The sequence below is a fragment of the Episyrphus balteatus genome, chromosome 2, assembly GCF_945859705.1.
Source record: "Episyrphus balteatus chromosome 2, idEpiBalt1.1, whole genome shotgun sequence".
In the NCBI taxonomy this organism is placed as follows: Eukaryota; Metazoa; Arthropoda; class Insecta; order Diptera; family Syrphidae; genus Episyrphus; species Episyrphus balteatus.
The window spans coordinates 55,350,391-55,415,372 of record NC_079135.1 but is presented as its reverse complement, the minus strand read 5'-3'; the positions used below and the strand labels follow the sequence as shown (position 1 = coordinate 55,415,372).

General features: G+C 31.6%; 2 protein-coding genes and 1 long non-coding RNA gene across 3 annotated transcripts; 1 reads left to right on the top strand and 2 right to left on the bottom strand.

The window, feature by feature from the left end:
• Positions 1-19,343: 19,343 nt before the first annotated feature.
• LOC129910485 (protein maelstrom) lies at positions 19,344-26,260 on the top strand. Its single transcript, XM_055987887.1, has 6 exons — positions 19,344-19,670; positions 19,732-19,933; positions 23,342-23,491; positions 23,557-23,951; positions 25,285-25,846; positions 25,907-26,260. Exons 1-6 carry the CDS (start codon positions 19,554-19,556, stop codon positions 25,924-25,926), a joined length of 1,446 nt encoding a protein of 481 aa, XP_055843862.1. The 5' UTR covers positions 19,344-19,553; the 3' UTR covers positions 25,927-26,260.
• A 3,389-nt stretch (positions 26,261-29,649) lies between these two features.
• Positions 29,650-30,051, bottom strand: LOC129908926 (uncharacterized). The gene is made up of 2 exons (XR_008771374.1): positions 29,858-30,051; positions 29,650-29,792 (listed from the first exon to the last, which is right to left on the bottom strand). It is a non-coding gene; the product is annotated as an uncharacterized LOC129908926 (long non-coding RNA).
• Positions 30,052-35,120: 5,069 nt separating this feature from the next.
• LOC129908925 (1-acyl-sn-glycerol-3-phosphate acyltransferase alpha-like) lies at positions 35,121-62,822 on the bottom strand. Its single transcript, XM_055985763.1, has 3 exons — positions 62,233-62,822; positions 35,876-36,009; positions 35,121-35,821 (listed from the first exon to the last, which is right to left on the bottom strand). Exons 1-3 carry the CDS (start codon positions 62,412-62,414, stop codon positions 35,202-35,204), a joined length of 936 nt encoding a protein of 311 aa, XP_055841738.1. The 5' UTR covers positions 62,415-62,822; the 3' UTR covers positions 35,121-35,201.
• Positions 62,823-64,982: the final 2,160 nt, after the last annotated feature.

Below are 64,982 nucleotides of genomic sequence, written 5' to 3'. Positions count from 1 at the left end.
TAAAATTTTTCTATGATTGTATGGGAACTAAAATTTATCTCGGACTGCGTACCAGGCTTAATAAGTGCCTAAAAGCAGAAACACAGTCACGCTTTGCCACATAGAGGAAGGAATACCTAGAGACGCGACTTCGGTTGGTTTTTCTCTTCCACCCTACAAGCTGCAATGAGAGGAAAAACTCCACAGTGCTTATATGTGGTAGTTTTCCCGTGCATTTTAAATAGCACCAACACATTCAACTGTGGAGTTGAGCTCAAAACAATTAAAAACAATTTAAGTGCTCAGTAGGAAATAAATTCATAAAAAAATAATATAATAAATTCAAAACACGAACCTTTTTTTTTTATTTCTGTACATATTTATTGAAAGGTGGGTGTCTGGAGTGAGCTATTTGAGCTATTCAAGTTCATGTACAAACCAAAATCATGTTTAAATTCAAAATTTGTGAGGACATCTACTGGTGAAAGGAAGGTATTAAACGAATTGTACTTTTCACACGTATTCACAGATAGGAAAACAAGAGAAAAATAAGAGAGATTATCTGAAATTAAATTTGCGGGTGTTTTAGGTAAGGGGGGTACGAGTCGGCTCTCTAGGTATTCCTTCCTCTATGCTTTGCCAGACTCTTCTGTCACTTTGAATTTGAACAGCTGATTGAAACATAAAACCTGCTGTCAAATAAAAAAACACAGTGACTCACAAAATTATTGGGCCAAATTTTTATCTTGATTTAAATGTGGGAAAATGAAGAAAGATATTACTAGCCGTTTTTTATTATCCCACTTGATCCATATAGATCATTTATTAACACGTATTACATCAACTTTATGAGATCTTGCTTTTCATCAGGATCACGATTCGTGATCCTGATGAAAAGCAAGATCACGATTCGTGATCCTGATGAAAAGCAAGATCTCATGTAGTTTTTGTAATACGTGTTAAGGCTTGGCCACACCGAAGGGTACGCGGTAGCGGTACGGGTAGCGGCAACGATATTTGTATTAAAAAAATTCCACACCCGAACGTTGATGTGTCAGTTTGGAATTTTTTCCATACAAGTACCCGTACCGTTACCCGTACCTCTACCGCGTACCCTCCGGTGTGGCCAAGCCTTTAATTAATGATCTATATGGATAAAGTATCGTGCGGCTAAAAAAGTCCCCATTACACAGATTTCGTATGGTTGAACTTTTGGCAGTTGTCAAAATCGACGACAAAGCTTAGTTTAGTTTAGTTTATTTGGCATACTGGAGCCATTTAAGTAAATTAGTTATACAATATTTTACAATTATATTTTTAACATTATTCTGAATAAATAGATTATACAAGGATTTGTTAATTATACAAATGATAGAAATAAGAATTCAAATTACAAATTGAAATTGGTATGTTAAAGTTATTTTGTTCAAATCAGTTATATTAAAGAAGTACAGGACACTTGGACAATACTCGAAATGGGGTTTTATTATTACGTTATAGACTTTTATTACACCGTTTCTTGATAAGCTATTTCTTATTTTTCGTAGCACTCCTAACTTTTTTGATACTTTTTTGCATAGGTAATCTGTATGTTCATTCCACTTTCCAATTCACATTTTCTAGGAACAAACGTCAAAAAGAGGAAAATCCTCACCCCTCTTGCCTACAACCTGACTGGTTAGGCGATTGAAAAATCACCGTGTAGCCCGGCACTATAGCTTGTGATTAACTTCACAGTAAAGCCTTTTTTTGTATGAATTTCATATAGAAATTACTATAAGTTATGTACATATTTTACCTTATGTCATTTTCTATTGACGAATCTCAGAATGAGATTTGTGAATCTAACAGCTGAAAGCGGGGGTGAAGAGTGGAAATAGTGGAAAAATCTCAGATTCCATGATCTATTTGCGTCTTGATATTCAAAAAAATTACAAAAAAATGAATCTGAGATTCAAGAACCTGAATCTGGATTTTAAGTAAGATTCACGCATACAAACACACGCACTTTCACACACACTCCTCTGTTTGACATTTGTCTGAACATTTGTTGTTGTTTTATTTTTTTTTATACGCACAGATTTCGTACACAATTACAAAATTTTGGTGGGGGCAGCACCCCCATTTATTCGGCTTAATTCAAGCTACAAAAAACTTAATCTAACTTAAAAACTAACTTATAGCTAACTTAGAGGGTGATCGGGACAGTTAAGAAGGTGGTGTTTAAGAAGAGATGTGCTGATGTTGAAATCAAAATAGTCAAGGTTGGTGTTTATACTCCGCAACATTCGAGTGAGGGGTTCGTTGGATCCATAGGATGTACGGTGGGAGGACAAATAAAAAAGGCGAGGATTTCTCAGATTTCGGGGGTTAGTATTGAAAAAGATGGAATTATAGAGAGTTTGACAGTCAACAGATCCGGTGAGAAGTCGGTGAATAAATAGAATATCGTTTATTTTTCTTCGTTCTTCTAAAGTTTTCAGGTTGATTAGTTGGAGACGATTTTGATAGGGAGGGAGGATAAAGGGATCGTCCCACGGTAGGTGACGAAGAGCGAAGCGAAGAAAGCGACGTTGGATGCTTTCGATTCTGGCTGTGTGGACATGGTGATATGGTGACCAGACTTGGGGGCGTATTCAAGGATGGGTCTAACGTAAGTTATATAAAGGGAGCGAGTCACATAAGGGTTAGAGAATTCTTTGGACCATCGTTTAACAAAACCGAGGGCTGAGTTGGCTTTGTGTATCATGTTATCGATGTGCATTAGAAAATTGAGTTCTCGGTCACATATGAGACCAAGATCTCGAATCGTTTCAACAATGGGAATGTGCGCTTACGTGTGAAGGTCATTGAGTGGCATTTGGTTACATTTAATTCGAGACAATTTTTAAGACACCAAACTGAGAAGCTGTCAAGGTCTGATTGAATAAGTTTTGAATCATTTACCGATGATATTGTTTTAAAAAACTTAGTATCGTCAGCATACAACGAGATATGGGAGTGCTTTATGATCATATCGATGTCATTAATGGCAAGAATAAAGAGGAGGGGGCCTAAATGACTTCCTTGGGGGACCCCCGAAGTAGCGAGAAAGGGGGTAGAGTAAGCATTTCTGAAACGCACTCTATAAGAACGGTTTTGGAGGTAGGAAGATATCCATTTCAAAAATATAGGTTCGAAACCAAGTGCAGTAAGTTTGAAAAGTATTAGGCTGTGGGAAATTTTGTCAAAGGCCTTGCTGAAATCGGTGGAGATAACATCGACCTCTAACCCAGCCTCAAGTGCTGAAAGGTTAAAAGATACGAATTCAATGAGGTTACTGGTAGTGGACTTACCCTTGAGAAACCCATGTTGTCTAGGGGATATAAGTGACTTACAGCGGAAGCTTATGAGTTCGTTTAGGATGCATTCAAAAACTTTGGGTATATGGGAAAGTTTAGCAATGGGCGGTAGTTTTTAACGTCATTTTTTGCACATTTTTTGTGAATTGGAGTTATAAAAGATGATTTCCATACCTGGGGGAATTCTCCTTGAGATAAAGATAACTTAAATATTTGATAAAGCGGGAAAGAGAGAGTATGAGAACATTTTTTAAGAAGAATGGCAGGGAGTTTATCTGGTCCTTCAGAGTATTCATCATCAAGTTCATTCAATTTATCTTCGATGAGATTTATTTCGATGAAATCTGGGAAAAATGGCCCGAATGAAAAATTTGGCAATTATACAAAACTAGATTTCATATTCTATTTGCAGTGGAAAGTCTTAAATTTTTACACAAAAATCTCAAAAGTCAATAGAAAAAGACATTACTATAATGCTAAAAATACAGATTTTTAAAGTACATTGAACTTCTCTATGGAAGGTTTAGTTACAGATTGGATCAAATAAAGTCAATTTCATTTTTATTGATGACATTTTCCTGAATAGAATTGTATCCATTTATCTTACAAAAATTAAAAAAAAGGTATTTTTGTAATTATTGAAAAACTTAACTGCGTAACACGTACTTAATCCTCAAAGCCATTTAGGAGTAAGTACGTATGAGCCTGTTATGTTTTTTAATAATTATATAATTTCTGGAAGGTACAAACATACAATTTTATTAAGGAAAATATCATCAATAAAAATGAAATTGACTTTATTTCCAATTTATTGCTAATTCTTCATGAATTAATTAGTTTGAATGACATTAATGCATACCTATTTTATTCTCACACAAGAAAACAATTTGCCATCCGTAACTACGGAGAAAATAACAACGCATGTTCAATACGTTAGGTAAATTTTACTTAAAATCTAGCGCTTTTTACTTTAATTACCTTACTAGTCATATGGAGTATAAAATACTAGATTAATTTTTCTCCGTGTACTAGGCTTTAGTAAGGTTGTTGGGCATGGAAAAAGGAGAACGTTATACAGTTTGACCCTTTATAAGAATGTACTCAAAAAGGTCTATAAGAAGCTTAAGCGAAGCTTTACCGAAGCTCTACCGAAACTTTGAGATTTGACAGATGGCTTCAAAAGAGCTTGTATAGCTCTTTAATACATGTCTTATCGAAATTAAAAAAAAAAAACAACAACAAAAACAAAAAATGGTTTTGATTTGATTTTAAATCATGAATTTTATCTATTAATCTGAGATCATATATAATACCTATTCCATTAGTTTTTGGGATATCTATTAATAATAATTTTAAAATTATATAATTTTTGTACCACACCCAGGAAATCGAACTTCGTATCTGCTTGTTGGTAGTCCACCGCACTCTACCCACTCGGCCATCCTAGTATATTTATTAGCCTCGTTAAATTGGAGGTGGTAGTTTACTCATGAGTAGATCTAGTACTAGAACTAACACATCAGCCCTGTTCCATTGGAGGTGGTAGTTTACTCATGAGTAGAGATCTAGTACTACAATGAACACATGATCTTCTACTCGACGAGATAGGAATGTGTATTTGTTGTTGTTGATATTTCTACTCACGAGTAAACTACCACCCCCAATGAAACAGGGCTATCATCTTCTACTCGAGGAGATAGGAATGTGTAGTTGTTGTACTAGATTTCAACTCACGAGTAAACTACCACCCCCAATGGAACAGGGCTATTAATGAAATCAAAAACTTTATCAGTTGAAATAACAAAAAAATGTCCGAGCTAAATTAATTAAAAAGTGTCCGAGCTAGATTATTCAATAGGTGTGTTTTTTATTACAACCGGTCTTAACTGGACAAAAAAAAAACGCAGTCTGGGCTAAGCAATTTACATGTTAAATACAACAACACCTTAGCCCCTTGGGCTTAGTTGTTTAGCCCGGAGATTTCTCTGGGATTAACTTTTTGAACAGTTTTAAATCTGTGCTACCAAACTAATTTTTTTATAAATTGTTTAGAATTTGTTTAAAAACGTGAAAATTTATTTATTTATTTGAAATTTATTTGGCTTATGGCCATTAAGGTCTAAGAGAAATTTACATTTTTTTTTTTAAAGTTACATTCAAATTTTTATCAGTAATTTAAGTAAAATAAAAAGCATTTAACATTAAATATTTGATTTTGCATAAATGATTACTTGATTTTTAAATTGATCTAATTTGTTTATATTTCTTATATTCAATGGAAGATTATTATATGCTTGTAGTCCCATATAGATTAAACTGGATTGTGCTCTTGTCGTTCTCGTTCGAATGATGTTGAATTCTTCAATGTTTCGCAAACTATATTGTATGTTTCTATTTGTAGGTATTATTGATTTAAGATATTCAGGACACATATTGTGTTTTATTTTGAAAACAAACACCATTGCCATCATGAAAAGTCTTTGATTTATATCTAACCAATTTAATGATTGAAGCATTGCAGTTGAAGGAATAACGATCACATTTTAATATAACACGCATGGCTTTGTTTTGAAGTTTTTGAATTCTCATTTTTTGTGTTATGTTACATGTAAAGAGGAGACTTGCACAGTATTCAAAATGAGGTTTTACAGTCACATTAAAAACTTTTATTGCACTATCATTTGATATATTTCTTAGGGTTCTTCTAAGAACTCCTAATTTTTGAGATACTTTATTGCATATTAAGTCTATTATGTTCATTAAAAGATAATTTATTATCTAGCACAACACCAAGATATTTGAAAGATGATATTTGATTGTTGATTTGAATTGGAGAATTTAATTTTTTTTTTTTTTTTTTTTTAAGAAACCACCAAACTATCCGGACGTGTTTCAAATTCGCTCCGGCAATTAATTCGATTTAATTAAACCTCACCTGTTTTCTGATTACGCTGCAATTTTTGCATTTAATTCTGTTTTCCGATTTCCTACCCACTCTTTCTTTTGACCCATTAACTTCACCGCGTACCACAAACTGTGTCACCAAAATTCTGCAATTCGGTAATTGTATTCTGTGCAACCCAAAAACCTGAACAGTGAAAAAAATAAAACGATGTCGTCCAATCTGTGGTCAAATTGATGTCAATGCCGAATTGATCAAATGTAGCGGTTTGTGCGGTAATTCTTTTCACCCCTTGTGTGCCGGCCTTACAAAAAGAGCATGCACATACCTAAATGATTTCAAAAAGAAATTAGTTTTTTATTGTGATGAATGCAAAACAATCTCCCTATCGGACATAATGCTAGCAATCAAATGCTTGAGTGACTCCTTGCGAAGTGACAATTCTGATTGCCTTAAAAAAATATCTAATCAAGCAATGAAGTTTGACTTATTGATTAAATGCATCGAAGAATATCAATCGGAAACACAACAAACTATTTCTGCCCTATCGAACAAAATGACAAGTTTAAATAAACAGCTTGATGCACTCAAGAAACAAAATGCCACATTTAATGATACGATCAGTGAACTTGATACTTCTTTCCAATCCTCCCAAGATAAAACTCTTTCCGCGGTAAAGAATATAACCATTGAGAAACCAATACAATTGTTACGCGACGATCTGAATCGAACAGCGAATAGCATAGTTACCGCTAGATCCTGTCAAACCCATCCCCCTGCCAATCATCTCTCACTGATCGAAGATGCTGTTAAATACATCGCGGGTCTTGCCGTTGAACTTACAACGACAAGGGAAAGCGTAAATGAATTAATAGCTGCTGTGAGAACTTCAATCAAATTAAATGTTCCTGCATCCGATTATTCAACGAAGCAATATCTCTCTCTTCATGATGTCCCATCTGACGATATACCCTCCACATCATCTAATTTATCACTCCACGATGAGTTTCTTCAACTCCAACATCAAGGTTCTTCTTCTCTTACAGCGCTTGCCCCCTCTCCCATCCTTGTTGCCCCCTCTCCCATCCTTACTCCACCTGCCCGCAATGCAACTCAAAATAAAGCTTTATCAGATATAATCACTAACAACAATTCCTCACCTAAACACCTTGGATGTAGTCCTGAAGATCAAGCACCAATTGAAAGTCCGGCTATCTCTTCTGTTGTTCAGCGCTTTGGCGAAACTTGGACTCTAACTGATTGGAACAAACGGATTCAAAAAATTGAAAATTGCAACGAAAAACTTTGCACCTTATTCGTAACAACATCCTCCCGTGCAGTCAATATTAAATATATCCATAAAGTATTTAATAATTTGAAAATTCCAATAGCTAACTTCGTTATACTAAATAAATCGAGTCCAATCAAACTGAAGCTGACTATCCCATCCAAATATGATTGGCTAGTCACTAACTTCGACGGGACTCCATTACTCTTAGGAAAACTTACTATTAAGAAATGGGTTGTAAAAAATAAAATCATCCAAAACAACTGGAGCTTTAAAACTAATCTTTTCCCAAATTTCTCCCACTCTTCTATACCCAAATTTTCACCTTCTCAATCAATCCCAATGAAAAATAAGGATTTGCATACTCCTCGAGAACCCCACACTGAAAAACCCTACAGCTCCAAGCAAAAAAGAGTCTCCTTCCATATCCCAGATTCACAACACGCACCCACCCCTCAAACAGCTTTATCTAAACCACTGTATCCCAATTTCATACATTCACATACTCTTAATCCTGCTCCTCTCCTCACATCATCATCTCCTCCGCCTTGTCTTCCTTCTACATCTAAAGCCTCTTCTTCAAAAAATTTGCCCCCTACAGCATCTCTATCTACCAACTTACTACCTTCTTTTTCAAAAAATCTACCCCCTGCAGCTTCTCCCGCTAGCAACTTACAACCCTCTGCCACTTCATCCGACTCAACATCTTTTCTAGATCCTCTCTTCCCCCCAGTTGCCAAACTTACAAAACATCTCATTGACCAAAATGATGATGGCCCTTATGTTCTCTCTCGCTTACGTGACCAACGAATATATTCAAATATTCGACTATATCTTGCATACCTTCACAATAAAGAAGACAGTGTAATCGTTAACGGCGTTACAAGGACAAACTTAATAGTTTCCATCAGCCAAGAAGGTCTCCCTACAAATCCAGTTGATCTCAAAAAAATCTTTGTACACTTTCATGAAACATTAAATCTTACCTCTTCCGATGTTGATAACGATCTTTCTGCCTATGCGTCGTATGTCAATTCAAATAGAATATCTCACCTCCAAAGAAGTAGGGCTGACCATAGTAAATTTTTTCGTTCCTAGCTCAACTTTAACGTCTCCCCACATACAAAATCCTCAACCTATCCCTATCACATTTTACTACCAAAATGTGAGAGGTCTTCGGTCTAAAACTCAAAGTTTATTAAAGCAATCACATGCTCTCCCTTTCGATATCTACGCTCTCACCGAAACCAACCTTTTACCTAGCATTAATAACCAAGAGCTATTCCCTTCTTATTTTAATGTGTACCGCGATGATCTTAACCGACTTTCAACTGATCCCCCTTGCCGAGGCGTTTTACTTGCTGTTAAAAACACATTTGACTCATCCCTTATATCATTCTCTTCATCACCGAACATTGATTATTTATCAATTAAGATAAAACTTCCCCGCAAAGCACTTTATATAATTTGCTGCTACATTTCGCCTGCGCAACCCATTGAGTCATATGACATAGCTATTGACGCTGTTGATCAACTAATAACACAAGCTGACTCTCAAGACGATATCCTTGTTTTCGGAGATTTTAATCTTCCCCACTTAAAATGGAAAGCGTCTGAAGATCAATCGCATTTTACTGCCTCTAACCCTTCCACTGCAAAAGAATGCCTTTTCATTGATCGACTGACTGACTCTAGCCTTTTCCAGGTTAGTAGTATTTGCAATTATATGGATAGACAACTCGACCTTATTTTCTCAACAGACCCTATCAATTCCAGTGTATCACTTTGTACACTTCCTCTTTCAATCATTGACAATTACCACCCACCTCTCTTTCTCTCTATGTTTCAGGAGTTTCCTATACAGAACTTAAACATTTCAACTCGTTCGTTCGACTTTCATAAAGCAAAATTCCAAGAAATAAACGAATATCTTAGTAGAGTCCCTTTTAACTTTGCAAAACAATCTGTAAACGATACCACTGCTACATTGTACGAGGAAATTTATAATGCAATTTCTCTCTTTGTTCCAATTACACAACGTAAAAACTCATTTTCATCTCCTCCTTGGTATAATCAGAGATTACGTTCTCTGCGAAATAAGAGAAATAAGTTGTGGGACACTTTTCTTCGTACTCGATCAAGTGCGGATTATTCTAACTATCTCGGAACTTATCTCGCTTTTACTGAACTCTACAACTCCCTTTACACACGGTACCTTATTGAAACCCAAGCCAACCTCATTAATGACCCTAAGACATTCTATCAGTTCGTCAACTACAAGAAAAAGTCTGATGGATATCCAACATCTCTTTCCCTTAACAACGAAACTTCAAGCGATGCTCAACACATCTCAAACTTGTTTGCCACATTTTTCAAACAATCTTTCACAGACGATTCTTTTAAACCAGGTGAAGCTTATTTTAAATATTTGCAAAATTTTTCATTCGGGCCATTTCTCCCAGATTTCATCGAAATAAATCTCATCGAAGATAAACTGAATCAACTTGATGATGAATACTCTTAAGGACCAGATAAACTCCCTGCCATTCTTCTTAAAAAATGTTCTCATACTCTCTCTTTCCCGCTTTATCAAATATTTAAGTTATCTTTATCTCAAGGAGAATTCCCCCAGGTATGGAAATCATCTTTTATAACTCCAATTCACAAAAAATGTGCAAAAAATGACGTTAAGAACTACCGCCCCATTGCTAAACTTTCCCATATACCCAAAATTTTTGAATGCATCCTAAACGAACTCATAAGCTTCCGCTGTAAGTCACTTATATCCCCTATACAACATGGGTTTCTTAAGGGTAAGTCCACTACCACTAACCTCATTGAATTCGTATCTTTTACCCTTTCAGCACTTGAGGCTGGGTTAGAGGTCGATGTTGTCTCCACCGATTTCAGCAAGGCCTTTGACAAAATTTCCCACAGCCTAATACTTTTCAAACTTACTGCACTTGGTTTCGAACCTATATTTTTGAAATGGATATCTTCCTACCTCCAAAACCGTTCTTATAGAGTGCGTTTCAGAAATGCTTACTCTACCCCCTTTCTCGCCACTTCGGGGGTCCCCCAAGGAAGTCATTTAGGCCCCCTCCTCTTTATTCTTGCCATTAATGACATCGATATGATCATAAAGCACTCCCATATCTCGTTGTATGCTGACGATACTAAGTTTTTTAAAACAATATCATCGGTAAATGATTCAAAACTTATTCAATCAGACCTTGACAGCTTCTCAGTTTGGTGTCTTAAAAATTGTCTCGAATTAAATGTAACTAAATGCCAATCAATGACCTTCACACGTACGCGCATAAAATCTCCTCCCCGTTACTACCTACTCCACAATGAACACATTCCCATTGTTGAAACGATTCGAGATCTTGGTCTCATATGTGACCGAGAACTCAATTTTCTAATGCACATCGATAACATGATACACAAAGCCAACTCAGCCCTCGGTTTTGTTAAACGATGGTCCAAAGAATTCTCTAACCCTTATGTGACTCGCTCCCTTTATATAACTTACGTTAGACCCATCCTTGAATACGCCTCTCAAGTCTGGTCACCATATCACCATGTCCACACAGCCAGGATCGAAAGCATTCAACGTCGCTTTCTTTGCTTCGCTCTTCGTCACCTACCGTGGGACGATCCCTTTATCCTCCCTCCCTATCAAAATCGTCTCCAACTAATCAACCTGAAAACTTTAGAAGAACGAAGAAAAATAAACGATATTCTATTTATTCACCGACTTCTCACCGGATCTGTTGACTGTCAAACTCTCTATAATTCCATCTTTTTCAATACTAACCCCCGAAATCTGAGAAATCCTCGCCTTTTTTATTTGTCCTCCCACCGTACATCCTATGGATCCAACGAACCCCTCACTCGAATGTTGCAGAGTATAAACACCAACCTTGACTATTTTGATTTCAACATCAGCACGTCTCTTCTTAAACACCGCCTTCTTAACTGTCCCGATCACCCTCTAAGTTAGCTATAAGCATTGAATAATTATATATAGAAGTGACACCGATAGTTTCTAGCGCCACAGAATTTTATTTTTTTCGGCAATTAGATGTACTAAAAAATCCCCAGAGAGAATGGAGCTTGTCCTAGAAAATTATGTTTCCAAAAATTTGTTTTTAAAAAAGGAAATTTCACTAATACAAACCTAAGGAAACTAATATCAAATAAAAATAAATTGTATCCACACGTCGACATCCTATAATAGAAAAAAAAATAAGGAAATTTAATTACTCACACATAAAACATAAAACAAATATCAAACAAAAATAAATCGTATCGACACATCAACATCCTATAAATGAAAAAAGAAAATAAGGAAATTTTACTCATACATACAAAATTACACAAATATCAAACAAAAATATTGAAAAGTTAGTTGACATTATAAAAATGTATCCATAGTAACTCAAAACTAAAAACAAGAATTTTTGTATTAACGACGAGAATTTCAACAAAATTAAATATTATTGTTGTATATCCTAGGCACGTTATAGCTTATAGGGCATGAAAGTTACCCTAATTTCAATAGTCCTAATAGCGTAGGTGACAAGGTGATTGCTTTTTACTTTTGCTCTCTGAGTTCGTATCCCCACAGAGATTGCTATTTTTTTATATTATATTTTTTTGGCAATATTATGAAATGCGTAACAATCAGCGCCGTTTTTTGCTGAATCGAAACTTAAGCATTTAATTACAACATAAATCCTTATGTCACAGTTTACGCCGAAGAAAAAGTAGAGCATACAAGTTTATGTTCAAAATAAATTATTTAAGGTTCGTTTCAGCAAATGGCCCTTAAAGAAAAAAAGAAAAGCGTTAAGAAAAACTCAACGTAATATTGAGAGGTAAGAGTTCAAACCAATAAGTCGATTTCGTTCAAACTTTTTGTTTAGGTATTTTTGATTTCAAGTAGGGGAAATTGAAATTTTTTGACGAAGATGGAAGTTTGCGCCAAAGAATTCTGAATAAGAAGTTTTATTCACCAAAACTTATCATTAGTAAATTTTATTTTCTACGTGCCTTACCAATAATCAAATTTAAGGCTGACTTAAATATTTATCTGAATTATACATATTTAACCCTACCAATAAACAATTTAATACTTAGGTACAAGGCTAACGCTCATAGTTGAGTTTCATAACCATAAAATTTAACCGAGCTTTTAACCTGAGTTGTTTTATACACTAGCCCAAAAAGTTAAAGGAACAAAGCAAAATTCGTGATAGCTCCAAAACAAGTACCTATTCGATTTGATTTCTTCTACTTAGATAGATTTTTAGAAAAAAAAAATTTCAAAATTCAAAAATAAAATTGGTATGCAATTTCGTAGAAATTACTAATCAACATTCAACTAAAATGTAAAAAAAAAATTAATGTCCCGTTTTCGAAAATCTGATTTTTCAAAAAAGTGTTCAATTTAATTTTTCTTTACCTAATCCAAAAACTATTATTTTTCCAAAGTTGAAATTGAATTGGTAGTTTGGCAGAAAATCAGATTTGAAAAAAAAAAGGTTCTACGGTAGGTTAATAATAATTTTTAAAAATTTCCATGATTGCCCAAAAACTATTATATAATTTTTTTTAAACAAAATCACTGGTACCGTTTTCGAGAAAATTAAACATTTCCGAAATTGGTAAAGGTATGACATGTATCGTTATTTTTGTTAAAAAAAAATTAGTTCTAAAAACCCCTCTGGAGAGTCTCCAAAAAATGTATTCATACCAAGTTTGATGTTAATCGGTTGATCCGTTTAGCTGTAGATAGACAGACTGACAGATTAACCAAAAAATCTACTACTAGTAGACTACCACCTCCGATGGAACAGGGCTATAGTTATGCCATGTCTGATTGTTATCTCAACTTTTTGTTTTGTACAAATGCATAACTTGACTATATAGTATCATGACAAAATAAAAAGCATGTAAGAGCTACATTCTTTTAGTTTTAGGATATTAGAACCAAATATTTTATTTCAAATGGTAAAATAGGAAAATCATTGGAACTATCCAAAAACCACATTTTCTTACATTTGCGATCAAAATAGTTTTTTTTTCAAATAAACTCAAATTTTTGTGAGTTTATTTGAACATTTTATTAATAAATAACGTTTAAATTTTAGATAAAAAATTAAAAATAAAGAAAAGTATCCAAAAAAGGTACGAAAAGATTTTCTTCAAAATATAACATTTTATAAAAACTTTAAATTTTCATTTACAACCGCAAATTTGAACAAAGCCGTATATCCAAAGTTCTTGTTCTCACACATAAATCATTTTAAGCAAATAATCGAGGTAGTTTCGTATTGCATTAAAATACTTTGAAATATGTATTAAAATACTTTAAAATAATGTGTAATATGGCCATATTGTATGAACTTGATCCTTACCTAATCTTGCATTATACGGTTTAAGAAAATAGTAAGTATATGCCACAGTGCATGTGATAGGTAGGTAGCATATGAACTACAACTTTAGCCTAGATGTTTTTACAAAAAGCACCCTAATCAAAATTAAATAAACTCCTCTATAATAAAAGAAAATCTTCTTGTCGTTAATAAAAACAGAAAAACAAAATCCTTTCAAATATACAAAAGCATCAAACATTCAAAAATAAATGTTTGATTCAAAATATTACAAAAATTAAAAATAAATTCAATTTGAATATTACAGAAACAAAAATAAACAAACACACTACTAACACAAAACAAAACTAATACAAATACAACAAATATAAATAATATTGTAGTTGTGGTTACTTAGTAACCAAAAGTCCTTTTCAGGAATTTTTCGGCCATCGAATACACAATCCTAAAACGATTGTGGCGCCACTCCTGTAACGATTGTGGCTCCACCCCTCAAACAAAGCGGATTTTTTTTCCGGTGTCACTTCTATATATAATTATTCAATGCTAATATATCACAGCCATATTCACTTATTATTGTTTGAAGGCAAGAAAAGTTGTTTAATAGACCCTCAATGTTAGAGAAGTAGCACTTAATATTATCTAGTTGCTAGTATCTAACACGTTCTTCTACCATTTTTATTTTTCTTAAAAAAACTGGACAAAATGTTGTCTGATGCTGCATGTCGTGTGTCAACTTGTTCATCAGAATTTTCATTAAAAGTAACACAGTTAGTACACTTGTATACATCATTGGTGCAGTCTTTAACATCATGATTTCCCGCGCATTTCATACATGTTTTTTGTTTGTTCAATATTTTGAAATGTGGTTGTATCCACAACAGTTATAACATTTAAGCACTCTTATATATTGATAAACACGACATCTATCCCATCCAATATTTAATTTTCCCATATTTAAAATATTAGAGCTGGTAACACTATTTAACTCAATTATTGCATAATATTTTTTTGTTTTCTGCGAGAAATATATCTTGACACATTTCATTTCACTATCATCAATATGGTTTTGACATTTAATGGCTTCAACCCTTCAAGCAAACAGGTCCGACCTCGGTCCGAATCCGCTCCGCCTGAGGCGGAGCTGAGTCCGACTTCGGATCAGAAACTGGTCCGAAGGCGGCTCAAATTAGTATGGAAATTATAATCACCGCGAAGTCGATTGCATATGTATTGGTGTGGTGAAAATCTCCATTCCGAGAAAACGGAGCCGAAGGCGGACCTGAGCCGGAGCAGCGAAAACCTACCAGAAAGAGGAATAAGAAAGGGGTGACATTTCGCATTTGCGACCAAAAAAAGAACAAGATTTATTTTTTTTTCACTGAAACTGTTTTATTTTTTATTTTATTTTGGCAAACGAGATTTTCACAATAAATACAATATAAAATACAATACATTTTTTTCATTTTATTTCATTTGATGCTGCTGCTGTTGTTGGTGTTTTTTTAGATACCCAATCGCATGTTTCACCTTCTAGATTTTTCTTCATCATTAGAGATTACATCTACAACACAAGAAGAAACAACATTTTAACCCAAACACTTTGAGCGATATATAAAACATACCTTTTTTGTTTTCCATATTGTTTATAATTTAATAAAATTGTTTATAATTAATAAACTAACATTATACAAACAACGACACGAGACACGACGCGACCAAACACTTCAACAAAAAAAATAACAAAATGACGCTTTGGCTCTTGTTGGCCTTGTCTTTCTTTTCCTTTTCTCATTTTTCACCACGATTCTCGTTCGACTTTGTGTTCATACACAAAAAGTTGCAAGTGTGTGAGTGCAAGCCCGATTTTCGCGGTCTGAGGTCGGAGTTTCTTTGTTGAACTCAGTTTTCTTGCTTGAAGGGAAGCAAGAAAACTGAGTTCAACAAAGAAACTCCGACCTCAGACCGCGAAAATCGGGCTTGCACTCACACACTTGCAACTTTTTGTGTATGAACACAAAGTCGAACGAGAATCGTGGTGAAAAATGAGAAAAGGAAAAGAAAGACAAGGCCAACAAGAGCCAAAGCGTCATTTTGTTATTTTTTTTGTTGAAGTGTTTGGTCGCGTCGTGTCTCGTGTCGTTGTTTGTATAATGTTAGTTTATTAATTATAAACAATTTTATTAAATTATAAACAATATGGAAAACAAAAAAGGTATGTTTTATATATCGCTCAAAGTGTTTGGGTTAAAATGTTGTTTCTTCTTGTGTTGTAGATGTAATCTCTAATGATGAAGAAAAATCTAGAAGGTGAAACATGCGATTGGGTATCTAAAAAAACACCAACAACAGCAGCAGCATCAAATGAAATAAAATGAAAAAAATGTATTGTATTTTATATTGTATTTATTGTGAAAATCTCGTTTGCCAAAATAAAATAAAAAATAAAACAGTTTCAGTGAAAAAAAAATAAATCTTGTTCTTTTTTTGGTCGCAAATGCGAAATGTCACCCCTTTCTTATTCCTCTTTCTGGTAGGTTTTCGCTGCTCCGGCTCAGGTCCGCCTTCGGCTCCGTTTTCTCGGAATGGAGATTTTCACCACACCAATACATATGCAATCGACTTCGCGGTGATTATAATTTCCATACTAATTTGAGCCGCCTTCGGACCAGTTTCTGATCCGAAGTCGGACTCAGCTCCGCCTCAGGCGGAGCGGATTCGGACCGAGGTCGGACCTGTTTGCTTGAAGGGAATTAATTGATCTTCACTAACTGTCTCACTCATTCCCACTATATTTATGCATGGATTGCGATGCTCTTGCACTCTTGTGTCATAATCACTCATTTTTGTTTTGATTTCTGATTCAATTACTTTGACTGATTGTTTATCACATTTTATTAAAATACCGCCACCTTCAACATTTTTCATTTCATCAATTTTTAATTTCATATTAGTTGGATTAATTATGTTTTTATATCGACTCTAGTTTTTTCATTGTTTTGGTCACATTTTGGTTTAATTATAATAGTTTCAGTTTTTTCTTTTAAAGCTTGAGCATAAGAATGTTTTGAATGTGTGGAACATTGACTTAATATATATGGACTGCTAGAAGCATATTCAGGTTGGTTCCACTTGTTTCTTGGCGATACTAGCGCCCTAAAAAAAAGCGGAGAAGAATTGCAACATTTTTGACGAAGTGCGAAAGGAACAAATATAGAAAAACAGAGAAAGCACTACCTTTTAACGACAGATGTCATTCACTAAAAGTTTCCTCTTTTCGCCGTCTAAGGTTATACCGCTAGTAGAGCTAGAAAGATGTGGAATCATTTTTTTTCAATTTTTGTATGGAAAAGTCAAACGACTAGCAGTCCATATATAGTAGGTCAATGGTGTGGAAGATGTTGCTTTCTCGTTTTTTATTTCCGCGACACTCTTTTTTAGTTCATCATTATTTTTTGCTAATTCTTCAATTTGTTTACTTAGTGCACATAAGATATTAGGACAATCAGAACACATACATTTTATTCTCGCATTGGCTTTCAGTAAATTATAGTCAAATTTACTCAATTCAGCACATTTAATATGGAATATTTTTCCACACATTCCACTACATATAACAAAATCTTCATTACGGCTTATTCTTTTGTTACAGTCTTTACCATAAACAAAAAATACCAAGACTGGAAACTTTCGTACGTCTTTCCCCCCAAAACCCTTTTGTGAACAGTGTTGTCTGTGAATATATGTGAAAGCCACCACGTTGGTAAATGACGTTAACACGCACACATTTATAGATTCACGACATTCACCACACATCCAACACGAACACAACGATAGGTTCACGACATTCACCACACCTCGCAGCTTGTAGGCAAACGTCAGTTGACCGCCGAGTTTCCAGTCTTGGTATTTTTTGTTTATGGTCTTTACCACTACAGTCTTCCATTTTCACACAGATCAAATAAGAAAAAAAAAATTAAACAAAGCGTTAGAATGCAAAAATGTTAACTTTTTATTTCGATTTTTTTTACTGATTTTCAAATGAATTTTAATATTTCAAAAAGTGCTGACGATGGAGAGTACACTTTTTTATCAGTTTAATAGTGTTTTATGAATTTATTTGAACTATTAATTGAAATAAATATAAAATTCAGAAGAGCAAAAATTTGAATGTTCCGTTCGATATAACGATACATCCGTAAAAAAAAAAAAAAAAAAAAAAATGACGTTTGGAAGGACAAAATGTATTTAACTAGTTTTGCTAGCATACATTTTTATATCTGTTTGTAAAACATACATGAAAAATACAAGAAAAAGACGAAAGCGAAAAATATGACAATTCTAAATTTTTGTTGTGTCTGCTGTTTTCGGAACATTCAATATACAGTGCTGCCAAGATTTCAGGTTAAGCCCCGAGGCGTTTTTTTTTGTCCAGTTAAAGGCTTGACCACGCCGGAGGGTACATGCGGTAGCGGTACAGGTAATTGTATGAAAAAAATTCCACATCTGAACGTTGATGTGTCAGTTTGGAATTTTTTTCATACAAATACCCGTACCGCTACCGCATGTACCCTTCGGTGTGGCCAAGCCTTAAGACCGGTGGTAATAAAAAACACACCTAATATCAAAACCAAAAATCCAATACAACTTGTTAATTTCGGTAAAACTTCTATAAATTCATTAAACAAGCCTATCCGAAAAACTAGTTCTTTTCGGTTAAATTTTTTAACAGTATTTAAACAACTTATTAGAAGTTGTTAAAGAAGTTCGAACTTCTATAAGAGCCAGTTGTACAAATATTTAATCCGTGGATCAGCAACTTTTATCTTGTGAAATCTGTAGTAAAGATGAGTTTTAACACTGGTTCAAGGTCCATATATGTAAAAATAGCCACATTCATGCTTGAACCGAAGTTGACCCGCAGCTAATCCGCCGAAATCGGCGGGTTAAATTCCTGAACCAAGGCTGACCAACGTTTGTACAACTGGCACTAAGCAATTAAATTCTGAAGCAAGATCAATACAAGATGTTTAAAAAGTAGAACCTGCGAGATTTCAATTTAAAGAAGCTGTTGTGTTAGTTGGGTATTTAAATAGTCAGACGGAGGAAATTGGGTATGCCGAATACCAAATATGAAAATCATAAAAAGATTTTTTGACAGATTAGATTTTTGTATGGAAATTCATAACAGAATAGCAGAATGAAAGATCTCTCCGAATATGCCCAATTATTTCCCAGTGTTGAGTGCAGATGTACCCTTAAATAAAAAAATTAAAAAAACTGTTTGTATTTTGTTCCTTCTGTGAACGCGTATCAGAAAAATATATTATACCTTTCTCTATTTATATTCTCCTTGACTCTTTCTTACCAATGCATTAAATCATGAATGTAGCTGTTGCTCTTGCTCCTCTTGCTTGTTTTCACAGTTATATTCATTTGTTCTTATCTTCCCACACCGACAGTAAAAAGTTGCTGAGTGCACAGCTTGCATTTTCCAATTTCCTTCACCTTCATAATTTTGATTCCTGTGCAAAGTGTGTATTTGGATTCAAAGAAACTTAAAAACAAGAAGTTCAATTAGAAACCTTTATTAAAAAAAAATTTGTTGCTAGCTTCTTGACGAAAATATCTCAAAAATTAAAATGCCACCCAAGAAAAAGACAAATGGTTTCATGGTTTTCACATTTGAATGGAAGGAAAAATACGGAAGACACATGAGCCTTTCTCAAGCAACGACAGAAGCAGGCAAAATCTGGGCTGTAATTTATTTGTTTGTTTTCCTAGCAAAAAATGTTTTGTTAATTAAGCGCTTATTTGCAGACTATGACACCACAAGAACGTGGCCCATACAATGAGAAATCGAAGAACGACAGAATATCGGCCAAGAATGCAAATGACAAATTAACTTGCACTGGAGTCCCACTCCAGCAGATCGAAAAGGCAAAGCTAGAGGAAGAACAGAATATACGATCAATGAAGAAAAACATTGACAAAATTGTTCGCGATAGTTTGAAAAGAAATGGTAAGTGCTTTTGTAGGTTTCTTTTTTTTTTTTACATAAAGTGGTCCTGATAACTCTAATTTTATTTTAAAGCTTTTCCAATTTTTACCTTGATAAATATTTAGGTTGCAGGGAACTTTTTTCTGTATACTATAATTAGCATGGTCATGGGTTACCTACTCGATTTCTTTTGTTTTTTTTTTAATTTCAATGAGAATAAATGAATTCTGTTTAAAAGGTGTGAGCTTTTGTAGTAATATAGTCTGAGGAATATTTTCTACCCGAATTCCACTCATGGGTATTGCATACGTCACAGTTTATGTTAGGTGCATATTGTATGTAAAATAAGAATGGAAAGGGGAAACCTACTTACAGTGCGTGATGGGAAAGAAACAAAATGTACAAAAATATATAGGAACAAAATATTTATATATATTTATATAGGTTGAAAGGGCATCAATCGTAGATAACATGAATTTTTTTTTTTTCTAAAAACCATCCCCGGAAGTTGCTGTGACAATTCTTAATTTTAAATCATGCAAAACTATTTTCAGGAAAGTCAGATTATTGTCTTGGTTTTAGTTCTCTAAGACCAATCATCGAAAAATACCTTAAGAACATGAATCATAAGCTCAGATTGTTTTTTAAATGACCCTGTTTGCTTGTTTGCAAAATGAACATGATAGAATAAGATCCCACAGCAAATATCTAAGTGGATCTTGATAATAACATAAGAAAATCCATCTTGTGGCAACAATTTTAAATGCTATCCTTAAGGGGGGGTGGCACCACTACATAAACGGCTCAACGTTTATAAATTGGTAGATAACTTTTGGATTTGTAAAGATAATTGATAATAAACAAGGCCTTATAATTTCTAAATTTAAGCAATTGTAATTTAGAGAGTATAAAAGCGATAATTTTTGTCGTTGTTTTAGTACGACCTATTTGTTTTGAGTTTGTTTCTCAGTCAGACTAAAAATTTTATTTTTTAAATTCTATTTTGGATTGAGATTGAATCAAACTACGGAGTAGAGCTATTTTAAAGAACTAAAACATTGTTTTTTATCGAAAAAAATTAATCGGAACTGATGCTATTTTTCTAAAATTATCAATTCTTTATCTAGCAATTTATAAAATTTTATAAACGTTGAGATGTTTATGTGGTGGTCCTACGTCCTACGTCTGTGAATGAATAAATTTTATTGAGGCTAAAATAACAAAAAAATAAAGTATTTTTTTTTTTACAAAAATTCTTAAACTTAACAAAATTACCGACTTATGATTGGTCTGGTATAATATTTAGTACAATATTCAGGAGATAACATGGAAAGATATAATGTTCCAAATAACATACAACAGAAATTAGTAAGACAAAGTGTTTGCTCAAAATTAACACATAAATATTTTAAATTTGTGCTTAAAACTAGGGAAGTAGGGAACAAACCAAAATAAAATTACAAAGGAATTATATTATTTTACAGTTAATTTTTTTTGTTACAGTTAAAGTATGTAGTTTTAGTTAAAGATTTGTTTTTACTTAATGTTGTACAAAAAAAAAAAAAAAACAAAACAAAATTAAAAAAGAATAATATTATTTTACAGTAAATTTTTTGTTACAAATAAAGAAATGTTGTTTTAGTTAAAGATTTGTTTTTACTTAACGTTGTACAATAAAAATACTTAAAATGCAGTTAAAAAAAATTGTCAAGAATAGCAGTTATAGTTGTTGTTTTAGTACGACCTATTTGTTTTGAGTTTGTTTCTCAGTCAGACTAAAATTAAATTTAAATTCTATTTTGGATTTAGATTGAATCAAACTACGGAGTAAAGCTATTTTGAAGAACTAAAACTTTGTTTTTTATCGAAAAAAAAAAAATTAATCGGAACTGATGCTATTTTTCTTGACCTTGCAATGTTTGAACAGGTGCAACTAATGCAAATATCAATATAATTCATCAAAATAAAAAGTATTAAGAAGGTCAACTCAAATATTACGATCTTGATTTTTTTCAAAAAAATTATCAATTATCTTTACAAATGCGAAAGTTATCTAGCAATTTATAAAATTTTATCAACGTTGAGCTGTTTAAATGGTGGTCCCACCCCCTCTTAATAGAAAAGGTCCACATTCTCGTTCTGTGAATAAAAACATTCAAATTCTTTAGTATCAACTCAAACTACTTTATTTATTTTATTTTTTTTTTTTTCAATTCGTTTAATAACAACGTGACAAAAAAATTACTTATAAAGTCTGACAAGAATTGTCTGAGTCTTTGGCCAAGCATTTACGTCAGGATTTCCTCAGTTGCTATTCTTGAGCTTAAGTTAAAGAAACGCTTACGTTTTCTTAACGTATAGAGTAGCTGAAGTGGCCAAACGCAAGAGCAAAATGTTCACTTGAGAAATTTTTTACTTGATTGACGACTCTGAATTTCGCTCTTAGACCCTTATGGATCCATTTTGATACCACAAAAGACTAGCAAGTTCATACTGTGGGTGCATTTTGTTTTGAATTTATTTGGCCCTAGCGAAGTATCCTTTGGAGCGGAAAATTCTCCGATTTCATACGAATTATGCTTCGAGGTGTGAATCCGACAGGTAAATACTCTCCGATTCGTACGAAATCCTCTCCGACAAATACCTCCCTAGGGACGATTGAGTTTGGTTTATACATTTGATTTTGTTTTCACTTCATTATTTAAATATTCATTTCCAAATGTCGACGTGAAAACAATATTATTTAGATATTAAGAAAGTTTTAGACGTTTGTTTTCATTTTTTCACAGAACAAAAATCTGTTTTAAGGTGAAAGGGTGAAATATCGTCGGCACAACGCCAAACCTCGAATCTGCATTTTTGGACACTTTCACTTGCGTTATCGGTCCCTCTATTCACTGTGTGGATCCCAATCCTCCATCTGTTGCCTAGAAGCCTTAACTATCAATTTCCGTTGGACGAGTTTCCATAAGATTGCATTAGTTTCCAAAACTTTGAAGCCGTTTTTCTCAAAACTAAAATTTTGCAGATTCGTGGTTTTGGCCTTGTGTCTACGATATTTTCGATTAACTTTTTTCACAGAACTTGTTTTGAAATTCTGTATTGTTACTTTTAAAGTACAAAAAATTTTCGGGCTTATCTGAAGACGTAGGCTAAAAAAATAAATGAGAATAAATCAAAGACAATGCGCTAACTTTAAATATGCAATAAATCAAAATCGAAAATTTTGTAGCTAGGGCCTTTACGAGATTATGAGCAGTTATCGGTTACCTTCTTTGGACAGAAAATGGCTCGTTTCTTTGCTAATTTTTTTTTTGTGTCTCCTATTACAATACCATGGTGATGGACGGCCTTAATACAGCTGATTCAAAATGTTATCTGCAATAATCTTATGAAATCTAAATGTATTGCTGTAAACTACAATTGCAGAACTGGCGGATCAAAAGTACTACTTTATAATGGTAAACTATTTTACGAAGACCCTGCAAGGCGGCGTATATCTACCAGCTGAGGTTTCCGTTTGCCAATTTTCACTTAAGGATGGTATTTGCCGCAAGTTTCATTCATTTGTTAACCCGGGTAAGTCTTAAAAAGTAGATCTCGAACTTGTGAATAATTTAATTATAATATTTCAATCCATTTAGGTGTTACTATTTATGGGCACAGTTATGAAGCACAACAACATTCTGACACTACTCATCAATTGCCATTGCCACCAAATGCAATGGGGGAGCAACAATTAGGAAAGCTTTATAATTTAATTTTACATTTTATAAGACCAGATGATGGTGGAGAATATCCACCTGTTTTTACTAATGTGGAAAGCATGCAGATTGTTGAGTCTGCAATGAATTTTATAAAGGCCGATGCTGGAGCAAATAATGTGGATTTAAAGATTTATTCCATTCAGTATCTTTTTTTTACACTCAAAGAGGCAACATGTGAAGTTGGAGAAGTCGAAAAGCCGGCTTCAATTTTTGTAACAGATGCATATTTTGATCGTGATATTTTTGAATACATGGTTGGCATTGCTTGTGATGTAAGTATTATACAAATTTATATTGTGTCTTGATTGTGTATTGCTAGTATTTTGAGTTTTCTTTACATCAGATTTAGAAGTATTATGTATTATAGACCATTAAACATAATTTAGGCTTTATACGGTTGAATTTTGAAAAACATGACCCCTATGTAAGATCGCAAACAAAAAACTAAAGGACCACAAAAAATTCATGATTTTTGAAAGTCAGTTTCTCAATTATGAAAAAAAGCTTGAATAAGCTACATTCTTTTCGTTTTAAGATTAGTGGCACATTCATTAGAAATATTACATCATTAGAAATATAGCAAAACCAAAATTTTCAAAATTTTTTCTTATTTTCCTTCATAAAGAAGTGGAAAATTTTTTTTCGGTTGAAATGATTTAGGCCTGTAAAAGTAATAATCACTTCATCATAAAAAAAATGGTTCCTGGATGTTTCTAATTATTGTGCGATTATGCCACAAAAAATTATTTTTTTTAGAAAAGCTTAAATTTTTTTTTCGTAAAGTAAGGATGCCATCAGATAGTTCTCAGTAAATACTACAGAACCTCATCATTAGTTTTATTTTTAACAGTGGGCATGTGCCGTTTTTCCTTTGCACCCTTCACATTATACCGTCTATGTTTTTGAAATATAGCTGTGCAGTTAATGCTCGATTCTACACAAATACCAAATTCAGCTTTATTCCATAGCTCAGCTCAAATGTTTTCGGTGAAGAGATTTTTTCAATTAAATTTAGCAAACTTTTCTCCATTTGAAATAAATAGGCGGCAGAATTCAGGTTCATGTGTTGCAATCTCTTCGAAAAATTTACTGGCCTCCGTTTTTGAAATATTACCTCACAAATTTGCATCAAAACTATTTCTGGTGCAAACGTGGTAGTTTTTTTTTCCATACAAAAAGTTGTGATGAAAAAGCAAAGCTCTTACTTAACTGAAGATAAAAACATAAAAAAGAAAATTGTGTTTGTTGTGGACTATTTAAAATAAATTAAGATTAAATTTCATAACAAGCCAAGCCATCAAAATTGTATTAAATGTTTAAGCTTCTTTTCAGCAAACAGCTCGCAGTATTCAAGAGATTCAATGTATTTAATAGTGATGTGTATTTTATATTGATTTATTGTGCTCGAGCATCTACTGTTAAGTTCTTCTGGCTGCATCAAACTCCTTTTCTTCTTTAGAAAAAAGGTATTTGAATGCACTTAAAATTACTTGGCAGTAGATACTGGAGCCCAAAAGAACACAGCTATTATAGTTTAAAAAATGTTTGTTGTTTTAAAATCTTCAAAATATGTAATTCTTAATTTTCGTTTTACTTTTCAAATAGTTTCACGAAAAAAATGACAAAAGTAACTATTGCACACTATCGTGTGTTACTCGTTGGTGCTACATGTTTTCCGAGTATATGGCGCCGGACTTAGCCATTAAGTGTATTCCTGGTCGCCATCTTCCATCAAACACAAGGATAGAATCATCCGTAGCAGCATTTAGCGACACCGAATCGTTTGTTTCAATGGGCAGTGAATCGACTTATGCTACAAAAGCTTTGTCTGAACATAGGACCTACTATGACGATCAAAAGTCAACTGTTTCTAGTCGCGGTGCCAAGTTCAATAATTATGATTTCCCCGATTTGACAGGACGGCCCCGCAAAAAACCACAATCACAACAACAACTTCATGACTATAGCTCCTACATGGATAAAGGTGATGATTCAGTGGTGAATCACTGGGCAGACCGGTCACGGCGAGTACCACCTCAGCCTGACAAATCCGAATTTAAAATTGATGTCTCAGAAAATAAGAGTAGATTTACGGATCTGAACGATACGGACACAGAAAGCACAATAAGTTTAGGCAGAGGGCGTATAAAAACTAGCTTCGGAAGAGGTAATAATAGCGATGCTTTATCAAATATCTAACATTTTCTCACTGTATGTTTTATTTTAGGAAACTCATTTTCCAAATAAGATATTAAATCAAAAACCGAAGTCAAAAACCTAAATGTTGTGACATAATCTCCTGGAGTTTCTTTTTTTTTTTACTATTTCGTACAACATTTCAAATGAATTATTTTTCTTTTAAATAAAAGTAAGATCTATACAAATTTCTCTCTCACATAATGGAGTTGTTTAGCAAATGTTTTAAAATCAAGTACAAGTTGATGATAAAATACGGAGAATGTGATAGACTTTTTGGGCCAAAGTTCAAAACTTATGTTCATCAAAACAGTGCTTATTTTCCCTTAAAATTAAAATGTGTGTTATGTATGTTTGAACTTACAATAAAATAAATTTAAAACTATTTATTCTTTTTTATTTATATCGGATAGGCTCTAAGTGCGCGTATAAAACGAAATTCAATTAAAAATTTTACAATATAATCCAATATATATTTTCTTCGTTATTAAAAATTTTACTTAATTGATTTTCGATTTCAAAAACCGGTGGTCAAAGTTTCCTTATTTTTAAAATCAAAGAAAAGTTTTTTTTTTTTTATAAAAATGTTCAGAGTTTTAGTGTAAAAATCGAAAAACCTAGTTCAAAAATAAATTTTTTTTTCTTATTGGAAATTGTAAAAAGAGCTATTTTTTTTATTAAAGGTCGTTTCAAATCAAAAGTCCCATGGAAAATTGAGCAAAAATTAAAAAAACTCATTCGCTCACTGGAAGGAAGCATTTGTGAGGCAGCTGAACTTTTTCTAAAATTACGATAAAATAAAGAAGAACAGTTCTTGATATCCCTATTTTAATTAATTCATCCGTCTGTGAGATTCACTGGGCTAGCCTCAGAAAGCGGAGGCAAGTCTCCCGGGCTTGCATCACTCCATATCCTCGGGCAATACAAAAAAAACATACAATTATTCAATTATTTATCATTTGAAGGCAGTTGGGATAACTTTACCGAAGATATTGTTATAGGACTAGGTGAAGATGGACCAGAAATGTCCAGTTTATATGATAGCAATTCATAACTTAAAATTCTATTCCCACCTTTTCATTTGTATAATTGGGCAATAAATATCTTATTTTTATTTTTCAATTATTTTGGAGTCATCACCATAGAAATCATTAATAAACAAATTCAGATTTTTCGTTTGTTTATTTTTTTCTCTAGCATTTCTTTCATTCAAACAAGCATGATTTGTTGTTATTTTTGAGTTGATTTGTCGCAATGAGCCAATAAAATTGAGTTTTTTGTTTATTTGTTCTCAATTTTATTGGAAGGGAGAAAATAAACTCAGAGTCAGGACTTTTGAGAAAACAATAAACAAACGAAAATTATGAATTTGTTTATTAATGATGTCTATGGTGATGACTCCAATATAATTGAAATAAATAAATAAAAAGAAGTTTTTTACTGCTCAACTATAAAAATAAAAAGATATGAATATAATTTTAAAGTATGAATTACTATCATATCACTAAACTGGCTATTCTGATGCATCTTCACCTAGTCCTATAATAATATCTTCGGTAAAGTTATACCAACTGCCTTCAAATGATAAATAATCAAATAATTGTTTGCTTTTTACTTGCTCTATAGGGCAAGTATTGGTTTCGTGTAGAAAAAAAAAATCGAGGTTTTAATCAAAACCAACATTACGATGATGGAGAAGATCAAAAAAGTGGTTTTCGTCATGCCGTCCGTCGGTCTGTGCGTGTGTGCGTCTGTGCGTCTGTACGTCTGTGCGTCTGTGCGTCCATCTGTACATCGAGCTAGGGCCTAAACGGGTGGATGGATTTGCTTGAAACTTGGTACAGATGATTTTTACGTAATTCCCTAGGTCCGTTTTTTTTATTTTTTTAATATCTCCAATTTAACGCATATCTCCCATATAACGTTTTCGAGGTATTTCAAATTTCTCGAAAACGGCTCTAACGATTTCGTTTAAATTTGGTGTGCGCAGTACTCTTATTGATTCCAACAAAACTGCGTTTTTAGTTTTTCTCAAAAAATGCCAAGAGCGGAAATATGGCGTTGCCGTTTTTCAAAAATTGACATGTTTTTTAAGTCCATATATTTCATCAAAGCATAAGTCAATTTTTTTCAAAATTTACAGACATCATAGGTATTGAAGTGTAAAATGTAAAAAAAAAATTAAAAAAAAAGTTTTTCAAAAAATTTTTAAAAAATTGAATTTTTTTAACTTTCGATTTTTTTTTTGTTTTTATTTTTTTTTTTCTTCACAAAATCTTAAATTTCCAATAGATATTTAAGATAAAGATGCTTTGAACTACAAGAGCAAGTACGTGCGACCCAGTCGTGCATTTTATTTGTATTGCCCCCGGATATGGAACGATGCACGCCCGGGAGACTTGCCTCCGCTTTTTGAGGTTAACCAGCGAATCTCACAGACCGACCAATTAATTAAACAAGCGTTATCAACAACTGTTCTTTATATTTTTATCGTAATTTCAAAAAAAAAGTTCAGCTGAGTTATAAATGCTTGCTTCCAGTGAGCAAATGAGATTTTTTTATTTTTGCTAAATTTTCGATGGGACTTTTGGTTTGAAAAGACCTATGTATACAATTATGATCGGTCTAATTTTCCATATTGTAATATTTGAAGATTTTCGAAAATCCATTTTCAACTCAATTTGTTTTATTTTGAGTTGAGTTACAAAATTTTCCATGAAATTTAACTGACAAAGCTCAACTCAACAAAACTCTTTGACCAATTCTGAACCATTTACTATAGGCCGTTTCAAATCAAAAGTCTTGACTCTGAGTTTATTTTCTCCCTTCCAATAAAATTGAGAACAAAAAACTCAATTTTATTAACTCATTGCGACAAATCAACTCAAAAATGACAACAAATCATGCTTGTTTGAATGAAATAAATGCTAGAGAAAAAAATAAAAAACGAAAAATCTGAATTTGTTTATTAATGATTTCTATGGTGACGACTCCAAAATAATTGAAAAATAAAAATAAGATATTTACTGCCCAATTATACAAATGAAAAGATGTGAAAAAGAATTTTAAGTTATGAATTGCTATCATATAAACTGGAGCCATCTGGTCCATCTTCACCCAGTCCTATAATAATATCTTCGGCAAAGTTATCCCAACTGCATTCAAATGATAAATAATTGTATGTTTTTTTGTATTGCCCGCGGATATGAAGTGATGCAAGCCCGGGAGACTTGCCTCCGCTTTCTGAGGCTAACCCAGTGAATCTCACAGACGGATCAATTAATTAAAATAGGGATATCAAGAACTGTTCTTCGTTATTTTATCGTAACTTTAGAAAAGGCTCAGCTGCCTCATAAATGCTTCCTTCCAGTAAGCGAATGAGTTTTTTTAATTTTTGCTCAATTTTCCATGGGACTTTTGATTTGAAACGACCTATAAGAGAATCAGCTGCCAGTTATATTGCCTATTTGATTTTCAGCGAGCTGAAAACTTTTTTCTGTTGCAAGTGTTAGCAAATAAAATTATTTTGACGTTTAAAAATGTATTCGTATTCAATAAATAAATTAGGGAAGTCATTTTTTTTTTTACTAGTTAACTCAAATTTAAATAATTTCAATTTTTGTTTTATTGAACATACTATATACAATTGACTTAAGCTTAACTTATTTCTAATAAGATACATTGATTGATATAAAATTTGTTGGCACATATGGGGCCTAACCTTATACAATGGATAAAAGATAAAATAGAAATAAATATAGTACATGAATAGGCTTAATTATTCCTTATTTCGTGACCTTTTTGAAAGTAAAGTAAATTTTACTGTTTCGTGGGCTATAGGTCTTGCTTGTATTTTCTAATGGTTAAAGTTCGTACCAGTCGACGTTTCGGGTATGGATATACCCTTCTTCAGGACTCTATTTAATTAATATAAATAAAAAATCTTAAATATATAAAACCAAACTAAAATATCTATACTTACAATATTAAAAACTTTTAACCTCTTAAGGTTTCCCAAAAAGTGGTTTGTCAAAAACTGCTTAGCTTTTTTTATATCAGTGATATTTCAAAAAATTCAATAATAGAATATCTTGAAAAAGACGTTTCACATTATTGAAATTTCAAAACAATCAAATTAAAAATTTCTATTTGATGAAATTCAAAAATTTGATAAGAAAAACAAAAACAAATCCTAACAAAAAATTCAAGTTAAAAACGTAGATAAAATCTAATCTAACATATTTCTTTGGACAAACTGACTATAAATATTGCTAAGTCCCTCACAATCTGATCTCCTATTAACAGTATTATCTGTATCTAAAATATGTAACATTTCTAGCAACATTCTTTTACTATAGTGTTTCTCTGTTTGTAAAATGTCTACGTTATTAAAATCTGGCCTATGTCCTTCATCTATACAATGTAAAGCTAAAGCTGTTTTTTGAGAATGCCCACTATGTACATATATCTGATCTATGTCCGGCAATTCTATTCTTAAGTTTCTGCATTGATGTACCTACATAAACTGAAGGACAGTGGCTTGTTCCATCACCTAAGCATTTTATTTTATATACAATGTTTGATTTTTCGTTTTTGGAGAATTCACCTTTTAAATTTGAAAATAAAGAAGTTCTTAATGTATTTGCTGATTTGAATGCTAAACGAACGTTATCTTTATTCCTTATAGGTGCATTTAACATTCTATTCGAAAGATTTGGAATAAATAGAACACTTTTGTACGAAAACTGTAACATTAGTTACTAAATTTGTCTGAACGAAGGGATTAAAATGTTGATTCAATAACGTTTTTATTATATTTAAAGGAAATGAATTCGAAATTAATGTGTCCATAATTATTTTAATGTTCTTTTGACGAAAGACAATGTCACTGATATCCAATACTCTTTTGATAAAATTTTTTGCTGTGTTTATAATTACTTGGTTAGGCTGTTTGGAATTGTAATTTATAAGTCGACCTGACGATGTTGGTTTTTTATACCAATCAAATATAAGTTGATTATTTTTTCTTATTACCATTACGTCAAGATATGGAAGTTCTCCATTATTTTCATACTCAACTGTAAACTGAATTTTCGGATGAAAAGAATTTAAAGCAGTTAGAGTAGAATTAACATGACTAGATTTTAGGATTATAAAAATGTCATCGACATATTTTGTTATTATTTTTGGCTTATATTGAATATTATCAAAAACCTCATCTAATAAAGCTTCCATAACAATATCTGCTAATATTGGTGAAGCAGGACTTCCCATTGGAACTCCTTGTTTCTGCTGATAAAAATGTTTATCAAATTCCAAATAATTGTTATCAATCACACAAAAACGTAAAATTTCCAAGAATTTTATTTTTGGAATTCTGGTGTGATCTTTGATTGTATCCCAACTTTTTTCAACTAATTCTAGTACTAATGGAATGGGAATATTTGTAAATAATGAAACTACATCAAAAGATACAAGAATATCATCTTGTTCTAAAATAATTGGAGAAACTGTTGAAATAAACGATGAAGCATTTTTAACATTATATTTTGAATTTAGAGTTATGTTATTTAAAATTTTAACAATGCATTTAGATTTTTATTTATATTAATTAAATAGAGTCCTGAAGAAGGGTATATCCATACCCGAAACGTCGACTGGTACGAACTTTAACCATTAGAAAATACAAGCAAGACCTATAGCCCACGAAACAGTAAAATTTACTTGAATAGGCTTAATTTTACAAGTCTGCTGACTAGGTTATCCTCGGGGTGTTCCGTCCCGGTTGTCCAGGGGCCCTATTTTGTAAAACGATTATTGTTAAAACTACTTCGTTTTCGTTGAAATGCGACCACGTTTTACGATAATCGTTTTACTTCAACGATACTCGTTAATCTTTACGGCTGCCATTTACCTATCGTTTAACTTTCGTTTTCGTTCAGCTGTAACAATTTTATTGCGTTTGCTGGTAGAATTCATGTGAGTCAAAAAAAAATATTTTTTTCGGTCTAGTTTGGCCAAACGACTTTCTCGTTTTACAAAATCGCTCTTTGTCGTGACTATCGTTTACTTCAGTATCGTTGACTTGCCGCTCGTTTTACGTAAAAGACCCCCAGTTGTGGTATTGATTATGGTGGGTTGGGTGGTATGGCATTTAGCCGCGGTAGTAGGACGACTGCGTATCGGCGTAAAAGTAAACTACTTCCTCGTTGTCGGTTGGGATTATGTGCTCATCCAGAATATCCAAAGCACTAAGGTATCTGGGTTCGGGATGTCGTTGTTGGGTTCTCATGCTTCTCATCAGCTGATTGGGGTGGTTGGCGATGCTTCCGACAAGTTTCTTTGCAGATTGTAGCAGATACTTTTCCAACGTCATGATGTTTGCTTCCTCGTAGAGTCGCTCGTTGCTGTAGTATTTTTGTCGCTGTCTCAAATTTAAATAATTAGGACATGATTATGGCAATTCATATTATTTTTAGGTGCTTTTTCTGATTTGAAGAAAACGCATTAGCCCTTTTTACAGATGCCAACATGTTAACGGGTTCAATTGTTCCTCTCCGATTTAAAAGTTCAAGTGATATAATGCTGGAAGAACCCACGTCCTTCGTCATCATGTTGACGATTTGTAATCGTAGCCAAAAAAAACTTCGACAATCATGAAGAACCAATAAATGTAAATGATGAGCACAATTGAATCGTAAGTTGTAAGAACAGAATAAGTCCATTTTGCAAAATTGTTGGGAAAACGTAAAAAAATTAATAACTTCTATATTTTACTGTTTTCAGATGTTTGATCTTCAGATAAAAAAAAGATTAAGTGGATTTGAGTCGAACGAGATAAAAATTTTATTTCTATCGGTTTCTGGTAGACAGGTATAACGGTTTAAAAACGGACTTATTCTGTTCTTACAACTACCGTTTGAAATTTCACCTAAAAGCCAAATTTTGAATGAAATAAACGTATAATTTATTTAAACCAAATTCGGCTTATTGTGGCTTGATGACGAAGGTCAACGCTTCCTATTCCTAAATTGTAGTTTGTGATCATTTTCGGCAGCTCTACATTTATTTTTGCTTGCGTTAAACGCCCTGAAAATAACTACTTCTGTGATTCTAACAGTATTCAACTTATTTCTATAATAGTCAAACTAAGAAGTGAAATGCTCCATTAAATTATATTCCACATAGAACTTGAAGGTAGTCTTTTGTCGTTTTCAATTGGTAATCCGCAAGAGCTCTCCGATCCCAAACGTCAAAAAATAGCCAAACGCAGTTCTTTTTAGTTTTATTTTAAGTTTCATATCTTTGTATGAGTTTTTTTTTCACAATCTCCCTTAGTAAAAAATTAATTGCACCAATATCACCTTCATCACTTGAAGCTGATTTAAGAGGGTAAAGGGCCAACTTATAGAATTCATCGCATCCGTTACGTCGACAGATTTAACTGACAGCTCGATAAAATACACACGTTCTTATGAGAACCGACCCATAAAACGCATCCTTCGAGTCCGTCATGTTCTAATAAGAACCTATGTATTTTATCGGGCTGTCAGTTGAAAACTTTAAAGTGTAAATATTAAGGTAAGTTTTTGTTGAAATTTGAATAAGTATTCGTTCATTCAAATTATTTCGGTTGGCTCCCTGTGAAATAAAAATGTAAACATTTTTTAGTATCATTTTTCTCGTTTATTCTGAATCATAGAGACATTTTTGTCAATTTAATAAAAGTAAGTGATTTGGAACAAACAAAATAAATACAAGAAAAATACAGCAAACATTCATAACTTAATAATAATAAATAAATAAACATGGTAAAGTAATTGGAATTTGAACCGACAAGCTATCTAGTGTTGAAAGATCACATGAAGACAAGGATAATTTAGTATTCTAATTGGAAGGTTCATTGCCCTCTCGAAGTGCTCAAACTTATTTAATTTTATTACGGAACTTTTTAAAAAGGAAGATTTTTAAAGTTTAAGTATGGAATTTTTGTTTGGAAATTCAATAACGAACTCAATTGTTAAACTCAACTTTGTATCACAAAATTAAAGTTATGGATACTTTTCATACAAAAAGGAAATAAATTATTGATGGGTTAAGTATTTTACCATACAGAAACTGAATTGAATCAATAGATGCAAAAAATCGGCTCATCCAACATTTTTAAAGTATAGGTTTTTTAGGTGTACAGTCAACTTCGCTTTACTGCACTCCGCTTTACTGAAAAAATCAGTTAACTGAAACAAGAAATTTAATACGGAGCCTTTTCCAATACTTTCCTTGCAAAGTACGTCAGCTCCGCATAACTGAATTTCATGAGTCTGGATACTTTCAAGTTCTTTAAAACTTTTAATTTATTTATTTGTTTTTGTTGTTGAAAATACATACATGTTGAACATACATAGTTTCAGTTATCCGAAGTTCGTTTAACTGAAAGCTCCGCTTAAGTGAAACAAATTTTCTGCAATTTTAGTGTTCCAGTTAAGCGAAGTCGACTGTACATACATTCAAAGACATTGAAAAAGTTAAAAAATATAAGAAAACAAAGGAAATTTCTAGCTCGATTTCGAATTGGTATTGATTCCAATCTCTTTGTCTTATTGCACTCAAATCTTTCACCTGTTAGAGTTTGGCGATTAGGTACCTTCATACTCCAAAAAGTTTGTCAATATGTATTTTATCACAAAAAGCTTAAACTGAGTTATTCGTTCTTCTTCTGATTTCACACCCATTTGTTTTGTTAAAGCAAGTACCATATTCTTTTTCTAATAAAATAATTCGTAAGTTGTATAAAATAAAATCATTCTTTACCTTAGGACTCAAAAAAAAATTAATGAGAATCAAATAAATTATGCTTAATGTATAATTGAAAAACTATAATAATATTCGAATGTAATTACTAACTAACTAGCACAATTGCAATATCGTTCATAATAAATCTACAAACCGTAACTATTCCATAGGTCAGATTCAACACAAGTTAGATATTGGACAAAGTAGCTGTTTTATAAACCCCTATTGGTTCGTTAGCTGATAAAACTTTGTATTATTGTTTTATTTTTTATTAATAATAATACAAATCTGGTGATTCAGCAACCTACACAGTTATTTGTTTGAAGTCACTTTTTTTTTTATCTAACTGGAGTTGAACCTGATCATTGATAAGCCTCTTCTCTTATTAAATTTTAAGTAAATGTACATTATATATATTTTCTTTGACTAAATAATAAGATGGACATAATATGTATGTTATGCTAGATATATACTTTTATAAAAACAGTCAGGAATTTTTTGAAAATGTATTTTTTCTAACTTATCGTGAATGTTCAATTCGCCTTAGCCAATTCACGGAAGTCGCTTGTAGTTTGTTTTTGGCGGTAGCCATCATTTAGCTTGAGACTCTCGGCTTGCAGTTGCGTCTCTTTAGAACAAGTACTTTGATCCTTGGTTGATTTATACCTTGAAAGAACTTCCATTGATGTTTTTTTGAATGTTTCCATCATTTTCTTGTGGACTATTTCCATTAACTCTGGGATATCGTCTTTAGTTAGACCTTTCGTCGGAATTGGTGGCAAAGTGGAGATAATTATATGACCAGCGTTAAGTATTTTCTTTTTATCATTAAGGAATGTACAATAGGAACTAAACACGACCGGCATTATTGGAATTTGTTCATCAACGGCCATGTGAAAAGCTCCTTTTTTGAATGAATGTATTTCGCCGGTATTGCGACGTGTTCCTTCAGGAAAAACCCATAGTTTGATGTTTTGCTTTTTAATTTTACGATTAACTTCGTTTAATGTTTCTCGTGCTTTCTCTGATCGTACGCGGTCGATAAAAACCAAACCGGCAAGCCAAGCGGCTAACCCAAAAGGCCATGCGTAAAATAGCTCTCTCTTTGCCACTACAGTACATTTGTTCATAACTGGCCAGATATCAAACATTCCTGTGTAAAAAAAACACTTTTAATCATTTCAATGTGTTTATAAAAACAAATTACCTAGCACATCTAATGAGCTTTGATGGTTAGCTACAATGATACATGCTTGATCCTTCTCTAATATCTCCTTTCCTCGCAGTTCCCATTTTAAACCGATTAGATTTGAGATTTTGTGGCAAAATGCACTGGCCCATCTGAAATCAAAAAAATGGTAATTAAACTCAGATTTTTGAAAAAAAAAAAAAATATTGAACAAATTTTAACATGTCCTTTTTAAAACTTTTTCGTAATATAAAATGCATTTATTTTTCAAATTTTTCTGGCCACATTTATTATGATTTTAAATTATAAAAGGAAATCTCAATAGTATTACAGTTTATTGAAAAATTAAAAAGTATTTCATTTTTGAAGAACTTTTTTTAATAGAAGTTTTGAAAAAAAAATTTAACTAATTTTTATAAATATTTGAAATTTCATAAAATTGGAATGAAGTTTTGGGATAGATAGATTCAATTCAATTTCAATTTCAAGATAGATGGCACTCTTTTTATGTTGGAATTGGAATGAATACGACAAAACAATTTGTTCACTAAAAATCCTTTTTCTTTCTTTTTTAGGAAATTATATATTAGTGGAGTAACTAAAGCTCATAAAATGGCAATATTAGGGAACCCGGCCGAACAGCTCTGATAAATACTTTAAAGTCTATATAGATTAAAAATTGCCGGTGTTGCTGTTTTGATTTTTTAATTTTAATTGAAGATTTTCGTGAACAAAAAATTTGTTTTCAAAAATTTTGCTTAAATTTCATAAATTTACTAATGCTAGAAAATTGTCTAGGCAATTAAAGGAAAACAACTTTATTGGAGTAAGGACAATCTTCCATCGTTTAGGCGATAAATGCAATTTTCTCACAATTTGACTTCAAACACAAAAAAAAAAAATATTTGAACACAACGGCAACACCTACAATATTTTAATAAACATTTTTAAAAAGCTAGAAGCTTACTCATATTTTTAAAATTAGAACTAAGTAAATTGAGGAAAGGGTTTAAAAAAAAATGGTAATTAAACTCAGATTTTTGAAAAAAAAATTATTGAAAAAATTTTAACATGTCCTTTTTAAAACTTTTTCGTAATATAAAATGCATTTATTTTTCAAATTTTTCTGGCCACATTTATTATGATTTTAAATTATAAATATAAATATAAAATTATAAATAGTATTACAGTTTATTGAAAAATTAAAAAGTATTTCATTTTCGAAGAACTTTTTTTAATAGAAGTTTTATTGTTGAAAGTTAAATAGCAAAAGCTTAAAGAAAATCAATTATTTAAATGCAAAAATTCAGTTTTTATCAAAAATATCCCATGAAATTATAGTAATTTTATTTTAAACTGTAACAAATATTACCTTTTCCTCTTCGGAATTCAACTGATAATATTTATGGCCAACAAATTTTTTTTAAACAAATTCATATTTTATTACGAAAAATATTGTAGGTGTTGCCGTTGTGTTGAAAATATTTTTTTTTGTGTTTGAAGTCAGTATAACATAAATTTTTATTTTTTATTGCAATAACCAAAATTTGAAAATTATTGCATGAGCTATTGCATTATGAGCTGGACGACCAACAAAAAATTTAATATCTCTATAAAAGTTAGTATTTAGTTAAAAATAAAATGCACGACTGGGTCGCACGAACTTGCTCTTAGAGTTAAAGTTGCTTAAATTTTTAAGACTTTTTATATAGAAATTTGGAAAAAAAATAAATATAGTTTAAAAAAAAAATAAAATAAAATCTGAAATCAAAATGCCCTCCAAAGTAAGTATGCAGTTTTGATTGATATATTAAGATGAATTTTTAGAAAAAAATTTTAAAAATCGTTAGAGCCGTTTTTTAAAAAACTAATTTTTTATAAATAATTTTTTGGAAAAAAAGTTTTAAAATAAAATTGGTATGCCATTTTGTAGAAATTACTAATCAACATCTTACAACAAAATTTCAAAAAAATTCAATGTCCCGTTTTCGAAAATTTGATTTTTCAAAAAAAAAAATTTCAAAATTTTTTTAAAAATCCAAAAATTATTTTTTTGGAAATTTCGTTGAAATCGAATAAGCAGTTTCGGAGATAATCGGATTTGAAAAAAACGGTTCTATGGCAGGTACCGTTAATAAAGATTTTCAAACAAAAATTTTTTCATTAGAAAATAGACCTTAGCTTAAAACTACTACTTGAATTTTTTAAACAAAATCGTTGGAGCCGTTTTTGAGATATTTCAATTTTACTAAAATCGGTATATGACAGGTACCGTTATTTTTGGTCCAAAAAAATTAATTCCAAAAACTCCTCTGGAGAGTCGCCAAATAACGCTACATACCAAGTTTGACATCAATCGGTCCATCCGTTTAGGCTGTAGCTCCTTATACAGACAGACAGACAGACTGACAGACTGACAGACCGGGTGCTGGCCCAGGTATCAGTGTCGATTGTGCATTAGTGCTTCACAGTTGCCCAGTATGTGTTCTGGTGTCTCTTCATTATTGTTGCAGAATCTACAGGTGGCACTGTCTGCCAGGCCAATGTTGTTGAGGTGTTTTCTCAGCTTGCAGTGGCCTGTAAGGATCCCTGTTATTATTCTCAGGTTGTTTCTACTCAGGTTAATGCAGGTTTTAAATCTTTTTTGGTTGTAATTCCCAAGTAGTGATTTCGCCTGTCTGAGTTTAGGAGTCTCTTTCTTTCAGACTGACAGACTGACAGACTGACAGACTGACAGACAGACAGACGGACTTCAGGGACCCACTTTTTTGGCATTGTCTACCATCGTAATGTCATGGAAAAATGTTATCTCAACTTTTTTTTTTTGTACGAATGCATAACTTGATATAGTACCTATATCGCAAGTAAAAATTAAGGCTTTGTGAGGGTTTTTTTTTTAAATTTTCCAGTAGCCTTAAGATTAGAGCTATAAAATTAAATAACGGTAACACTGAAAGAGAATGATTATAATGGTTCTTCAATCTATGGAATATGTAAACATGTTTTTAATCAGAAAATTTGGGTTTAACCCCCCCGAAATTTTTTTTTCAGAAAATCAAAAGATATATAATAAACAAATACAAGTCTAATATGTGTAGCACTAAATGGATTGTTTTTGTATTTTAGTGATCTGATTTAATATATGAAAATCTCCCTTAAAGTCTCTACCAATTTTGTATCGTTAAAGAAGCTGTCGATGAAGTTTTTATAAAGGAAAACAAAAATTTGTTGGTTAATGGACCGTTTGGAAAGGGATCTTTCAAAAAAGAAGTTTTTTCCTCTTTCACCATTTCCTTAAGCACCATGTTAACACCTTAAAATGCTCTTTAAGAACCTTTCAATACCACAAGTATATGCAAGGTTTTTGTTGGCGAGACTTAACTATACTTTTTCAAAGGGTTTCGGTGTGCCGAACTCGAATCCAAAGACAGACTTATTCGATCACATCTCGTTTCTGAAATATTACCGTTAAATCTATTTAAATCTTTCTGACATATTTTCTGCTGTCCTAAATATCTTCAGTTGCTTGTTATTTGTTGTGCTCACTGACGCTGTGCTGGACTGTTCTAGGCAGAAAAGTACAGCTTTTTGCTGTTCATTGAGATTTTTTCTGTGCTGAACTTTTCTAGTTTGCTGTTCATTGACAAATCTAGAACAGGATTTTCTGTTCTTGCTTTCGAGTCAGATCAGGTTAGAACAGACTCGTGAGAAGTGTCAAAAGCAAAGCTGTCATTTTTTCTTTTTGTTTTGATTTAATTGTGCGAATTATTCTCGGGTGCTCGTGGTTTTTATAAATAAAAACAATTTTTAATTATTTTTTTCGCAGTAAAAACACAAAAAAATAGAAAAAAAAACGAAAATCGATAAACAAAAAATTCATATAATTTACAATTTGTTTTTTTTTTTTTTTTTTTATTTTGACAACTGATTTTTGAATGACTGTTCTAACTTGTTCTGACGTTTCTCAGGAAACTGTGCTGTCCTGTTCTGATTTAGAAAAATCCTCGGTGAACACAACTATTAGGTCTGTTAAATGAATCTGATCCGCACAGAAAAGTACAGAAAAGATCCAAAAAGTACAAGTTTTTGTGTTTCATGAAAAAAAGCACACCCCAACTTGTTCTATATTCTGTCATTTTATGTTCCATGAAGTTTTTCAGCACAGAAAAGTTCAAGTTTTTCTGCTCCTATTGTTGGGGTAGAGCAAGTGAGTTAAAAGTGTCAATTGTCAGCTGTTTGTTTGATTGTGATACAAATAAGAGAAAATAAGATTTTTAAAAGCGAATGTCTAACGATTTTGAAAAATAACAAAAAAAAAAAAGATAACGGGAATGTTAAAAGTCATTTATTTTAGTAAAAAATCATTTCAAGAAATTATTTTGAATTACAAATTTTGTAACTGATATAAACAACATGCCAATCTTGCTAAATACGAAGTTGAACTTTTCTGTTCTTTCTTGTTCTGACAGTATTTACAAACTTGTGCTGCTCTGTTTTGTTCTGTCCTAGATTTTTTTCATTAAACAGACCTATTGTTACCCACTTTTGTTCTATATGTTAAGCTTAAATCCTGTATATAAGCGAAAATAGTATCCATTTATTCAGAGTGCAGTACAACATGTACAACATTTCGTTATTTTTTTGTTTCAAATTACACAGGTCGACAAAAATAAAAATATTTTTTGTGCTTGGGTTTAATTTGCACTTTTTGGGTTCATGGTAAACCAAAACAATAGATAATCACCCTTTTCCCTCCTAAGATTTGCTTTTGTAGTGTTGGGAGCAAAAATACAATTTTCATATCCTGTGAGTCTAACTCGAGTCTTATGAGCTATAGTGCAAGAACCGTGCATTGTACAAAAAAACTGTTAAATTGTAGATAATTTAAAGTTCTACATTTTTGTTAGAGCACTTTTTTCGACTTAAATTATAACAAAAAAGATATGATGAATACAAGGGTTTTTTGCTGGGATAAAACCTGTTTTGTTGAGTTCAAACTGTAATATTTTTTTATCTAACTTCAACTTTGGAAAATTTTATACTTTTTTGAAAACTGCAATACCGGGACAAGTTTTAAAATTAATAAACCAGACTCACACAATACCAATTTTTTTGGTCTTGTTGCTCTGAAATAAAAGTAAGAAATTGAGTTTTTATGAAACTCGGAACTGTTAATTAATTTGAAAAAAAAAATGGCGTATGAAATAAAAAATATTTTAATTAGTTAATTGTTTCTTATCGTCAAGCAATGAATTGCAAAAACAAAAATCAATTATGGGCAGAGGAAGCAAAATACTTTTGCAAAGTAGGGATTTTTCGAAATTTCAAAAGAACTGTAGGTAAGTATTTGGGATGAACAAGTTACCAAATTCTGAGAGATCTTAAGTTAGTCTATCAGCCCATTTCGTTTAATCCATTACTTTTTAGACACTCTGTATATGCAACAAAATAATAAATAAAAAAAAATATGCAAAAAAATTAATTTAACTTTTCAATAGGTAAATAAAGAATTTCAATATGAACTAGTTTGGCTACAGTTTGGATACAGTTATTTGTGTAAGCAGTTATTTTTGTATAATAAAAATACCATCAGAGTGAATTACTTTTACCATAAATATTGAAAATAGAAGGTATCAAATAATGCCTCAAGCTCCCATTTGAAAAAAATTCGAAAAAAAACGAAAATTTCGATTTAATTTTCTTTTTTCTTCTTAAATTTCCTTTTTTTTTATTTTTCTGAATATGAATATGAAAACAACATTAAAATGAAGAAAACAAAACAAAAATCAGCCAAAACGGGTAAGACGTTCTCGAGTTTTTGCCGAAATTACGCACGACAATTTTTAGTAAAAGACAGATTTACTTGAAAACTGGAAATTGCTCTGCTGACGTCAAAAGCAAATTAAAAAAAAAAAATATTTTCCAGATGAGTATCAATATATCTATCATAATTTCATAGTCACAACCCAAGCACAAATTTCGTGTTGACCTGTGTTATAAGATTAAACAATTTCAGTTTATTGTTAAATTTCAAAGTGAAGTATAATTAGCTCATGTCAAATAACTTGGATTATTAAAAATGTTTGTTTTTAAGTATTGTCAATTTCATTTATCAATTTTCTGCTACAAAATTTCAGTGCGAGAAAAAGTCCATTTTTCAATTATTTATGTATATATAAAATTGTACGAAATAATTTTTTGTATAAAGCCTAACAATGGTTAAAATTTGTTTCTTCAAAAAAATTATAGCAACCAACTTATCACTCTTTGAAGCAATTTAAACTAGAGATGCCGCGGAATATTCGGCCATTTTTAAATTCGTTTATGGCAAGCAGAGCTATTTAAAAGCTGAAACACAATCACGCTTTGCCGTCGATTTTGACAACTGCGAAAAGTTCAACTATAGGAAATCTGTGTATCCTCACACAATGACGCTTTTCTTACGTACGCTTTTTGACAAACGTAAGGAAACGTAAGAAAGCGAGCAAAAGTTCAACCAGACTGAACTTTTGCTCGCTTTCTGACATTTAACAGACATAGTTACAGTCACCCACATTATTATTGCGCCAAATGTGAATAAAAAAAAATAAATTATTGCAAAACTATGTGTGTTTTTTAATTTCTCTATACAGATTTTGCACAAAAAAACGACATCGAGATATTTTAAATCAAAACAATTTACTTATTAAAAACAAAAAAAATTTAATGATGTTTTAGACTGAGTTTTATTGTTAAAAACAATATATTTTGATTGGTTTTGTTTTTATAACTATAGGATTAAAGAATAAACAAATTTCTATGGATTTTTTAAACACATTAATATTCTTTTTCATTTTTCCACAATTAAATCAAGATAAAGACTTGGCCCAATAATTTTGTGAGTGACTGTGTTTTTTTTTATTTGACAGCAGATTTTATGTTGCAATCAGCTGTTCAAAGTCAAAGTGACAGAAGCGCGCTTTGAGGATTTCTCAACGTAACGCAACGAAGCGACGCCCTAAAGCGTGATTGTGTTTCAGCTTTAAAGCTTTTAACTACGAATTCCTCTCCTAAAAAATACTTAAAAAGGATATATATTGGAAAGTTTTTCGCTTCGACACAGTTCTAATGACCATTTGCTTTAGTGGGATTAAGAATCGACTGCAGTTAGGTACATATTAGGTATAGTTGATACAAAGTATTGTCATTCGTAAAAAAAATTTTATTTGGTCTGAGCTAACCCCCCCCCCCCCCCCCCCGAAATGAAATCCTAGCTACGGCTATGGTTGTTCATAAGGAGGAAGATTATAAGGATTTGACCATGGCAGTCCTTTTAAGGCGAAACGAATGAAATTACGTTGTACTGATTCCAGTCTTACATTATGGGTCTCGTAAAAAGGAGTCCAGACTTGCGGGGCGTACTCAAGGTGGGGGCGTACTAAACAATTGTAGAGGGAAAGAGTCACATAAGGATCTTGAAATTCTTTTGACCAACGCTTCACAAAACCTAGCATAGAGAAGGCCTCATTCACGATGGCGTTGATATGGTCGGAAAAATCAAGATTATAAATTAACCCCTAGGTCTTTAAAGCTCTGAACACGCTGTAATGTGTGTTGGGATATTTTATATTCATACAAACTAGGAGCACGTTTTTTTGAAAAAGTCATTGTCCGACATTTAATTGGATTCAAAACTAAGCTATTCTTACTACACCATATAGAAAAATGATTAATGTCCTCTTGCAGAAGCCTCCGATCGTTAACCGATTTAAAAAAAAATATTTGCATACATTTTGCATTTATTTTTTTTTTAATGCCAAATTTTTTTATTTGCAATAAATTTTTTTTGTAATTTAAAATATTTTTATTTGCACTAAATTTTATTTTTAATGCAAATTATTTCTTGAGATACACTGTTAGGTAACCTAATTAGAAATAGAAATAACTGGCCGAAGCTAGAATTTTTGCAATTGCTGGAAGTTCAAAAAAAGTTTTTGTTTCTAGAAAATTATATTTAATTTTTTTATCACTCAGTGTATTTATCGCCTACACCGGGCTATATATTTCGATTCTATTAATATTCAAATTTCAAATCCAAACAATACATGAATGCATTTTATTAATTTCCTTATTCAGTTTGATATTTATCTATTTTTAGTCATCGAATAGATAAGTCAAGGTGTTGCATTTGAATATCGATATATAGAGATAGACTTATTATGTGCTTTTTACCGAAGTTCTTATGCAGCTTACATGAAAAAGTAGAAAAAAAAATATATTTGAAATGATAATATGAAGCAAAAGCAAAAAATATACACACAAAGACATATGGATTTCTATGATGTAATTAATTTAAAAAGTTAAAAAACAAATAATAAATGAAATATGTGCAGTGGCGTAGGAAGAATGAGGAAAACTGTATACGCTGTCCCTGTTGCATTTGGGCTTTGCTAGGTAAAATAAAAAAATAGGTAGGTACATTTTGTGGCCTTGCCAATTTCTCGCAAGAGGCAGTTGAGGCTGGGAGTCGAACCCAACCTCTGGCATCATAATCCATCGCACTAACCATAGCGCCAGAAGACAAAATCACAATAAATGTATTGAAAAGTTAATACACTTTTTATTAAAATTTAACTAACTTTAAGGTAAGTATTAATTTTAAAGGGTTTGGTTTTATGTGTTATTCAGTGTGGTAATCGTTCTACATGTATTATATACATAATACATTTTGAGGTAAATATTATTTCCGAATTTATAATTTTCTAACTTTATAATTTTCTACCTAGCTACGCCCTGTGAAAAATGTTTATACTTTTAATTTGTTCTGTGGTATTGAAATATAATACTCAAAAACGAACTTTCTATTGTACATGTTTGTTAGGTTTCGTAAGTATACTAGTACAGAAAAAAAACTTGTTCTGGGCTATAAGCCCATTTTATTCTTCACTATAATTGTCATAAAATTGTATTTGCGTTGCATATAAATCTTGTTGGTTTGAGTAGGTACTCTTTAACTCTCTGTAGGCACACCTCTTTTTTGTGACGTGATAGGCACACGGGTGCGAAATTGGTTAATACTTTTTCATGTCGCTAGAACTTTTTTCGGTCACAATATTTTATAGAAAATCAAGTATGAAATTGATGTAGAATATTCCGAGGAATTCGAATATTGTATTCACAATTCCGAAAAAAAATACACTAGCCCAAAAAATTAAGGGAACAAAAAAAAAATCGTATTTTTTTTAGTGATTTTCGATAGGCTGTATCTCAGTAAAAAATGATCGCATCATGACAAAATAAAAAGCATGTGAAAGCTCTATTCTTCTAGTTTTAGGATTAAATGTTAAAATATTTTCTTTCTAACGGTAAAATAGCTTAACTGTTGGAAATGTTCAAAAACCAACATTTTCCAATTTTTTTTCGTTTTTACTTTCTTAAGAAAGTGGGAACATTTTTTCTGATAAAATGATTATTATTTTTAGAAAGGCTATTTATTTGGCTTTAAGATTCATTTTGTTTCAAACTTCTACGATTTTTTTTGACTGCAATATCAGTCATCAAACCAAAAACCATACTTTTGAGTTTGACTATCAATATCTCAATAACGGATCACTGTACAGAACATTTAAAGACACATTTAAAAACTTCATTCAATTCTCTACAAAGAAATTAAGTTTGCTTTGTTAAACAAAATGTTTTCTTATTTTTGAGGTTAATTTAGAAAAGCTATCAAAATAGGCATTTTTACGGTTTTTTAGAAAATTTACCGCTATTTTATTTCTATGGGCGATAAGATTAAACTGAGGCTTAATTATTGAAGCCTAATATACCTGTAATTGGTATGCAAAGTTTCAGACTTATTCATCAAGCAGTTTTTTGTTGTGAGGGTTTGAACTTTTGAGATGAAATAAAACACCATATTTCTGCAGGTCTAAATGACTTACTTCTTGTAACTTTTTTATGAGCAAAATCAAATTCTTTTGAGTTTATTTGATAATTTTATTGAAAAATATCGTTTAAATTTAACATAAACCAAGGAAAAATTAAATGTTAAAAAAAAATTTAATTTTGAAAAACGAGCTTATACCATTTTTGGATACTTTTCCTAATTTTGAAAATTTTTTGTTTTTCCTTGGCTTATCTTAAATTTAAACGATATTTTTCAATAAAATTATCAAATAAACTCAAAAGAATTTGATTTTGCTCAAAAAAAAAATTAATTTTAGACAGCCTGGTTTTGTAAGTCCGAACGATTACACTGTGCAAGTCGAAATTCTTGACAGGCGCGCGAATAACTGTTTCGCCATATTTCGGACCCGAGAAATCCATTGGCATCATTAGTTTTTCGATTTATCGGTACGACTTCGAACAAAATTTTTTTTGAAAGTTTTTTCAATTATTTTGAGAATTTTCCACTGTTTTTAGTCATTTTTCAATCAAAAACATTGTTTATATTGCTAATAATTCTGCTCAAACGTTATTTGCTACCAGAAGAAAGACATTGTAAACAATTTTGAACAATTTATTTGAAAGTTTAGTGATTTTTTTTGAATAAATTTAAAAAAAAATGAAATTTTTTACATTGTTATCGTTTTTTCGCTGTTTTTGTTCTCTTTTGCACAAATACATAGCATGTTTTCCATTAAAAATTAATTTAACTGTTAATTTAGTGTTGGTTAAACTTTAACATACTATCGATAGCATCGATAACAAAAAAATATCGAGTATATCGATACTTCACAAAACTATCGATAGTTTCAATACTTCCAAATTATTATACCACAAGGCTAACGATATTATCGATAGTTTTTTTTTAAAACTATCGATACAATCGACAATGGAAACTATCGATATCTACCAAACACTATGTTAATTCGTTGTTTACATCCAATGTCAAACGAAAACTTAACTTGTAGTTCAAATTGTGTTTAATTAATTTCAAAGCTATCGATAATTTCGGTAGCCTTGAGGTAAAATAATTTGGAAGTATTGAAACTATCGATAGTTTTGTGAAGTATCGATATACTCGATATTTTTTTTGTTATCGATGATATCGATAGACTGTCGAAGTTTAACCAACACTAAATTAACAGTTAAATTAATTTTTAATGGAAAACATGCTATGTATTTGTGGAAAAGAGAACAAAAACAGCGAAAAAACGATAACAATTTAAAAAATTCCGATTTTTAAAAAAAAATTTCAAAAAAAATCACTAAACTTTCAAATAAATTGTTCAAAATTGTTTACAATGTAGCAAATAACGTTTGAGAAGAATTATTAGCAATATAAACATTGTTTTTGATTGAAAAATGACTAAAAACAGTGGAAAAATCTCAAAATAATTGAAAAAACTTTCAAAAAAAATTTTGTTCGAAGTCGTACCGATAAATCGAAAAACTAATGATGCCAATGGATTTCTCGGGTCCGAAATAGGACGAAACAGTTAATCGCGCGCCTGTCTGAAAAATTTTTTTCAAAAAACTTGCACAGTGTTATTCTTCCTAACAAGTACGGGTAATAGTCAAACAAAAAATTTTTTTTGGGTTATGAAGAAGGTATAATGTTTTATTATATACAATATTTTGGAAACCAATTGGAGGTTTTTAAATTTTGAAAATAACCATTTAATTTCCTTTTTTTAGAAAAGTTCAGGAACTTTGAATAGACGTAAAAAATTAGCGGCTCAAAATATCCTGTAAACATTTTTGTGTAAATAAAAGTTTTTTAAATTTAATTTTTGGACAGCTGTCCCATATAAGATGGGTTTATTCTAAGAAAAAATTATTTTACAGTAACGCTCTATCTGCAAAGTTGATACCACGTTACGATGATTTAAGAAAACGCTTACTTTTGTATACCTTTACTCATGTTAATGATGATTTCTCTGTTAAAATAATTGGCAGAAACAAAGTTAAGATTTTTGTTTTTAAAAAATATGTTATTCTTATTAACTCCGATAAGAAATTTTGATATCTTTTTTGGTTGCGCGGATATTAACTTTTAAAGTCTGTTCATTTTTTCTTGCCCATGATAATTTTTGACTGAGGACAATTTTCTTCGAGAAATGTGTTTTAAACATAGCGTTTTATTAATTTATTTTTATGAAGGAAGCAATAATAAACAAAAATATTATACACAAGTTTACCAAAAAACTTATATGTACATTTTATGATGCTTAGGAAAACCTGCTCCAGGAAAAATCCTAAAAAGATTTGAGGCATGTAGATATGCAGCGTTATGTTATTCTATATTGTAAAAACTTGAGTCAGTATAAATTTTTAAAGATATTCAATAAATCAAGGAACATGATTTTTCTGCGACATCCTTTTTACAAAAGTAGCGGATTTTTTGCTCTAGCAACCAAACCAAAAAAAAAAAACACTTTTTAGCAATGAACCAAACGGTACTGGCAAAAAATCAAATGCAACTGCATAAGCCAAACAAAAGGAAAATAATAACTAAAGTTATACCTCACCAGAAAAGAATTTATTTATGAAATCAAAACTTGTGTTTTATCTTAAGAAATTCTATGCTAAGCTAATTTTGTTCAAATAAATAGGAAAATGTACCTATAAATTGAAGAAAATGATTTTTGTCCAAATTTTGTTCAAAAGGCCGCACTGTGCCGTGTGCCGACAGAGGGTTAATATTACACAATTTGATAGGTCTGCAAAAAGCCGTCACCAAAATATGTTCTTAACTGTATAAATATTTCAGTTTGAAAATCACTACCTTGAAATTTGTTAAAAAGACAAGAACCCATCAGTGGTCAAGCCTCGACCACATTATGTTAATTAGTGATGACTGATGATCAACTCTCTGGATCCATAAAATCGACTAGTTGATCAATAGCACTGCTCATCTTTTTCGTTGACTCGAACGCAATCCGATTGAAATAAGTAAGTAAGTAAAGAATGTGGGGAACAAATATTTTCAGACGTTGACATAAAAAAGCAAACTGACATTTTAATGAATAAAAAAACATTACCACGCATTATTCGGAGGAAATTGGCCTCAAAATGAAACACTCTTTAAAAATTATAATTATAATATAATGATTATAATCATTAACATGAGTCAAGGTATACCAAAGTAAGGGTTTTCTTAAATCATCGTGATATCAACTTATTTCTTAGAATATACCTATCCAAAAATTACCCTTTAAATATTCCTTATCTACTAACGGGACACCCTGTATACATATATCCGATCGAAGCCCACATCATGATTATCTACAATAGTTATTCCAATTCCAATGTTTTTAGTTTCTTTGTATGTATATATATTATTGTCTTGAACTTGAATATTAGCTCTCAAATAGTTTAGCTTGAGTTCAATGACAACAACAAAGTCATAAATACTGTCATTTTATGTCGTGTAGGGTGTAGGTTAGTTATATAAATGCATACGTTACGTGTCTGTAATTAAGTCAGATTTCAAACAGAAACATTAAAGACAAAAATTATAGCATTTTCATACATATTATCTTAATAAAGAATGTTCCGATTCAATGTTTTTATTAATTAACAAATTACAAGTTGAGGGTAAGGTGAAAATGTTGGGTGGTGGGAAATGGTAAAACATATTTGAACGAAATATTTTAAAGGTTTTGTTCAAAAGATATAATTGCCTCCTACTCACACAGCTTTAAGTCCGAAATCAATCAAATAACATCCTATAACCTATACAAAAAAAAAAACAAAATACTTGTTCGCATGTAGGGTGTTTTAATTCAAGGCAAGGACTAAAACATTTTGATTGAGTGTGACTTGAAACGAAATTGATTTGAAACGAGTGTGGAAAAGTTAGTTTGTTAAATTTTTGTTCATATTTTTTCTTTAGAAATATACCTTACTAAAAATTATTGTTGGCTGGAGAATAATTAAAAATATGTATCTATAGTCCGTTTTTGCTAAAACGGCTCCGGTTCCGTTATCCGATTCAAAGGAAAAAAAATAAACAACAAAAAATAATATCGAGTTCAGGGTGTTACAGTTACAACGTTCAACCATTTGGCTTTTGCACCAGAGAAAAAGTATAAAAGTTTCCAAAGTTGAAGTAAGATCGAAAAATTTAAGTTTGAATTCAAGAAAACATGTTTACTCAGAGCAAAACAAAAAAATAAACAAAAATAGAGGCTTTAGCTCAATGCTCCAGTCAACGCGTCGGAAAAAAAGAGTCTTACCTTGCGCGCAGAGGCGCTGTCCTTGTTTATTTCGTGGATCGATAGTGGTATATTTAAAAGGCTTAAACCCTATTTATCACTACCTGATCCTTCTTTTTAGCGGAGTTATTCACTAAAATGCATTTTTTTTTTTAATATTTTGCTTCTAAGCGCATACCTTTGCCCCAGTATGTCGTAGACCAAAAAATTAACATATGTACATCGCCTTCCTTCCACGAGCGCTAAGAAATTAATTTATTAAGATTTTTAATCGAAAACCGTAAGGATTTGGGATGAACAAGTTACCAAATTCTGAAAGCTATTAAGTTGGGCTATCAGCATATTTCGTTTGATCCATTACGGATCAGCGCGCTTCAGCGGTTTAAAACGAAAACCAAATCCCAAAACCATTGCTCCTCCTTGTCTTGAAGAGTGGAGTGTTAAAAACTTTTCTTCCACATGAAAATCGTGAAAGTAGTGATAATACCCATGAGAACAATTCAAATTAAACTCTTTTTTATTAGAAAAAAACACATTTCACCAATTTAAAAAAATTTAAAAACTTGTTTCCCACGTTATGTGGAAACGTGCGATCTCCAACCGCTGTTTTTTTCAAACGGTATTTTTAAAGACTATTTTAAAGTTTTATTTTAATTTAGGATTTTCAGCACTCAAAAAAGTTCGCCAAAAAGTTGATGTTCTTGACGTTATCCCAGCTTTTTCTTTAATTTTACTCGGGGATAGAGCTGCTTTCGACGCTTTTCTTATAAATTTTTATTTTTTCCTGAGGTGTTCAAGCTTCTATTATTCCTACCTTGAAGTTTTTTTTCGTAGGAAGCACTGTTTTAAAAATAATTCCTCTCGAAATGGTCACTTAATCCTATTTTTCTGGCAATGGTGCTTATGGAAAAACCTTTGGAATTAAACGCGTCATTTTGCCCCTTTTCCCTTCAAGCAAACGAGTCCGACCTCGGTCCGAATCCGCTCCGCCTTAGGCGGCTCAAATTAGTATGGAAATTATAATCACCGCGGAGCCGATTTTATATGTATTGGTTTTTTTCACCACGATTTCTCCTTCGACTTTGTGTTCATACACAAAAAGTTGCGAGTGTGTGAGTGCAACCTCGTTTTTCTCGGTCGGGGGTCGAAGTGTCTTTTTTGAACTCAGTTTTCTTGCTTGAAGGGTTCTTTCGCGCTCAGGACTTTTTTTTACAGATTTTGAATGAAAATCACTTAAAAATTACTTCTTGATGCTTAATCTTCCAAATTTAATCAAATCAACGCAAAAGATATCGCCAAACTAACTAATTTAAGGTGTGCGTCTAATCATGTGAACAAAAAAAAATTCCTTTTTTCTTACATCAGAGACAAGAAGGAGTAAAAAGTACCGTTAATTTCCACTATTTCTTTTTACCGCCTTCCACAAAGGAGTAGGTATTCAATTCGTCTGTATTATTTTTTTGTTGTGTTTGTTACCTCATAACTTTGGACTCAGTTAACCAATTTTGATAATTCTTTTTGTATTGGAAAGCTGGTGCCGGCAGTTTGGTCCCATTTCAATTTCATCCAGTTATTGCCATAGAAACTATGAGTTTTGATCCATGGAAGTCGGTTTTGTTTTTTTGTTAAAAATGATTATTGTTTTTCTATTGAGAACTAAATAACCATTCTAATAAATACAATTTTTTGGATATTCTTGCACACACCTACAAAAAAAAATCAGATTTATGTAAACGAAAATTTGTGCGTCTAACCATGTGAACCGCACTGTATGATGTACTCAGTAATACCTACAACATGCATGTCAACATTGCGGCCCACAACGAGTAACTTTGCGGCCCTCGACATTTTTAATAATTTTGAGCTTAAAGCCTGGTACACAGATCCGAGCTAAATTTTAGGTCCCATAAAAATTATTGATAAGATGCTCAGATATATTTTAGCTCGTCTAAATTTTTTCGACAGTTTGTATGGGAGCTAGTTTAAATCATGAATACCCTTTGTATGGCATTCTTAGTTTTTTTTTTTTTTACATAAAAATTAGAATAAATGTCGAATGATATAGAAATGGAGGCATGCGATTTTTAGTGTGACTTCGAAGTAAGATCCAAATTTCTATGAAGTGGATATGACCGAATTTTATAAGTCTTTTCAGTCAGATTTAGGACAATTTAAAACTGCCATACAACCTTCGGATAATTTTATTATTAAGAGAAATAAGATCCAGCCTAACTTACACCTTGGTCTGTTGAAAAAAAATGGTAGTAAAGGAGAAATTCTACGTATCAGAAAGAAAATATTAATGTTATAATTCTTCTTATTTTATATTATATTCTTATACATTTTTTTGCGGCCCATACAAAGGAGATGGGGCGTTTTTGGGCCATGAGCGTACATTAATGAGACTAGTCTCAAATTGAAGCTGGAGCTTAGTGTATTCAATATATGAATTTTTTTTTAAATCGTAAGTCAGGGTCTTGAGATACAAGGCTCCAAAGTTCGTTCTGAAAACCCTTACCTGTCCCTTTTATTTGCAAATATCATGAGAACTATAACATGATGTTTTTGGTGTCAAATGAAAGGTTGTTTTAGTACCTTTTAAATTATACATAAAAAATATTATATAAAACAAAAGAATCGGTGAATAAATGAAGAAAAGTAAAATATTTATCAAAAAGAATAGATTTCCTTTCGAAATGAATGGAATTTATTAAAAAAAAAATGTGCTTGCAATCTACGCCTACGGGTCACGCAGGTGTAGTCATTAAATTGTTTTACACTACATTACATTTTAATCTAATAAAATTGTTTTACACTACATTACATTTTAATCTCATATGAATATAAATCTACGGACTAGACACACTGCAGCTTGGCAAACTTAGTCTATGGGCTGATACAGCACAAGACATTACTGCAACACCGAAATACTCAGTAGAGAAAGAACAAGAGAAGAACATATAACACTGAAGTACGTGGCACACAGAGGAAGACATACATAGTTGAAAATAGTCTCCTGTTATCGCACAGGTGTCTTCAGCTAAGCTGGCGATTTAGAAAAAAAACTTCTGAGCTGACCGTTGCGTTGGGCTCGACCCCACGATGCCGGCTCTGAAGTCAACTTCCTATTCCTCTGTGCCATGGCGACCCACAATGGGACGAAATGGGGTTGAGCGTCTCAAAAATGGTTTTCACGAATTTCGCAATTTCAAAAATCTAATGATGGGGTTATTATATAGAAATAGAGCTCTTTGCGATACAGTATTTTTTTTCTACATAATATTTATTCTTGGTACTTAAAACAACCTTCAAACACCGCATTTTGTTATTTTATATTTTGCTTTTTTTGAAAAGAGACATTTTGAACTCAGATATTTCGTTAGTTTTTTAATAAACTTTATTAATGTTATATATTTTTGTAAAGCTTGTAATTTCTTCTCTCCAAAACTATAGGAATTTTTTGTATTAAATGGAACAATAAATTAAAAAAAAAAAATTGAGTGTGGTGAATTTTTTTCTCATTATTTCGTTTTCAACTAGAGTTTTCTATGTTGGCTCCGGCTGCCTCCGCTGAGTTAATGACTGTTTTGTATTCTATTTTTGTTGTAGATTAAGAAACAAAAATAAAAAATTTCCCATTTTCATCCTTTTTCGTTTTACAAGCGAAATTGAATAATGAGAGAATTTATTTTTTATTTATTTTGAGCTTTAAAAATCTATTACTTTTGCAATTTTGAATTTAAAAAGTTAAAATTTGGCACAATAAAAGTTCATATTATTGGCTTTGTAAATAATTATAATTTTTTGTTAAAAATTAAAAAAAACGGTAAAATTAAGCTCACATGTATAACAGCCTTCTTGAAGAAGCTTATGGATGTATACGCACCAAATTCACTCGTTTTCATTCATTGACTTGATAGTTTTCATTTAGCAGACCAAACGGTAAACAAAATAAATGAAATCCTGATCCTAATTTCCAAAGTTATTCCGAGAAATAAAAAAATACTATAGAGCATTTTTCTTTAGTATTTTTCGTTAATGATTGCCACGAAATTTTTTAGGCCAGTCATTATGTCGGAAAAAACGGCTTAGAAATGCAAAATGAGCGAGGAAGCTAAATTTTGGATATGTTGTAGAGGATGCTTAAAAAAGCTTAACTTGAAGTTTTCGACCAAGATTTCCTATGAGCTTTTTCCGCCATTTTGAAAAAAAGGATAAAATTGGTTTTTTGACAATAACTCGGCTATCTGACGAGATGCGAAAATTTTACAAAGAGCTTTTTTGTAGCTTTTAACGAGTTCTACAATTCATGCATACACATTTTTTGTCTATCATAAACCGTTTTCGAGATATCGATTAAAAAAGTCAAAAATTTAGGACATGCCATTTGTTTTTTGACATTATCTATTTTTTGGTGATGAATATCGAAAAAATTATTAACATAAAATTTGTAGACCTTATTCAGACCTACAATTTCGTACTTTTATTTTTTTTTTTGGACAAAAATTACGACCTCCAGCTGGCCGCAAAGTCGCCAAGCAAACCGCTCGTTCGGTTGTAAAAAAAAAATTATTCATTTTTTTTTTAAATGTTTATATTATTATATCAGTAACACATACATACATACATAAATGTATGTATTTATTTAGTAAATACATAATGAGAAGAAAATGGTAATGGTTTTTTTAACCCCAGTTTTATTAACCCAAATTTTGTAAATACAGTATACCGGCTCTTTGTGTTTGCAATTTGCTTCAATCTCTATATTATTTTATTTATCAAAATTGCAAACCGCAACTCATTAAACTTTTTTGAAAAAAATCATAACTTTACATATCCAAGATTTGTATGTATGAGCATTTAGGTATGTGAAGAAGATGCCTCTTTATTAGGGGTGGGTGATTAGAAAGATATACAGAATTTTATTCACGCTTTTAGCGGTTGCGATACGACATCGTCGTTTTACAACATGGGAAAACTTAAATTTATTAACACTCTCGAGAAGCATCCGGAACTAAGGTCATCGATAGAACTATTCAAACAAAAAAAGGTCGATCCGGATGCCTTAACTTGCGCAGGAGAGCAATTCCTAATTGCCCTATATGGCGGTGATAAGCAAGAAAAATCAATAAATATTTTGCGATTCCATCGTTTCGCAAAATCAATGCATATAAATAAAACGAATCACCTAACACTACTCCCACCAACGAGCAGCGCTGTCCGCCAGCACATATTCCGAACATATCTGCAGGTGCAAACCTGGCTCGGGTTTTTTAAAGATCCTCAGGAATGGGGTTGGCGACAAACTAATCACGGACTTGAACCAATTACCAGCACAGCCGAACCCGCACCTCCTGAACTTTTAAAACTTATTTCGTGCAAATGCAAAGGGAATTGTGATGCTTCTTGTGGGTGTAGGAAAGCAGGAATTAGTTGCTCAGTTATTTGTCTGCATTGTAGTGGGCAATCATGCAATAACGTCACCAGAGTCGACATTTCGTTTGATGACGACGATGACAGAGATGATGATGACTATGCTTCGTACATATCAGCATCATTTCCAATGATTCAACCTATTTCACAAGTTGAGGAGTGTACGGACGACAAAGATCTTCAACCGGGACCATCAAAGCGACAAAAAAAATGAAAAAACGTCCACCCTTCGTTTTCTTGAGTAAAAAAAAAAAAATTCATTTAATAAATTCCCGCTGGAGTTCGTAATTTTTGTCCAAAAAAAAAAATAAAAGCACGAAATTGTAGGTCTGAATAAGGTCTACAAATTTTATGTTAATAATTTTTTCGATATTCACCACCAAAAAATAGATAATGTCAAAAAACAAATGGCATGTCCTAAATTTTTGACTTTTTTAATCGATATCTCGAAAACGGTTTATGATAGACAAAAAATGTGTATGCATGAATTGTAGAACTCGTTAAAAGCTACAAAAAAGCTCCTTGTAAAATTTTCGCATCTCGTCAGATAGCCGAGTTATTGTCAAAAAACCAATTTTATCCTTTTTTTCAAAATGGCGGAAAAAGCTCATAGGAAATCTTGGTCGAAAACTTCAAGTTAAGCTTTTTTAAGCATCCTCTACAACATATCCAAAATTTAGCTTCCTCGCTCATTTTGCATTTCCAAATGTATATAATGACTGGCCTATTTACGCAGTGTGGCAATCGTGGCTCTGTTAGATATTAGACCCCTGTTCTTATAATTTTTAGTCGGTATTGTTTTTAATAGAATACTGAAGAATTCCAATTTTTGCATTGGATGTTTGGAAATGTTCTTAAGAAAAATCAATTCCATTAATTTCCCTATTATAATTTATTTATTTTTTTAAATAAAATACATTCTTATCTGTCCATTGAATAGACTAAAACATAAACTACGCAATAACCCATCTTTTGAAACAATTAAAAACCGTTATTAATGATACCTCACAATGCTTTATTCGAAGTGTTTTTTTTTTTTTTGAATTTTGAAATAACTTAGTCTATTTGTCAACAAATGACTGATAACGATAAACAAAAGTATTCGTTTGCTAATTTTTACAGACAAATTTTTTCCTTTAATTATGCGTTTTGCTCATTCAACAAAGTAATATTATTTTTAATAAATAAAAGTTTATTGTTGTTAACAGTATAATATGTTTACTTCGATAAGTACTGAGTTATGTACCTTTAGAATAAGACTATTATGATAACAGGAATTGATTAAAACACAATTTTATGTTTTGGAACGTAAATTTTATGAAAAAGGTTATATTTGATCTTGAGAGTTTCGAAGTAAGGAACTATGGCAAACCCTGTCGGACAATTTCTTTTTGTTTTCCATTGCTTAGAAAAAAGATTAAATTATATAGTACATTTTTTGTATGAAAAAAATATTTTTTTAACTTTAATATATTTATTGTGCTTTTAAAACAAACTAACCAGAACAATACTTAAGTACATCAGTTCCTAATATATTCAAGATAATATGTTCCAAATTTCATTCAATTATTCAAAGAAACAAAGAAGTTAAAGATTTTTGAGACGATCAACCTCGTTTCGTCCCATAGTGCGACCTGCAAACTGTTTTAATTTTTAAGAACTAGACTATATACTAGAAGGTGTTTAGAAGCTTGTTTATTTGATCAAATTATGTTAGAGAGACGAAAAAACTATAAATTCTTGTGATCAACTCTGGGCTGCACTTTTGTTTACATAAATCAGATCACAAAATTCATACTAAAGTAGACTTCCGATAGATTGACTCATATCGCGATTTTAGTGTATAATATAGTTTTTGGTGCTTTTTGATAATAATAAACTGATAATTTGTTTTTTAATTAATTAAAATGGAATTAAATACAACAAACCAATGTTTTAATTGTTCTATACAATTACAACATCGTCTTCGTTCCTTTTCTATAAGTCAGCTCCCAAGTTCTTTGAAAAGTGTATTAATCAATTGGTTTTCCCCACAAGAGGTAAGTTCAAAAATAATAAATATTTAATGTATTTTCATATTAAAAATAAAGCTCTGTAATAAGTAACATATTTATGTCTTTTAAAAACTTATAATTTTCTATTAGTTTAAGATGCAAAATATAAAACATCAACAGAAATTCATAAGTTTATGTTTGAAAAATGTTAAGAACTTGCAAATAGCTTAGAGGTCATTTTGAAAAAGATCATATTTCAAAATAAATTGAAATATTTTGTGCAGCTTTATTTTTGTACATCTTTTGCATGCCTTCATACACACAGCACACTATACAATTTTCAGGTACCAGAATCAAGCTCGATATGTCTCGAATGTCACGAGATTTTACATAGGCTTAGCTTGGCAAATAACAATAACCCAATGCGTGAATTCGGGCATACTTTTGTATGTTTATGTTGTGGTTCTTCTTTAAGATCCATCAGATTTCAAAATGTTCCCCAGAATTGTCGTCAAAGAAATATACTACTGCAATGGGTTCCTTCGCATCATTTAAATAGAAAAGATAAGAAATATCCCTTATTTGTACATATATGACATTCGGAAATAACTCGAACGGAAATCTATTCTTTTTGATAAATATTTTACTTTTCTTCATTTATTCACCGATTCTTTTGTTTTATATAATATTTTTTATGTATAATTTAAAAGGTACTAAAACAACCTTCCATTTGACACCAAAAACATCATTATAACTGTTATAGTTCTCATGATATTTGCAAATAAAAGGGACATGTAAGGGTTTTCAGAACGAACTTTGGAGCCTTGTATCTCAAGACCCTGACTTAAGATTTGAAAAAAATTTCATATATTGAATATACTAAGCTCCAGCTTAATTTTGAGACTTGTCTCATTAATGTACGCTCATGGCCCAGGTGCCAGGTCCCATATAATTTTGCCCCATCTCCTTTAGATCTCGCTGTTTTGGCCCCAATTAACCACTGAGTTTGACTTGTCTGACCTACAACCTCTGCTAGGTCACTTGAAGAGTATTTGATATGATTTTTATTTTGTAACACAGTGCTACTTTTTCATTTTGTAAAATTTCCCCTCCCGTAAGCGGAGGGATATATATCACCACCTCCACCTGTAAAAAAAATTAATATAGATTAAAACCTAAAACCAAAATTTTGAAAAAATGCAATGAACCATTTTCGAAAATTTGATTTTTCAAATTAAAAAACAGCATTAAAAACACGGTTCCATGACAAGTACCGTTATTAATGATAATTGACAGGTTCAGAAACGTTAGGACTAAATATTTAGTCATGTTTCGCGTCTATGATTTGTGCCTAACTTTCCAGTCAACTTTCCAACAAAGCTGCTTAAATAGTCCCATAGATGCTCAAATCGAGCTTGGATCTGGTTTTAGGCACAGCCGTGGCTCTGATTGGTCAGATATCAGTTTGGATCTGGTTTTAGGCACAGCCATGGCTCTGATTGGTCAGATATCTTAACAAGTTAGGCGTCATTCATTAACTTTTTTTGACATTTAGAGACGATTTTCAAGTGGAAATTTTCAAAATTATTATACGTTAAAAATGGATAAACATATTTGTGTTAGTGAATATTATGGTAAAAGCTTAGAGAATATATAGTATGGACATCTAGAGATTGTTCAGATCCACTATCAATAGCTGTGTTTTCGTGATCTAGGCCTAGTAAAAATGTAAAATTTTATTTTTTAACAATAGATCGTGAACGCCCCTCTTCTTATCTATAGTAAATATTGAAGCATGAATGATGTTTTTTTTCCTCCACCGTTGCTTCTTCTTTTTTCCATTTTTTATAATTTAATTCTTTGTTTTGTTCGGGTTAATTAATTTTCACTAATTATTTTACATCAAAAGAAACTAAATTACGGGACATAAGTAGCGACAACCATTATAAACAGAATAAAAAAGACAAACTGTTTATCATGGGCGACGCGACGGTGAGCTGCCATCTGTCAAAAATAATTTTACTCCATTGTATTTTTATTTTGCAATAGGGTTAGGGTATAGCAAAAGTGCAAGACCATTGTAAAATTTCAATCCATATATTTTGCTGTTGTAGTGTTGTAAGATTTTACACTTTTGCAATGATACTAGACCAGTTGCATCGGATCGTGAATACCCCTATTGTATTTATTTACAGTTTACATACATAAAATTTAACTGAGTTTAAGTGGAATCACCTTATTTTAAGCGGATATCACCTTATTTTAACGTGGTGAAATTTAATGTTGGCATCATCTTATTTTAAGGTAAAATTTTTTTCTCCGTGTGTATATAGCGTTACAATGGCCGCTATGTATAAAAATAGTAAATACTAGCTGAAGGAAATTAATAATAAAATAACCAAACCATTGAATAATTACATGGTAATTATTCAAATGTCAAAATTAATAAATATTATAATTGATGTCTAGCAAGAAAATTAACCCTTTGAATTTTTCAAATCGGTTCATTAATGCCTGAGATATGACCAATTGTTTATAATAAAAGCTTAAAAGAGAGAGTGAGTTTTAAACAATTGGTCATATCTCAGACATTAATGAACCGATTTGAAAAATTCAAAGACTTGATTGTCTTGCTAGACATCAATTATAATATTTACTAATTTTGTTTAAAACGACACTTACCGATTTTGAGATAGTTCCTTTTGTTTATAAAATTTCAGGAGTTTGCAAAAACTAACATTGCAGCTAGATTTATCATCCCCAAAAACATATAAAAACACTCCCATATTGCGTTGATCTTAAAATCTATAATCAAAGCGGGTATAAAGTTTAAGCTGAGTAGGGGTATAGTTTTTTTCAAATTAACTCGAAAAATATGGGTCATATAGAAAAATTTATTAAGATTAAAGCTATAGAAAATAAAATTTTCTACAAGTTTTACATATGTATATAATTTTTGTCAATAATCAAAAATGGCCGAGTTATTCACTAAAACGTGTTTTACTTTTAATCCAAGTTGGCGGCTTAAGCACAAGGTCGATTTTCCCGAAAAACTGGTTTTAAGCTCTCAGTGATCCCCTTTACCGTCCTATGAAAAAAATTGCATGATCTAATTTTTTCCATTTCAAATGTTTAATTCGACTGGGCTACAAGCACTCCATATTAGGGGTACCTATTAATGCAACGTTGTAAACTCTGGGTAAAATGGTAAATATGGTGTACGAACTGTCAAACTCATATACAATTTTGATGCATTCGCCCCTGCTCTGATTTTTTTTTTATTATAAAGTGAGGTTGATAAGATATTATGGCTATTATTTGAGGCGCTCAGCGCCAAAACGGCTTAACCCCAAAAATTTCGTTTTGAGAAAAACGAGTTTAAAGAAAATCATATTTTCAGGGTTTCTTTTTTGTTGGCTTGTAAAAGTTCTAAAAAATATTATTTAATTTTTAGTTTGTATTTTTTTTAGTTAGTTAGTTTTAGTTAGTTGGCTATACTTTTGGGCTCAGGTCTGATATTTTTTTTATCCCGAAACTACATTTGTTATAAATGATTCAGGCAATTTTGTCGCCGAAGCCAAAATGGCGTCCACTAGAGTGACGAAAGTTTTTGGCTTTAATTTTAACTCTATTTAATATAATTTAATGGGAATGTATTTTTTTATTATAAATTGTTTTATTGCGGTTCGATCTGTGTACTCAGTTTGATTTTTTTGAAAATGTGGGTTAGGCCGTTTTAGTTCTTAAAACGTTCTTTAACTTTAGACAACAGCTTAAATTTTGAAAATTTGAAAATTTGTTCAAAAACCTTGTTTGCTGGTGTCTAATAGCTGCCAAACTTGTGTCTAGGGTTAGTTTGTGTTAACCTCGAATAGTGTGGGATTTATTTTTATTAAATAAAGCATATTTCCCACTTTTTTTTTAAAGTTAAGCAGTGTCTAATAAATATCCCTGTACCTATTAATTTAATAATATTTTATTAACTTCAGTTCCAGTTTATTGTCATAATTAGGTACTCAGTAAGAAACAATAGCAATATTCATACAACGTGGTAAACTCTTTTTAAATCTGGTAAAATAGTAAATACGGTAAACAAACAGGTCTACCCCATATACAATTTTGACACATTTACCACTTTACCAGGTTTACCACCGCTTCATGAATATCCCTAATATATCTTTTAATTTAGAGCAAATATCAGTACGTAGTACATTCTATAGATCATACAATTAATAATACAGTAACTCAAAACAATGCCAAGAAATCCATCTATATATTAGGGATATTCATGTAACGGTGGAAACTCTGGGTAAACTTGGTAAAATGGTAAATGTGGTAAACTGTGAAATCCATACAAAATTTTGACACATTTACCAACTTTACCAGGTTTAACCAGAGTTAACACCATTGGATGAATACCCCTTTTGTTTTTCTTATTTTTGGGACAAATAACTTCAGTTTTTAAAAATAATACATAGATACTTTATCTAGGTACCTAGGTACATATACGTACATATATTTGTGGATTGAATATCAACAAAAAATTAAATAGAAATGTGGGCTACACCACTCACAGCTTCAAATAAATTACAACCAACCAATTGACACACTAATGCGGGTCTTTGAAAACAATCCTCCGAATTTTGTGTGTTAGGTCAACCAAACATCCCGATAGTACATATGTTCATTTCGTTCATATGCGCAAAATATCACACACGAAAAATCAATATTTCCTGCAATATTGCCGGGGAACAAGAACCATGTTAAAATAAATTTATCCTTAATTAATAAAAAATTTACTTACAACAAATTCCTTACATCACAAGGCCGAAACAAAAACGCAGGAATCAAAAGCACTGAGTTAAACGACACTAGGCCATAATATATTAGAAATTTAAAATAATATCGAAAAATATGGCTTGTCTCGTACAAAAACGGCAACATCAATATGACAAACAATCCGCAGAGCTCGATGTACGATGTCATATTTTATCGTTTTCTTATTTTTAAATGTTCACAAGGTATTCGAATTTGTAAATTATGTTATGTAGATAGGTATGTGGATACGCTTTACTTTTATGTTGCAGAATTACATAGTTTTCAGTTCATTTTTCAAGGGTAAAACAAGGGAGAACAATAATTATTATACTTTTTCACATAAACCAACCGGTTCGAACGAATATTGCAATTGCAGCATAAACGAAACGTATCCCCTTTGCTGCTCACTCCCACTGCGTTGAAACAACAATGCCAAATAAAAATTTATTGATTTGTTGATAAACTATTTAAACAGAAACAGAAAGACAGTCCTCCCCTATTCCTTTGTTCGTTTTTAATTAAATTACAATCAATCGATAGGATAAACAATATTTCGTTGATTCAAAAAAAAAAAAAAAAAAACAACAACAAAAAAACTATGTGAATGTTTTTTGGTTGAATATGGAGTCAAGTGCTCGCTCTTGTACTGCACGGCGCTTATTATGCTATACGTTTTTTTTAGACTTATTTCGAAATTCGATTTTCTACGCAGTCACCGCGCGCCACCAAAACTGAGTGCTTTGTGCTGCAAATGTGCAAATGCTTCGATTCTGTTTCTGTTTCTGTTGAGAATAAGGAATGGAGAAGAGAAGCACCCAAACGGAAACTACCACCATTCGTTTGAAAGCAAAGTATCTCGTCCGTAGGTATAAATACAATTATGAGGGTTGTTAAAACGGCATGCAGTGGGAAGCTGTATTCAGTGTTGCCGAGAAATATTTTTTAATGAAAAATAATTAAGGTAGTAACTTTATTTTTTGATAACCCACCAGGATTCTATCGTCACATACACACAGAGAAAAAAATAGTCATTTTAACTATTTTTTAACTATTTTCATACTTGAAATGGGGATAACTATTTAAAAATGTTTTTGTACTCCCTTTTTGTACCTACACGATTTGAAACTTGTACTTGACCACTAAGATATTCTACAAGATATTTTTCTGCAACTATAAAAAATAGTTACCTACTTTTAACTATTTTGCTTTGACATGACATGTGACTATTATAATAGTTATTTCTAATTATAAACCTTAGAGGATATAATATATGGAGTGCTTGTTCCTATACCTAATACATTGTAACGCCATATGCATGGATAGGGGTCGCTGCCTTCGTTTTTCAGTGAAAGTCCGGTTCCGCAGCTGTAAATAAACACGCTTGTTGATGACAGCCATCAAATGAAAATAAAATGGAGGCATGCACTTATCGAAAAACTTAAAGAAACTAGAGCCCTCTATAAAAGCTCACGGAACTAACAGCACAAGCACTCCATGTATTATATCCTCTAAGTTATAAACATAATAGTTAAAAATGACTATTTTAACAGTTACGTAGAGGTAAAAAAAAATCGAAATTTTTTTTTATTTTGTGCTCCGAAAAATCGATTGCTAGACACCTTAAGAATATACATACCAAATATGAGCTCTTTATATTAATGGAAGGGTCCTCCGCTTCGCAATTTTCCATTTTTACATCAAGCTTGTACCTACTAAAAAAAATCATTTTTTTATTAATTGACTTTTAAGCAAATTTCTTTACATATTCTTGTAGGAAATTGAACGCTCTACAAAAAAGGCATTATACACTTTTTTCGTTTATCTAGCCGTTTAATAGATATTTGAGGTAAAAAAATCGAGAAAATCTTTAAAAAATCGTTTTTTGTGCTTAATTTTGTATCGAATTGAAAAATTATAATAATCAAACGCGGAAGACATATTCTTGTTGGAAATTGATTGCCCCACAAAAATGGTCTTAATAACTTTAATAAACATTGTTTATGCACCTCCCAAAAGAATATATGTAGTTTAGCAAAAGAACAAAACGATCAAAACGGGAAAAAATTTATACCTACAGGGGGTCAATTCTCGATCTGTGAAAGTGTGAAGTGAAGTGATAAAATATTTAACATTTCAATTTTCATATGAAACATTTTTGAAGTTTGTTTTAATTTTTTAATTTTGTATTACATTTTTAAAGTTTGTTTTAATTTTTTTATAAATCCAGAATCGAATTTATTATGAAAACGTGATAAAACTTATCACTTCACGTTTTCACAGATCGGGAATTGACCCCCAGGTTACAGGTATATAATTGAACGACCGATTACAATTATTGTTTAATTTTTGATTAAAATTAAAATTTTTGTGAACAAAAACATATTTTTCTCATATTTTCTTTTGTAATCACATAAATTAAATGAAATCAACAAATTCCCTAATTTATTTAAAAAAAATCTCATGAGAGTGGAGAACAATTTCCCATAGTTAAGGTGGTGGAGCACTTTTCTCACAAATTGATATCAAAAAGGTATATAAAATAATATTTGACACAGTGGCAACATCTACGATACAAAGATTTTATTTTTTATAAGCCAGAAATGTTGAGTTTTTTTGTTTCAATAGAACAGGTGCCTACATATTGTCGGTGACGCACTCACGTAGATCCAATTTTTTTCAAAATGAAATTTAGATGTAATCTGTTATATTTTAGTGAATACTATACAATCATTCAAA

What these genes read in the sequence shown, in the direction of transcription:
- LOC129908925 (XM_055985763.1), bottom strand. Translation starts at nt 62,414, where the DNA reads ATGACATCGTACATCGAGCTCTGCGGATTGTTTGTCATATTGATGTTG. An exon ending in TGTGATGTAAGGAATTTGTT is followed by an intron (nt 36,010 to 62,232) that starts GTAAGTAAATTT and finishes TTTTGATTTCAG; the next exon opens with ATGGGCCAGTGCATTTTGCC. An exon ending in AAGCTCATTAGATGTGCTAG is followed by an intron (nt 35,822 to 35,875) that starts GTAATTTGTTTT and finishes TTTTTTACACAG; the next exon opens with GAATGTTTGATATCTGGCCA.
- LOC129910485 (XM_055987887.1), top strand. Translation starts at nt 19,554, where the DNA reads ATGCCACCCAAGAAAAAGACAAATGGTTTCATGGTTTTCACATTTGAA. An exon ending in TCATTCATTTGTTAACCCGG is followed by an intron (nt 23,492 to 23,556) that starts GTAAGTCTTAAA and finishes CAATCCATTTAG; the next exon opens with GTGTTACTATTTATGGGCAC. An exon ending in AAAAACTAGCTTCGGAAGAG is followed by an intron (nt 25,847 to 25,906) that starts GTAATAATAGCG and finishes GTTTTATTTTAG; the next exon opens with GAAACTCATTTTCCAAATAA.